Genomic DNA, 72089 nt, shown 5'->3' with positions numbered 1-72089 from the left:
GCTTTCGACATATGTACAAAAATTTTTAAAAGGAATTTAAGGCCCAACATTTGGAATTGCTTGTGTGGGGTGCAGCCAAGTGTTTCACGAAGACTGGATTTGAGAAGGCTATGGAGAAATTGGGAATTGAATGTAGTCAAGCTAAAGATTGGTTTTTGAAGGAGAATGTTGAGACCTAGGCAAGGTCACACTTTAGTCATGTTACAAAGTGTGAACATATCTCGAACAATTTCTCTGAGTCATTTAATTCATGGATACTAGAACTGAGGGATAAGGCAGTAGTGTCTTTTGTTGATAGTTACCACATTTTGTTGATGTCATTTCTGTATAAGAGGAGAGAGAAAGCCAAGGAATGGGATAGCAATGGCTTAGTACCTTGGGTGGTTAAGATAATTGCATAATTGATTGAATACATACAACATTATGATTTGGCTGAATCTACCAATGAATTATAATGTGTGAAAGATCTCTATGGAAATAGATGGACTGTGAACCTGGTAGATCATGAATGTAGTTGTATTAGGTGGCAACTCTTTGGAGTAGTTTGTGTGCATGCTGTAAAAGTGATATATCCTATGAGACTGGATTGGATAGAGTATTGCAGTTCCTATTATTGGGTTTCCACATACAAACAAGCATACATGGGTCACATCAAGCCAATGCCTGACCCCAAGGACTGGCCTAAACTAGTAAGTTTAATTTGTTATCGACTGACTATACATTTGTATAAATTTCTTATGTATATTTTTCTAATTGGGTTTTGTTATTCTGTAGGATCAAAACAAATATGTGTTTCCACCTCCATATATGAGGGGAATTGGCAGACCTAAAAAGAATAGAAAAAGAGATGAAGTCGAGGGTTTGAAACCGAACAAGAAGAAGAGAAAATGTGGTAAATGCAAAGTTGAGGGACACAATGCAAAAACTTCCGAAGGTCTAGCTGCAGAGAAAAATGGAAGGGCAAAAGGTAGAAACAAATAGTTTTGCTTAGTTAAGACCTAAAAAGGGTCTAAGTGTTTAACTAGTTGAAAATTGATACTTGTATATATATTACATGTAAGAAAAAGGACCACCAAGCAGCATCCTCACAAGCATCAACAACTCAGGTGGCAGCATCCTCACAAGCATCAGCAACTCAGGTGGTAACACCCTCACAAGCACCAACAACTCAGGTGGCAGCACTCTCACAAGCATCAGCAACACAAGTGGCAACACCCTCACAAGCACCAGCAACACAGGTGGCAACACCCTCAGAAGCAACTAAATTGTTGGCTTCAACATCAACTGGTAAAAAGGCCATGACTAGAGGCAAAGTTGATGCAACAACTGAAGCATTAGCTTCGGTTACTCAAAATAAGTTTGTAAAGGCCAAAGAACTCGATAAGACTTCCCGTAACCCAAAAAGGTTGGTTCTACTTTCAATGCCAGTTTCTTTTTTGTTTCATTTTAGAATTCTTTTTACCCTTCTTTTTATATCAACGAACAGGGGATATATTGCACAGCCTACAAAGCCAGCAACTGTAACTTTTGGGAAGCAAGCACCCAAATCAAAAATATTCAAGGTATTCTTGTATACATATTTTACATGGACCCTAGTTAAGCACACATATATAATGCACTTATATCAATTTCTTGTTTACAACACCCCCCCCCCCCCCAATCATCGACACACACTTCGTGATTTCTTAGAAAAACAAAAAATGGAAAATAACAAGACATCAAAAGGATTGATCGCAGCAGCAACTAACCTGACATTTAAGCCACCACCACTACCAAAAAGAAACATTCAAGCTATTGGAGGCTTTGGACAAAGTATGGAGACATTCAAGCCACCACCGCCACCTCTAGCTACTGCAGTACCACGACAAAAGTTCAAAGTTGTTAAGGACCTTGGAAAGTGATAATATGGTGTTCATCAGATGTGTTATTTTGGGTTAAGGGACCTTTGTTGTGTTATTTTGGGTTTCTGATGCAAGTTATTTTGGTTGTGCTATTTTGGGTTAAGGACCTTTGTTGTGTTATCATATGTGTTATTTTGGGTTAAGGACCTTTGTTGTGTTATTTTGAATGTTATTTGTGCAAGTTGCACTTTTATATGCATCAGTGCATATTTGTCTGCAAGCTTTCAGTGTATATATTGCTTTTAGTGCTTTAAGTGCACTTTTATATGTTTGGCTTTTCAGTTCATTTTTATGAGGGTACAAGACTAACTGCCCTGATCATTGTATATAGATTCTTAGTTGATGTACACACGGAAATTGTGAGTTTAGAATTCTGTCAGAGACTGCCATTCTATTTCGTCTGTACATACTAGTTAAAATTGTATATTCCTGAACGTACATACTAGTTGAAGAACCAATCAAAATTGTGAGTATTAGATTCTTAGTTGATGTACATACTAGATGCAATTAAGATTATGTCAGAGACTGTTGTTCTGTTTTGTGTGTTGCTTGGTGTGTGTATGTTCAGTTCAGTTCTTGGTCTTGCTTTGTGTGTGTAGTGAGTTCTTGTCATTCTCAGGAGACTCACATTGTGTAATGTGTCTCTGACTTTCGTGTGTGTAGTGAATAGGATAATGTGAAATACCAATTCTCATACAGACTCACAATTCTCAGGGGATATTACATACAGCAGGAAACATTACATTAGCACACTAGTGAAACATTACATTACATTAGCAACTTCAAAGCAGGAAACATTACATTACATTATATTAGCAATGTGTCTCTGACTCTAATAAGCAAATTGATAAACCACATATAGCAGGAAACATTACATTAAGAACACCGAAGCTAATTTCTGACAAAGAACCAATCAAAATCTTAAGGGTCCAAAATCTTAAATGAGCATCTTCCTTTATCACCAGATATTCTTCTCAAACTCATTTCTTCTATGATTTTGCTTTAAGAACAATCTTAGCATCAAAAGCTTGCGAAATATCATCTACAGTAAACTCAAAACTAAATTTAAAGTTAGAACTATCTTTCTCCTCTTCTTCAAATGACAACTTCTTTGCTTCAACTACTTTCCCAACTGCTGACAACTTCTTCTCTTTCAACCATTCAAAAGACAAACAATTTTCACATTTATAAAATTTCTTGTACTTGCTGTGAGGTTTAGTAGAAGTCAACATCAATCTCGGCGTACGACACCTATTACAAGGAGATTCTTCATATAGCAACTTCGTTGCTTCAACAACCTTCTCAACCCGACAAACTTTAAGTGCCACTTCCAACTATTGAAAAGACTCACAATTTTCACATTTCAAAAATTTCTCACCTTTGCTCTGTGTGTTTTAGTAGAAGTCAAAAGCAATCTCGGCGTACGACACCTACTGCAAGGGGATCTCTTCCATGGACAAGTATAGGACCAATGATAATTTTCACCACATATAAAGCACCCAATATCGGCTGCAACAGATTCACCTTCTTTAGCTTTTTCACTTGAATTGCCAGTATCACCATCTACAAATCGACGACTTGAATGACCAATAGATTCATCTATAAAAATGAATGCTTTCACATGTTTCACACTGAATGTACTTTCTACCATTGGAGTTTTGAAGTAAGTTGCACTTTGTATTGCATTTCTTGCAATTTACATGCATCCAAATGCATTGAACAATTTTGTGAGTATTGGAGCCACACAAGACACACCTGTTGGAACTTGAGCCATCACCACCTCCCATCTTTAAAATTTTCATTGACAAAAAACATTTTTGAAAATTTTAATTGGAGGAAGTCGAAGTTACATACTCAACAGCTAGGTCTGCTATTTGATAAAAGGGTTTTTACTCCAATGTCTCTAATTTTGAGTTGTGGTCTTGAGTTGTGGGATTTGAACAGTGTTTAATTTCGAGTTGTGGGCTTTGAACAGTGTCACACATCATAGTCCATGACAAATTTCATAATTTCCACATAAAAAGGGTATTTAGGACAATTCACAATCCTTGACTAGTCAATTGACGACCAGTGTTGGTTGACTCCTTCTGACCTGTCAAGTTGGGGGAAAAATCCTAATTTCAATTATAATGGGGGGTAATCCTAATTGAAACTAGTGGGTGGGGGGGGGGGATATGTCAATATAACCCTAAATATATTTCAATAACCCTAAATATATTTCAATTCATTTAGGTGTTTTAAGTAATTTTTTTTTCATGAATATAGACAGTTTTGAAGTCATTTGAGTGATGCATTTGGTGGAAATTGTTTGAGATAGTTTGAACATGGGTATGTTGAATTGTTTGAGATAGTTTGAAATTGATGTGAATGAAAGAGTTGTTGTGAACTGGAGGAACACTGAATGTTCTTCTGTGTTACCAAAGGAAGTGTTTGGAAGAAGAAGTCAACAGAAGAAGATAATGCAGTTTGAGAATTATGAATTTTTTCGACATTCAAATTCGACCACATTTTGTGCAAGGATTTAATGGGGGCTGATATGAGAAATGTTTGTACTGATCGAAGCTAGGATGTTTCCCATCAGTGTAGAAGTTCTTTGTTTTGGTTTCTTAGCTTTTTTTTTATTGGTTTTGAGGTTATGGGATTGGATTTACAGAAGTGAGCTATTTTTAGTACAAATATTTCTTCAATTTCTTAGTGGCCAAGCACCATGCATGTACAATTAGATGTAAACTGAGTACCGAAATCTTTCAACATTTCCTCTTGTCCTATTCAGAGAAAAGCCTAGTGATCAAGAACTTAGCCAAGATTGTTCAACATCTTAAAACCATCCTTGCCTACTGCTACTATTCAATAAGACAAGGGACAGTGAATCTTCAGATGAGATCGAGCTAGAAAAGTTGTACCACAATGTACGCACATGTAGTTATGCTTCCAAAAGAAATCAATAGAACGATCCAAAGTAATGCATGCTTCCTTGTAGACGACCCATGAGACAGAGATAGCCATGGTGTTGATATAACAATCTACAGAAATGAGCTAGATTATTTATTCAACGTGAAAAAAAATCAAGTGATAACAATTTTTGTTGTTGGGTTACTCTGACATTTTTGTGGGAAATGTGGAATACTTGTTGAATCTATAAAAGTTCTGTAACTGAGAAGTACAGTATTATTTCTATTTCTGGTGAAGCTTTCTTGAGAGTTAAGAGATCAAGTTATGAACTTGTTGCGAAAGGTCGAAGAAGAAGGTTAGCGAGAACTACATCAATAATATTTCTAAGAAAAAAAATAGTAAATAGTCCGCAAGTAGTGTGGATGATTTATTTTGTTGCTTAGACGCAGCTGAATATATGGTGGCTTGGGCGGATCTAGGATTGCTGATAATAGTAAAATGATAGTTTTACTAATGAATAATAAAGCGATGAAACTCTAAACGAAAGTAAAACTAATAACTGAACTTGTACTAGTGATTATCAAAGATTTCTACTCTCGATACTATTGAAGTAGAGTTGGAATAGAAGATTCGTTCCACTCCTAGTTCTTTAGCATTCAAGTTTCCTACGACTATCAATCCTACCAAAGTCAATGAGAGAATTACGAATTATACTACGAAATGCTACTGAATACTAAGGTTGAATCTAGAAAAAGAATTAGGGGGGAATTGAATCCACCTTGAATCCAACTTAAGAAACTAGCATAGATTGTTGTAATCCAATTCTTACGTTCTTACGGTAAGAATTGGTCATTCTAATCCCTAATTATACATGGCATCTCTACCAATTCATAACTAGTATGTGAAAACGTCCACCCATTCTCATAGTGAATCAACTACCTTCTAGAGTGGAATAGACTCTTACAATGATTCTAAGCTAACAAAATCAAGTTTTCATCAAGGCTTCATCAAACCCCTCTAATGGAGGTTTAACATTGATTCACCAAATTATCATTTCCAAATGAAATTGAATAAAACATAATATAAAAATTCTAACTTTATTAAATTTAACTAAACAATAGTTGAAATCTAAATTAACAACTAAGAAATCATTAAATAATAATAATCGAAATTAATCTAAACAATCATTAAATAACAAGATCGAATTTAACAAGAACTAACTATTTTATTTATCTAATGAATGATATTCAATGTTTCAAATAACTAATCTAAAACAAGAAATGAAACTAATTAATGGAATGAAAACTAATTAATTAAATCCAAAAGCTAGATCTAGAACTAAGCTTTTTAATAGCTACTCTAATGGCTACCTTCTAACCTAAACTAATTGATACTTAAGAGCTAAGTCTTGTGTGTGGAAATGAAGGAGACCAGATCCACATTTTCATGCATGGGCTGAGGATCCATGTTTTGGGCCGGAAAATCGAGCCCAAAGCCCAATTTCTTCAGTCCACATGCCCCTTTTCAGCTGGCTTTGACTTCAATAGGCTTTTTGTCTACTTCTGCTCCTCTGATTAGTTCAAGATTTAGACCATTGGAAAGCTCTTTCCGAGACAGACGTTTTGACATAAGGTACGCCCAATTCCGAGGTCTGAGTCCAAAGATACGACCTACGGAAGTTCTGCTGACTTTTGTGTGTTATTTCGGCCCGTCCTGGTCTTTAATCACAGAACTTCTTAGCAACCAACCCTTGCTCCTTTATATCGCCAAAGTGGCACATTTCTGCACATAATTGACTTAAATGCATGAAATACATAAAAGCACATAATTAGCATTAACTCTTATTTATTACTCGTATAATTGGTCTAAAAGTATTATTGTTAAGGGATTAAAACTACAATTTTGGGCTCTTATCAAACCACCCCCAAACAACTTTTTTCTTGTCTTCAAGCAAATATGAGAAATTAGCATAAGTGACCAAAAATGGAGTTCTAACTAATCTCGTTTCGCCGAGTGCGATTGCATTGACCATATGCAACAAGGCCTTAAACCACTAGGAATTCCCTAATGGACGAGTTATAGCCTCATGAGAGTTTTCCAGTGAAGGTACTCACAAACTTCATCTATACTACAACGACTCAAAAATAAAAAAATTGTTTCCTTATCTATGTCTAAATTATCTATACATCTCACTAGCAATGAATACAGAATAATCAAGTCGAAACCTAAGCTAATATATGCATAATAATCAATCATCTACGAATAAACATATATATAATGAGTAATACTATGAGATGAACTAGCAGGTCTGTTTGAAAAGCTCGAATAGCGTCCTTAAGTAGGTCCTCACATAAATGTCAAGACAAAAACCACTCTGATTTTTCCGCTCAAGTTTCGCTACTCCAGTGTGTAGTGGGCACACTTTACCTTACAATCTCAATAACACACAAGGAAGTCGGAGTCGATCAAGCACATCTGCCACTTACTATCACACTAACCTATTTCTAATTGAGCTAGAGGTCTTTATTAGGTGTTGCGGGGATTAGGAGATAGTTTAAGAAGGAAGGAAATGGATATTCAAGGAGGACAAGTCTGAGATAATAGAGTTTTCATATTATATAACTAGAGAAAACCTTATTATTTACTTTTGCTTCTATACTTTTTTTTTTCTTAGGCTTTTGACTCATTTATTCTATTTTTGGAGTTCTAACTCTTTATTTCCTTTTATTTTATTTTTATTTTTTTATTTTTTTTATTTGGATGGAAACTTACTTTTTTCTTCTGAAGCGATTAACGAATTATTGATTTCAAAGATTCTTCTCTTTTCTATTCTTCATCTCTACTCTCAGTCTTATTCAAAGAATTGGGTAGGTTGATTTTTTATTTTGTTTTGTTTTGTAACAGGGTAAAGGATTTGTGGGTTGTGAAAGGCTCAGAGGGGCGACTAGCGGAAAATAATTCATAGGGTTGAATTTCTGGCTATATCGATCCAAAGAGGGCCTAAATTTTCGCTTAGGATATGATATAGTAATTAAGCAAGTGGACGTGTGATTTCTCTATCCGAATTTTACTTCTCCCTTGTGTCATTTCTCAAATGTTCACTCATATAAGGCTTTAGGCTATATTGTCACAGGATTTATAGAATAAGTACTCTAGCCTAGATTTCAGAAACTTACTTCCAACAATCATAGATACTCATGTAACATATTTATAGATAGATGCAAGGATTATTACCTACATATTAGCCTAAGTTTCTAAAAACTATTATAATGCAAAAACTACGTGAGACTTCTAGATTATTGAGAGCATAGAGAAAGAAAACAATACTAATATTCCTAGGTGTATAGCATAATTTTTATTTATATTTTTTTTAAAATTTTTGAATTTTTTGACTAGAAAACAAGTGCATATTATACATATCTATATCTTAACAGATGCCTTAGTTACACATGTTTCTATGCCCTCCCCCCCAAACAAAAAGCATGATTTGTCCTCAAAGTATTTAAATAACTAGGGTAGAGAAATACCATTGAAACACGTGAAATTCTGAAGCATCTGCAAAATAAGGTTAAACATACTAATATAGAAAAGGAAAATTGACGCAACTCTATAAGAGTTCCACCCGTTATGGGGTTAATGAGAAATAGATTGCTTGGGACATAAGCAGACACTAACTGAAATAAAAACTAGCCTTAAGTCCCGTTTAAACATTTTCCTCCTCATCCTTAATGAAGAAATGAGGTTCCTTCGCATCCTGCCACACCATGGTAATTTGCTAGGCTTCACGCCACTTATTGTCTACTATAGCTAACCTGTCAAGCACCACTTGGTTGGATGGGGTGTAAGGCGCAACCTGATGAGGTTGTATTCTCCACCCTTGTCAAGTCATTGCACGGAAGGATCGAATAATACAATTGGTGGGTCTCACAATGTTAACCCCAACCCAATCCGTGAAATGGGCACAAAAAACAGGGAAGAAACATAGCATTATACGGCAAATTAAAATAGGCATAAGAAGGTACTCATGCCTCTTGCCATGGGCTCAGGCTAAACTAGACATTAAGGTCTGGGGAATATCATAGAATGTACGTCCCCCCAGCTAAAGCAAGGAAAATATCACAAGTTTCGTCATTCATAGAAGAATTCATAGAAGAATAACGTCATTCCCCTCTAGTGTTTAGCATAATCCAAAACATAACAGTGCCCACGTTCATAGACAGGCTACCAAAGGCAACGTTATAATCCCTTTGGTCCTATATCCTAAAGATTCCTGCCCCGTAATGCTCATGCAAATCATCATAGTTATACATGTACATATTATCTACCAAATAGGCCCATGAGTCTTGTATTTCGGCCGTCATAGCAAGTCCAAGCACAAAGGCTATCAAAAACCTGTAAATTTCCATTGGTTCATCCCCGATGGTGATGGAGAACACTTGTTCTCCATCTGGTCTATCAAAGAACTTACAATTTTCATAAAAATATGATGTAAGTGCGGGAGAATAAAATTCATCAGGACTTACCAATAGTGGCTCCCATCCTACTAGAATGATCACTTCGTGAAATCGCACACCATAGGTGTCACGTTGGAACAAATTTTCAAAAGACTGTTCCGGTATAATACGAGGGAATGTCATCCCCAATAAACTCGCTGGAATAGCTGCGAAGGATCCTGGAACAGCCCACAAAAAATTGGAATTTTTCTTGCCCACAGGGTTCTGGGCGCGGGGTGCGCTCCACCTATGCCTGGATAGCGCGGGGTGCGCCTTGGTGATTTTCGAGTTCCAGCACAAGAAGCCAGGTCGCTCAATTTGTACAGGATGGGCGCTGGTCACTTTTAGGATGAAAATTGGAATTCAGTTGTTGTGGGCAGGTCGCTCATTTCGAGGGCATGGTAGAGCAGGTCGCTCGATGAAATTCTTTCGAGAGAGTGTTTAGTAGCGCAGTCACACTCCATTGGGGGGCAGTAGCTCCGAAGTGGCCGATAGTGCTAAAATGGATAAGAAGATGGGAATCGTGGGAGTGAAAGGTGAGAGATGAAAGTGAGGGGTAGTGTAGGTTGTGAGTGTAGAATGAATGAAGTTTTTATAGGTTTTAAGTTGCTAAAACTAATCGGGAAGTTACCAAAAAGTTTTAAGGCAATTGCCGGAAACAAAAAATTTCCAAACCCGAAAATGGAAACAACCCATATTCTCTATTCCAAAACAAACCTAATATCTTTTAGGTTGAATTTAAGATAAAAACTGCCTACTTCATCGAGATTTCATCCTATCACAATATCTATTCATAGTGATGCCCATATCGGCAATATTCCGAACAATCATCGCAAAATTATATAATAAATTTGTGGATCATATAAAAATCATGCTAGACTAACTAATACCACCCCCCAAACAATTCAGGAAGGTGGGATTAACAATAAAACAATGCACAATTTGAAAAGAACCACATTATATTCAAATTCAAATTCAAATACAATTAACTACCGAATTTAAATTTAACTACTGAATTTAAACAACTTAATATCCGAACTAAGAAAAACAATAAAAACAACTAAATAACCTCGAAACCACATATTTTTAGAAAACCTAGCCACGTGATGAAGATGGACCCTGAGATGGAGATTGGGCTTGGGATGAAGAAAGGCCCGAGCCATTTGTCCTTTGACGACGATGCTCATGCCTCTCAGACTCATCTGAAACAGAAACCTCCAGGGGTGGCATGCGTTGTAGAATCTCTACTTTCGAGCGGTACGTGCTTCAATTTCTCCCTTTATCTCGTATAATGCTAACCCGGGCAGTTGTAGGATTTATCTCCATGTTATAATGGAGATCCGACTGGCTCTTGTCGAGCATTTCAAAATTCGTCTGAAAGGTATTTTGTTTCGTTCAAATTTTAATCTGCCTATCTCGTATATCTTCACAAATAGCATAAATGCAACGCACGCCAGTATGCAACACCGACATCGCTCAATCGACGATACACCTCTCCAAGGCATCTTCATCCAAACATGTCATGTCCTCCCTTTCCTTATCCGAATCAACCATCCTGTCCTCTGGCAATATCCAAGTCTTTTGGATACACTCCATATAAATAATTTCGTTTGAATGCAATTTCAATATAGTCCTCTCAGTTCTTGGTTCCCCCCCCCCCCCAAGACAACATTATCTTCGTAATTAAAGCAGGGAATGGTGCAATACTCTTCCCAACTCCTCTAATCATATTTATCAAGAACTCGAGGATACATAATTCATACCTTTTCTCTTGCAATATCCAGATAACGTGCAGACATGTCAAACCGATGTTACTCACTTTCTCTTTCCCAATGACGTTCCAATCCAATCCCGAGCTGACCCGGTTGGTTGGTTCGCAGAGATGATTTGTCGAGAAAGCACAATGAGAATTTGTATTGTATTGACCTTCCATAAGAGTGTCGTTCATCAATGTAGGAACTCCAGTATACTGGGATTCCTGCACGGTGGCGTCGAGGTGGCTTTCAGGCGTAATGCCTAGAATCTCAGCCAACTTCTCTCTCGATAATTCTCTTCTAACCCCAGCCATTTTTATGAAAACTTTCCAACCATCCAACTCTCTCTTCTTATAGAATTGTTCGAGCAAATCGGAGTGGTAGAAATTATTTGTCGAGTACCACAACCTATTCCAATTTCTCCTAATCATCTCGTCACGAAAAAATAGTGCGAAGTGGTCGGCCGTAAAAGCTTGTTCCGGCAGAATTTTTTGTCTTAGTGCCATTAAAAGTTTTGAACTGATTTGGGGGTTTATATGTGGTGTAGGAAACGATGTGAAACAACCCTACTTAATAATAAAAAAAACGATGGTGATAGGACAGTTGTATCGCGGCAGTTCAAATATTTTTCGGTTTTTCTGTAATTGCCGGTGTTGGAGATGGTGGTGGGAGTGTTTTGGTTAAGGTTTTGAATTTAGGCGTGGTTGTATTTAGGTTTCTCTTCTTTTTTTTTTTTTTTTTTTAATTTTAGGTTATGGTTTTGAATTTGGTAATGGTGGTTTTGGAAGAGGAACACGACTGTTGTGTTGAGGATGGCGACGCACGTGCGTTGCACGTGTGCGCAAGATTGGGCCCAAGCTTAATTTGATTTTTCGAATTTTTCGTTTTTTCGCGCAACTTCAAACTAAATTTGCCGCTTCGTTACCAGTCCGATTTTTGCGAATGAGCTATGGAAATGATCAAGAGAGAATTTCCAATCCAATGATCCATAAAACACTATTCCAACCGTGGATGACATATAAGAAGATGGAAAATGCCTCGAAGTGCGTGCGTGATGTAAGTTATGCGAACGAATGAACTCTAATTTTATAGATAAAGTCAACCCAAATCGAAATACAATTAAATGGCCTAAGCAACAGAAATGGAAAGTTGAACAATCCAGTACAGAAACGAACATCCCACCCCCAAACAATTTTTTTTGGCAACGATGTTTAGAAAATTTGTTTTGAAAGCGGTCTTTTAAAGTCAGATTCCCAAGACTTCCTAAATTACTATTTTTATGATTTTAACAATTTTTATTTTTTATGAATAAGGTTCAATATAAGAAAAACAATAAATTAATAAATGGATAATTCATACCATAGAAGAACATGACTCAAAATCCGAGAAAACATGCTAGAGTGGAAAACGTGAATTATGTTTAACGTGGACTTAGGATCCGATACTTACAACCACACACTCTATAAAGAGGGGCCCGATTACCTGAATGGTGCACTTACCAATATATGAAAATGAAAGGAAGTACACCAAACAACAAAATGAGCTGTTTATAGTCAGATACTCGAGACTTTAACAAATAAATAAATAAATAAATAAATAAATATATATATATATATATATATATATATATATATATATATATATATATATATATATATATATATATATATATATCCTTCGATTTTTCATATATCAACAATCTAAAGAGTTGGGGGTCTTTCCATAAATAAATAACATGGAATGCACCCCCAAACAGAATCAAGCACCAAGATTCTCTACAACGCAACTTATTGAAATGAAAATGAAGTCTGATGGATCTAGAATGTAACTGTGTATGCACCTTCTTTTTCGCCTTTGAACGAGAGGGTGTCCAAGTGAATGGTCGTGAGAAAATGGATGTTTGTAGAAGATATGGTGGATATGAATGAATTTTAGACGTAAGGAATGGAAGAAATGAGAATGTAGGTTTGGCACAAAATTCATTTATGGTGTAGGTGGGAACTGTCTCAATTATGAAAATGAAGGTGTCAAGTGCTTTTCCCTTGGGAATTATTTCTGTATTAAGAGGATTTAGAAAATTATGAAGTACAGAAGAAACAAAAGGGTCAAGCCGCAAACTCCAGGTTCCTTTGAAAGGGTGGAAGGTGGGGAATATTGGTGAGGGAAGATGAATGAGTGTCAGCTAAAGCTCTCAGGTCTAGATCATTAGAAACCTTGAGATATGTCAGACATTCCTCAATAGGTGGGTCAAAATAATCACTGGGATAGAGGGTGAAAAATTCATCTTCCATCATAACGTCACGGGATAAATGGATATTGGCAGGGTGGGACTCGTAAGGTGGCAGGGAAGAGTTGCAAAAGAGTTGAAGAAAATCTTCCTCAATTTCCTCTACGTCCAAGGAGTATTTGTCGAAGTTGGAACTTCCAAAGGAAAGGAATTTGTGCATCTGGTCATTCGGAAACGTGGTTTTGAAATAATCTTGAGCTAAGCTCTCAATCATGCTAACCTCTCCATCGATATTCGTATAAGACAACTGTTTGATCGTCTTAAAAACGTTAACCGCAATGGAAAGATGGCCAAAAGACAAGGACATCGAACCATTGCGGTAGTTTATAAGCACGTTGGTAGTTGCCAAGAAAGAGCGTCCTAAAATGATCGGAACAGAATCGTTAGCGACTTCTGTATCGAGGATAACAAATTCTGCAGGATAGTAGAAATTTTGAACCTTAACCAGCACGTTTTCCACAACACCCTTAGGATACTTGATAGACCTATCAGCTAGTTGCAACGTCATTGTTGTAGGTTGCATTTCCTGTAGACCTATTTGTTTATATAAATAATAAAGGAGCAAGTTAACACTCGCCCCAAGGTCTAATAAAGCAGTGGTCGTGTGAGTATCCCCTAAGGTTCATTGTACAGTAGGACGACCAGGGTCCTTGTATTTAACGATTCCATTGTGTTCCATTAAAGTTGGAAATTGTTCCGTTAAAAAGGCGTCTTTAGGAATTTTTGTCTTACGCCTAGTAGTGCATAACTCTTTAAGAAACTTAGCATGGTGAGGTAACTTTTTAATCGCTTCAAGAAAAGGTAAGTTTATCGTTAGATTTTTAAAAACTTCCTTAATCTCGTCAAAATTTATATCATTGTTTAACATAGCTAATTTATGAGGAAACGATGGTTTCTCTCTATATTTAGTGTATGGATCAACTGGATGTCTAACCTTTGCTTTCTGTTTCTTAGGTTGTGGTTTAACTGGTACCTCTACAGCGGTAGGATCATCAGTTTCTGTTTCGGTATCTAGTGTAGGGACTACTGGTAGGGTAACTATAGACATAGTTACTTTGTTATCCACCACTCTGCCTGAACGGAGAGTGGTGGTGGAATTTATCTCACCTACATTTGTATTTTCGTTACTAATATTACCGTTTACCTCAAAAGCTGTGTTTGGTGTTTTAGGATTAGGTATCGCTTGTCCTGGAAACACACCTTTGGGTTGCACTTTCTCTTGAGTTAACTGCTGTAAAGAAAGTTGGATGGCTTGTAAAATTTGTTGTTGAGATTGCATAAAGGTATCAAAACGATCCGGTTGTAGAGTAGTATTTGTTACTGGTTGTGTGACATGAAGTATATCACGTTGATTATTAATGGGTGGATTTTGGTAGTTATTATTTACCAGAACGATACATCTATTAGTATTATAATTATTATAATTATCCTGACCTTGTCATTGTCGTGGTTGAGCTTGGTTGTTATAATTATAATTACCTTGACCTTGTCCTTGCTTTGGTGGACCTTGGTTGTAATTGTTTGTTGGCCTAACATTTGGGTTAAACAACCTTGTGGAGGTTGTTGATTATTTCGCTAACTGAAGTTGGGGTTTTGTCGCCAAGCTGCGTTAGGTTCACTATTAATGGAACAAACGTTATCTTGTTATGATTGTTGTTGTTCATAGGCAAAAGGACAATAGGAGTCGGGATGCTCTGGACTCAAACAGAAATTACATGGATTGGAGTTGACATTCATGACGGGGATAGGCTCTTGTTGAACAGAAATAGCCTCTACCTTTTTAGTTAGAGATTCAATTCAATTTTAAGTTCTGGATCGGGTTTCATCTCAAACATACCGGCGGCCTTTACTGTTGTAGAAGAACTAGCATTGCGGGAGATATCGTCACTACCCCCCAGTTATTATTACGCTTAGTTTGATCTTCTAAAAATTTATAAGCCTCTGAGGCTCCCTTACTTAGGAAACTACCCCCATTTATTATGTCAAGCACCTCTTTGTGGTGGTGTAACAGTCCCTTGAAAAAGGCACGAACTAGCGTGTCTTTCACGAGGTTATGGTGTGGACACTCTATAAGTAGATCGGTGAAACGATTCCAAGTCTCTAAAAATGATTCATGAGGATTCTGTCGAAAGAAATGAATCTTGGAAAGCATTTCATCGGTCTTCAGTGGTGGGTAAAAATGTTCTATAAATAGTTGAACAAGTTTAGCCCACGAGTCTACAGAATTTGGCACTTGGGTAGTTAACCAAGACACCGCCTTATCGGCTAAAGTGAAGGGAAATACCCTCAGTTTAATTTGTTCAGCACCAACTGTAGGATTGTGGAATGTAGTAAGGACTTGGTCAATCCTACGCATGTGCTGATAAGGCTTTTCATGGTCTAACCCATGAAAAATGGGTAACAAATTAAATATATTTGGGGGGATTCGGAAATCCCCTATTGGGTCTGATAGAACGATGCAAGATTTAGGGCTATCGTTCAAGGCTTTGTAAAAGTCAAAGAGAGGAGACTCTCTTTCTTCAGCCATTACTTCAGGTGGTGTGTGTGGTATATTAGTTAGAAGTGTAGTGAGTGGTATACTAGAAAGGCGTGTTTGTTGACATTGCCGGTTGATTACGTTAGGTGTTTTTCTTCGGCCTGACCTTAATCTCATGCAAGGCTAAGCCAATCTTAATGAAACACAACAACACTCCAAACAATCCTGATATGCTAGTATGAACCTCGATCTAACAGGTGATGCGAGGTGTGGAAGAAAAGAGTACCTGAATGCCTCCTTGCTTCGCTTATAAATGGCGTCTTGTTTACGCGTGCTCAGTGTGTATAACAAGTTAAAACACTGAAAACTATGAAGAAATGGAAATTTGAAACAAACCTGTGGAAATCGAGCAGTTTCAGCAGAGGACGAGTGTAGCTTCGAATAGGCCTAAGTAGGGTGCGGTGGGCTTCGGGTTCGAATTTGGAGTTCGGGCACTTGGGGCACGAGTTGCGCTCCAATTTAGCCTTGGTGGGGCGCAGGTAGTGCTCCGGGAAAACCTCGAGGTCCAGGCGCTTCAGCGCGGGGGGCGCTCGTGTTTTGCCTTGGCAAGGCTCGGGTCGCACTAAGCCAAATAGTGGAGTTCCAGGCGCTTGGGCGCGGGGCGCGCTCCAATTATGCCTACCCAGGGTGCGGGTCGCGCTCCGTGTAATTTTTGGAGGAAAATTTTCAGTGCTGAAACGAACAACCACAGTGAGAATCAAACAAGGGTGGGTGGGTTTTGGGACTTTGGAAAATTAACAATTCTAAAGAAAACAATGCTAAAGGAAACTAAGACAGCAGCGGCACCATTTGATAATAGTAAAATGATTGTTTTACTAATGAATAAAGCGATGAAACTCTAAGCGAAAGTAAAACTAATAACTGAACTTATACTAGTGATTATCAAAGATTTCTACTCTCGATACTATTGAAGTAGAGTTGGAATAGAAGATTCGTTTCACTCCTAGTTCTTGAGCATTCAAGTTTCATACGACTATCAATCCTACCAAAGTCAATGAGAGAATTACGAATTATACTACGAAATGCTACGGAATACTAAGGTTGAATCTAGAATAAGAATTAGGGGGGAATTGAATCCACCACTACACCATAACAGCTATTTTGTAACAGAGCTAATTTTCAATAAGTAACGGAAATAACTGTTACTCTTTAAGTAACAGATATATCCGTTACTTCTAAGTGCAAGTGTTACTTAAAGTCTTGAATTAATTTTTAATAATATTTTAACGGTTATATTTTGATATCCTAACACTTATTTCCGTGAGAAAAGAATAAAAATAGCCAACAAAATTAGGGAAATTAAAAAATGAAAAAGAAAAATCAATTTGGTCACGCGCGTATCCTTCTGACCTTCCCCATTTTTTTTTTGGCTAACGCTTAAACACTTAACAAAACTCTAATTTCGGCTCTCCAGGAAACAAAAAACCCCCTCTAAAGAACCCTACCTTCTGAAAACATCTTCTTCTTTTGGGTTTTCCCTTTGCCTCGCAGAATCTCAAACTCTCATTTTCTCTCTCCTCTGTCTTTCTGACAACAAGTCCTCCGTTTTTTCCCACCTCATTTTTTTTTCCCCAACGAGAATTTCATTTCATTTACTTTCTATCTCTCTCTCGATCTGTTGAATGGAAGAAGAGAGAGAGTTGTATTTAAAGTGTTATTATTATTATTGAGTAGTAAACTAGAGTAGTAAAAAAAAATAATGCTACACTTAAGCAACCCAACACCATTACTCAAATAGGTGTTGGACGACAAATAGCTATCTATCTATTTTAAGATCCGAGTGTTTTCTTTTGTCTATTTATTATTTGCATGTTTGTTTGAGTCTGACCCGAGCCTGTTTAGGCTCGGGATTTTTTTTTTTTTTTGGTTTTTTAAAGTATGGCGGAAGAGAACGAGGCATCATCTAGAAACTATTATTTGCAGAAATTCAGACTTTACGAAACTCGATCGGTAATTAATTTTCTTGATCCAAGATTTAATTATTATACTTTATTTTTATGTCTGTTCACATGATTACTGTTTTATGATTTATGAAAAAGTTGACTTGAATTATGATGTGTTTTTAGCTGTCAATTTAATACTGGCGCAGTTCATATTATCATTTTGGAACAGAAATTTTATATGGTAGGAAGAGATAAGAGTAGGACGTTATGGAGAGTGTTAAAGATTGATAGACTAGATCCTATCAAGCTAAACATTTGTGAGGATTCTACTACTTACTCGGAAGGTGAATGTTATGATCTCTTGAAGCGGATACATGAAGGGAACATGTCTACCGGGGGACTTAAATTTGTTACTACATGCTACGGAATTGTTGGTATGTCAAATCACATTTATGTTTGAGAACACTATCGACGTCCTATTTTACATACTCATGTTGTTTTTGTTATCTTCTTTTTAGGGTTCATCAAATTTTTGGGTCCTTATTATATGCTGGTCATCACAAAAAGAAGACAAATCGGTGCAATTTCTGGCCACACAGTATATTCTGTCACCAAGAGCGAGATGATTCCGCTTCCAAACTCTATTGTTCGGTCCAATATGGCTAATTCTAAATATGAGAACAGGTATTTTGTTCATTCTTGATGTAAATGTACAATGTCATGGTACTTATAAAGAGAACTCTAGATGTCATTCTTCATAATTCTTCGTTCTTCTATGTAACTAGACAAATGATTGGTATAGTGTCAATATTTTCCTTTACTTTTTGGTTTGACTTTGGTGCAAGAAATACTTGGACGTATTATTACTAGTACGTTCAATAGTTATATCATATGTTGCTGCAGTTTCACATGCAAACTCTTAGATATGCCCTTTTAACGGCCAATCAGTAAGAAATTGATACCGCAGTATAGTTCTTATAATCATCTTTATGAAAATTACATTAAAAAAGTTAGGTATTGACCACATCCGCATTAGTTATCGATATCGTACATCCGTCAAGGCAATGATCATGATGTCCTTATAACATGTTTGAACAGCAAAAGTATCACCAAGGTTTGTGGGCTACACTATTTTCTTTTTTCTTGTTGTTTTTTATTTTGTTAGCCATTTGCTTCATATTTTATATTATCTAATTTTGATCTTGGTGGGCATGTTTTCATGTAATTTGTGTTTTTTTTTTGTTTTCTCTTATTGATGGCATAGATACAAGAAGCTCCTATGTACAGTGGATCTTACAAAGGACTTCTTTTTTAGCTACTCATACCATGCTATGTGTAGTCTTCAAAACAATTTGTTTGATGGCGAGACAGGGCAGGTCCTTTATGATACAATGTTCGTCTTGAATGAGTTCTTGACACGAGGTATCCACAATTACCTCAAGAACACTCTATGGACTGTTGTGTTGGTATATGGTTTTTTCAAACAGGTAAACACTTTTAGAGAATGATAGAAGCTGCTTTAGTGAATAAACTAATATAATGAAATCATTGAGTAACGCCATGATCAAAATGGTGTTCTTATGCCAACATCAAGTGAAATGACCCTCTTCAAAATGTTTACTAACCTGAATGGCAAGACATTGTTTGTTGTGTCAAATCTGTTCTCCTGGTAGATAAAAAATTCCTCTTGTTGCATTGTGCTTATTTGGAGGAGCCTTGAATCGAGGAGTCATTGGACACACAATTTTATGGCATCTTTCTTTTCTTCTTGTAGAAAGGATTTTGTAACTGATAGGTCTTAACATTTTTTTGATTCCAGGCCAAACTTTCAATATCTGGGAAGGACTTCAGATTGACACTAATTGTTAGGCACTCACGTCACTATGCTGGAACCAGGTTGGAAATTATTTTGTTGTGAAGGATATAATGGTATATGTAACTAATCCTATCAATTATCCTTTGTGTACTATTGAATACGTTCAAATTCCATATTTGTGATCTTTAAATCACTTCAATTGTGTGGTGGTCTTAATAGCCAAAAATATATACTTTTTCCTGATAATACATCCTTAGATCTATGTGTCTGGTTGGGTTGAATCCTATGTTAACACATCTCATGCTGCTGGTGAACCTACTGTCTTAAGTGTTTTGTCACACACGTGAGGAAGGGGGAAAAATACCTGCCATTTAAAAGTACTCGTGGTTTCCTTAACTTCTTGTATTGACATATATACTGAAAATTTGTATTTTCTCCCATTGTATTGTCTTCTCTGGTACTTGAGGCGAGGTGTAAATGAGAAAGGTTGAGTAGCTAATGATGTTGAGCGGAACAGATTGTGTTTGAAGATGTTCTGAAGGAAGTCCAACACAAGTAAGTTCATGAGTGCGAGCGGGGATCCATTCCCTCTTTTTTGGTCCACAGGAAACTTCGGGCTTGAATATAAAGCATGATATAATGTGTAAGTCTTGTGCTTATTAATTTTATTACACAGAGGGACAACTCTTTTCATCTTTATGCTAACAAAAAAACTTGCTAATTGCGGCAAGGAGTATATACTTGGTGGATTATTCATATAGCAGATTAATTAAGCCCAAGGGTGCGCTAGTAATTTACAGATCGAACCCAAGGAATTGAACGATATATATATATATATATATTGAGTTAAAATAACCATGCCACTTTCCAGGCCAGCACCAAGCCATACCAGGTCACTACAAGCCACTCGCCAGGCCGCATCCAAGTCACTCATATGCCATTTGCTAGGGACAACACTAGGCCACGCGTAATTTATTGTTTATTTTTCTCGCGTAATTATATTTTTGCTAGTTCAAATAAAAATAAGTTAATATTCTTTTATTGGTATTGAGAGTATTATGTCAAGACCATGTACATATGCATAGGTGAGAGAATATTTGATTGGCTTCACTCGAACTCCTTACTGGATAATAACTGAATTTCGGATAATTGTGGACATGTAAGATGCCTTACTATTTTAGAAGTACTTTGACTCCGTCTTTTTTAATATGAAGGATTGGAAATTATGTCTTCCCTAAATTGTTTACAAAACTTTGGTTTATTCATGGTTCTGATTGATGGTTGAGTAACTTAGTCCATGATTGTGTACATGCACTCTTGTTGGAAGTTATAATTTGATAGAGATATTTTGGAAGTTCTCTACTTAATATCTTATTATTTGCGGGATTAATTACGGAATGATTGCTTAAGGGTAGGCAAGTGGCTATTTTGATCTAACTTTTTACTGGCTATAAAACAAATGACAAGCCTGGGTTTCTTTTAAGTTTTTTAAATATGCGGTTGGTAATTAATTTTATTAGATAAATTTCATTTTACTAAAGACATGCTAGGTTCTTGGGTTCGTTAGAAATTCTTGTTATTCATTGTCTTTTTGCTTCGATGTCAAGGACAAAAAACTTTTGGTAAGGGTCTTAAATATAGTTGCATTGCTTATTGAAAGGTTGTTGCTTTGCTGCAAAATTTTTTGAATTCTTTCTCAAATGCTTTTTGAGGCCAAAAACTATCTTTTATGCAGGTTGTTTTATTGCAATTGTGGAGCTCCTCATTTTCAACATGAAGATAATACAGAAGAATGTTGAAAGGCTAGACTATGCAACTTGACTTTTCTTGTTATGTTTGTAAATATATGTCTATTTGTATATAGTTGAAATGAATCACAGAAGGAAGTAGGAAAACTTATTGAGACTTGGTTTTTGATTCTATGTAAATTGTGATTTGGATTGGAGGCTTTGTTTCTATCTAAATTTAGATTTGGATTGGTGGATTTGTTTATATAAAGTTTAATTGGTTGGTTTTTCTTCTTGTTTAATTGTTGGCTTGAGATGTTGTGGAGTGTGAATGTGTGATGTCTATGTGATCCCACTACTAAAAAAATCACTTATAATGACAGCTAAAAGCTGTCATAAAATAGGTTTAATGACGTTTTTTTATTAAAAAAACAACCGTCATTATAGAGCCCGTCATAAAAGTTTACAAAAACCGTCATTAGTTTGATGACGGTTCTCGAGAACTGACATAAGAACTCCTACTTACATGACATAAATTAAGTTCCAAATGTCATAACTTGGTCTGTTTCAATGACAACTTTTACTCAACCGTCATAATTTTACTAGGAAAAGCGTCAAGAAGTAAATTGGATTATGATAGTTTTAAGGAAAGCGTCAAGAACTAAACACTAAAAAATGTCAAGAACTAACATGCATAACGACAGTTCTTTGAAAACCGTCATAATCTTGCCTCCTTTTTTCTTTTTTCTTTTCCTGCACCCGTAGTGCATATATCTTGCAAATGTTTTTGCACCACAAATTTTCCTACAAATCTGGAGATACCCAGTAAACCCATGCATACACCCTAACAAATCAAACTCCATTACAAAAACTAGAATCATATATATTTTTATTACCACCATAAATTACTCCAACAATTTGTTCATATTACATGATATATTCACAAAGAAAATAATAAATAACTCGAACAAAGTCGCATAATCCTAATAATTCAATTTACATAACTCATCCAACAAAATACAAAACAACTGATGATACTGATCCACCTCAAACAAACTTAAGCGAGATACCAAGCTGGTGTTTCCTTATAACTCTTTCCTTTCTCGAACGCCACTGATTTATAATTAACCTAAAAAACAATGTGAAGAAGAATTATTATACTAAAAATGTAATTATATGTTAGCTTGTTTAATAAGTATACTAAAAATGTAATTATATAAGAATCCAAAAACAATGCTAGCTAAAACAACAGTCGTGTTTCTTTCCAAGTAATAATGCTTAGTTTTGGTTCTTGAATTGTGCTACTGAAGATTGAATTCAAGATTTGTTTAAGATGGGGGTTGCCAACAATACTTTTTGACAAAACAACTAAGAACTTGACAAACATCCTTATGCACTTAGCGCTTAGTGATGAGAAATTACAGGTAGAATGGACATGAACACAACAGATTCACCTTCTTTTTGATATATACCTAAGCTAGTTGCACCTAATAGGAATGCATTAAAACAAGACATCAAACGATCTTTATCTGAAATTGTAAGGCTATGCTAAAAGCTTGGACACCTTACTAACTTGGAACCTAATGAAGCTTATGTCGACAACCAAAATGCACTACTACCCATTACCCGTATGTAAATTGAAATTAGCATGCATACCACTTAGAAAGCTTAACCTACACATAACCAAGTATGTTTTACTTGATCATTACCCTCCCAAAAGATCACATGGATTCAACATGCATACCATGAGTCTGCCATATTGGTAAAAAAAGAAATTGGACCAAAAGTTTCTCTTACCAAGGCTTAGAAGATAATCTAAAATCACCTCAAAATTATCGCAAAATTCTTTTAACTTAACATCACCTCATCCTTACCACTATGATTTCCCACAACGTATTAGAAAAGGAAGAACAACTACCACCTAAACACCATAGTGTTAATGAGTCAGCCATGGTCCAAGTACTAGGATTCATAAACACTTCTCATAACGGAAAGATCGAAAGGGAAGTACAAGGTGATTAAACTTCTACCAAGCATGAGTGTCAATATCAATAACATATGAAAGCAAAAAACATTCACGCTACCATATTTTAAAATTATCATTGAGCTATAATTAACATAAGACAATGCCAAAAAGAAAAATAGATAAGAGAGCGAGAATCAATTACGCTCACCTAACAAATTGATCGGTGTGCTATGGTCCTGACTATTCATCTATCCCAGATATATCTTTTCACTCTACAAACTGGAGATCGCGCGATATTATCACATTCTTACGCCACCAAATAGCAAAGGATGTGCTCTAAGTAACAAGTGAACTCAATGCCCACAAACCTGCAAGAATTCCAAAGACCATCTAAGTTGCAGTTTATATTATTAACATTTGCGTACATATAAAACTGAAAACAATGCAAAGAGAGAGAACCATAACATACCAATGCATATATGGACCCCATAAACATCTTTTTTCTCAACATCACCTCGTCCCCTGCTATAGTTTCAAATGGTTTAGTAAAAAAGTTCAAAGAACTCAGCTTGGTTGTATAGAAAAGCAAGGAACCCACTTGTCAATTGTATGAATTTTTTTTAAAAAAAAAAAAAAATTAGTTTATTTGTCAGAGATATTCACCTTTTTTAAAAGAAAAAATGATTCCTAACTTTGGTGTCCTCGCAAGCTCAGAGTAGGTAAAAGCTTAAGAAGAGAAGTTCGAAATAATTTTCATCAGGCCAAAAAAAGAAAAGTAACAACTTGTGAACCTACCTCCTTTAACTATTGAATGTCGGCTATCTTGTGAAAGGTACGGTACTGAGTGTACCAATAGAACAAAGGAGTAATGGATTAAAATATATAGAATAACTAATGGATCCACCTAGAGTAACCCTTGCATTTTTAAGATGAGTGTATGACTGTATGAAATGAAGACACTAAGGACAAGGCCTACTAAGCTCCAAGTCATACAATGCTAGCAAATTCCAATTGCAGCTAATGCCCACTAACTGTTAATCATGACAATAATAATACAACACTCACCATATCAACAGAATACATGCATTGATGCATACAATCTACAGTTTTTACTATAGGTAGTTGAACAGCTAATATCTATGCACATAACCAATACCAAGTTAAAACTTTATTGAGCAACATACCTAACAAACAGTTAAACATTAGCATCTAGTACAGCGTACCATTTAAACCTATGATTCAACTAACAGTTAAACATTAGCATCTAGTACATCGTACCATTTAAACCTATGATTCAATTGGTGCTAACTAGTCCTGTAGGACAAGGTTAATCATTTCCATACAATGTCACCGCCATCAAATTCTAACACATGATCTATTAGCTTGCTCCATCAACATTGTGCAAAGCTTCATGTTCTGAGATATATATAAATATATCCGAACAAGATGACACTGAGGTGAACAAGGACTTTTCAAATTGACCCGGATAGAAGAAATAAGTGTCTTAACAACCATTGAAATGATTTTCCTTAAATTTAAAAAGATTACCAATACAAACAACATTGAAACGATGAAAAATCGTAAAGAGCCTCAATTTATCAAGAAAGGACACAAGGAAAAGGAGAAAAGAAAGTTTATATGTCCTCTGTTCTCTGCACTAGTCAAACTTTTCTTCTCTAGTTTGTTGAGGATTGAAATCCGCGAAGAAGATGAGTACTAGACCATAGAAGCATAAATAAGAAGAATCTACGCATTACTAAATTTGATTTTCTTGATTTCCCAAGCAACAAATTAATCGCTTCAAATGAACCATTTTTCTACAATCAAACAAAAATTACTAAGTTCCCAATTAAAAAATATCAAAAAACGAAATTCAACAAGCATCTAGAAAAGATTGCAAAAGAACCTAAAAACAAATTGAATCAGAGAATTGATAAAAGAGGCACCTTTTACTCAATAGTCAATACCAATAGTAGGATATTGGTTGGTTGGAGATAATCAATACAAAAAATGTGGCACAGTCGATAATATCTTCTTCACCAATTAGATTTCAAGAGGGAAGATTTAAGGATATCTAATGAAAGAGGAGATAAAGGCATTTGAGGACGAATCTGAAAATTGGGGTTTTGAAGAAGTGATAGCATAGTTTATTTAGTCGAGCAACTAGAGAAACTAGATTTTCGAGAATATATATCCTGACGATTTTAGAAGCACTAGCTGGGGTTTCGAGAAAAGAAGAGATGAAACTGGAGGGCTTATCAGGAAGGAGGTTCGGAAGAGGTTAAAGGGAGAGTTTGGGTGTTTCAAATTTCAACATTTCTTTTGTTTCCTTGAAATTTATTCGGTCATTTTTCCAGAGACCATGAAAAACGATTTGCTCTTTCTGACGGCTTCAGTTTAGCGTTAGCCTAGTGCGAGTTTTGATATTTTGATTACTCTTGAGTCTTGACGTTTCACTTGAGTTGAGTTACTCTTCTCATGTTTTTTTTAGTTAAGTTCTCAATGGTGGGACGCCGTTTTATTAAATTGCTAAATTGATTGTTTTAGGAAACCGTCATAAATTTATCATAATTTCTTGATGCTTGTGCTATACACGACATAATGTTGTCAAAACCGTCATAAAATCATCAAAATTTCTTGACGCTTGTGTCATACAAGTCATAATATTGCAACAACCGTCATAAAAATATTACTGAGACACCCATCTTGACGGTTTTCAACAAACCCGTCAAGATAGATAAAAAACATACGTCATAATATGTCCTTTTTTTAGTAGTGTGAGATGTAATAGTGAGTTATGGTAGAGGTATGTGCAGGGTGGAATTTTTTTGATTTGCCCCGGAATTTAATTTTTTTTATTATTCTGGACTAAATTTTAGTAACGGATATATCCGTTACATTAAAATCGACTAATTGTATGTCACACATCCATTACTAACGGTTATTTCCGTGACAAACCAAATATTTAAAACGTTAGTGGCTGAAACGTGCCAAACTTTAGTAACACTTGTATCTGTTACAAATGACCAATTTTAAAGGATAATCAACAGTTTACTATCCGTTACAAATATTTATAGTAACGGATATAACTGTTACTATAATTAATTTAAGTAACGGATATATCCGTTAGTAATTTTTGCCTAAGTGACAGTAACGCCCCAGAGCTAACGGATATAACCGTTAGTAAAAATATAAGTAACGGATATAATTGTTGGTAAACACCTTTTCTGGTGTAGTGCACCTTGAATCCAACTTAAGAAACTAGCATAGATTGTTGTAATCCAATTCTTACATTCTTATGGTAAGAATTGGTCGTTCTAATCCCTAATTATACATGACATCTCTACCAATTCATAACTAGCATGTGAGGACGTCCACCCATTCTCATGGCGAATCAACGACCTTCTAGAGTGGAATAAACTCTTACAACGATTCTAAGCTAACAAAACCAAGTTTTCATCAAGGCTTCATCAAACCCCTCTAATAGAGGTTTAGCCTCGATTCATCAAACTATCATTTCCAAATGAAATTGAATAAGACATAATATAAAAATTCTAACTTTATTAAATTTAACTAAACAATAATTGAAATCTAAATTAACAACTAGGAAATTATTAAATAACAATAATCGAAATTAATCTAAACAATCATTAAATAACAAGATCGAATTTAACAAGAACTAACTATTTTATTTATCTAATGAATGATATTCAATGATTCAAATAACTAATCTAAAACAAGGAATGAAACTAATTAATGGAATGGAAACTAATTAATTAAATCCAAAAACTAGATATAGAACTAAGCTTTTTAATGGCTATTCTAATGGCTACCTTCTAACCTAAACTAATTGATACTTAAGAGCTAAGTCTTGTGTGTGGAAATGGAGGAGACCAGATCCACATTTTCGTGCATGGGCTGAGGGTCCATGTTGTCCACTTCTGCTTCTCTTATTGGGTCAAGATTTGGACCATTGGAAAGCTCTTTCCGAGCCGGTTGTTTTGACATAAGGTACGCCCAATTCTGAGGCCTGAGTCCAAAAATACGATCTTCGAAAGTTCTATTGACTTTTGTGTGTTGTTTCTGCCCATCTTGGCTTTTAATCACAGAACTTATTAGCAACCAACCCTTGCTCTTTTATATCGCCAAAGTGACATATTTATGCACATAATTGACTTCAATGCCTGAAATGCATAAAAGAACGTAATTAGCATTAACTTTTATTTATTACTCGCATAATTGGTCTAAAAATATTATTGTTAAAGGGTTAAAACTACAGTTTTGAGCTCTTATCAATTGCCACTCAAAGGGGGTTGTTACAACTAACATACACCACAAATATCCAGGATTGCCACTCAAGAGGGCTTCTACAACTAACATACATTACAAATATGTTTTTGGGGGAATTATGTATACTATTATAACTAGTATTTTTTTTTCGACATAAAACTTGGGTGTGTTGCAGCACACCCCCGCCCCCTAGATCCGCCCTGAATGGTGGGGTCGGGAGTTGGGGAGTCGCAGCAAAAAGTTGGGAGAAAATACTATTGGAGGAGAGAGTGTGTGATAAGTAAAATTGGAGAGAGAGGGTGTGGGGTTAGTTGGAGAACAAATCAAAGAAAGAGAGAAGAGAGAGCGTGAGGGAAAATATGAGTAAGAGTGGAGAGAGAGTTTGTGGGGTCGGTACAAAATAATAAAGTGGAGAGAGGGGAGAGAGATAATTAAGAAAAGAGAAGTCACGTGAATTTGTTTAGGTCCGGATTGTTTTGGGTAGGAGAAGTTCTGACTTGACTAGAGCATTTTTGCTACTATAATTATTCTTGCTTTAGCTAAGTATATAAGTTCAATTATATCAACCCTAGATTCAAGGTATCACCTCTTTCTCTATAAAGGCAGAGCCAGCTCTGGGGTCAGGCCAACTAGGTAGCCGCCTAGGGCCCCCAGTTGTTTGGTCAAAATTTGGGCCCCCATCTAACCTAATACCCACTAGACTACAAATAGATTTAGTCCAGTCCAGTCCAATAATTGCAACAGACCACTTAAACATTGGGCCTAACAACCATTTGTGTAAAAGATCGTATAGAAAAAAAAATATAGCCCCCATTAAAAAAACTCACCTAGGGCCCATCAAAGTTGAAAACCGGCCCTGTATAAAGGCAACCACTCTTTATAAATGGTCGTGATTTCGTGAAAGCTATAGAGAATATTCAAATTGAAACTCAAATTCAAATTCGCATCCCAATTCTCCTATGTTGGAGTTCTAAATTGAGATTAGGAAGTTTACTACTAGAGTTCTAAATTGAATCTAGCAAGTTTATTAATTAGAAACTATGTTGGTTTTGGTAATTAGAGTATGCTTAGTAATAGAAGTGTGTGTGAATTGAATTAGTAAGGTGTGAAGGCTATATATGAGGTATATGACTTAGGAAAAAAATAAGAAAGGAAAAGTTGGGTTCTAAGAGTTGATCAGTACATATGGAGGTTGATAAAAAAAGTTAGTTTGAGTTCATTGCTAATTAAATAAAGGATATGTGTGTTTCATATGTGTTTTCATTAAGTTGATTGTCTATTCACATCTTCTTACACTTTGTTTGACCTGTTTTGGTTTCGGTAAATATGTTGATTTGTATAGTTGGGATGTAAGTAAAACTAGATCTTATATCCCACGAACAAATTCAATATATTTAATAGTTTTATACAACCATATATGGCTAAGAGTAAACATATTTGCATTGTTATACCATTACCTAACCATGGACCGCTTAACTTATGCAAGTAGTGTGTAACCAAGTGGTCCCAGACTCTCAGGTTTGAGTTTGCTTGGGATGTGATGCGGACCATATATAGGTCTATGGGAGTTTGTGGAGCCCCCGGCGTCTAAACTATCATGGGTCCCTAGTCTTCGGACCCGAGGTTCCCATCCGACCAAGTTTTGCGAGTTGAGAAAAATAGTGTTGCTACAAAAACGAAAAAAACGATAAGAAAATGTAAAATTGAGCCATTGAACATATGATAAAAAGAAATTAATCATCTACAATCTACACAATACTAAATTGTTACAAAGGTTAGACAAGAAAAGTGAGATGTTTCATCTTAGGATATTTTTTGTAAGCTGACATGGAAAAAACGGAAGGAAGATATAAGAAAAGGTTAAGAGTGGTTACTGATTAGGATAGTGCAAGAGATGTTTTTCGTGGGAAAGGAGGAAAGTATGAATTGAAGTAGATGAGCTCATGAGCCGATAAGATATGTGCGTGGTTTTGTGTCTTCAAGTCCCTGTCCAAGCCCGAATCTCTCGTGAAGGCCCCTTCACAGGTTTAAACTGCAGTACTCCTTAAAATGTCTTCTCTGTTGGCCAGGGCCTTAAAGCCAACTAACATTAAAGGGCGATCAAACAAATGCATGTAATTGTCTAACTAAAAAGCAGGATGGAAAGGAAATGATAGATTTGTATGATGGGTGCTCTCATAAAAAAGAAAAGAAAACTTTGTATGATGGGTGTTTGTGAGATGTACAAAATCTATTTGTTGATTCGGGGATCATATTGTCATTAGTTATTTCAAGAATTGATGATCAAAATAGAAATATAATGACTCCCAACTCGTTTTTTCCGACATGTATAATGCATATCGTAGCTTTTAAAATTCTATGTACAACGAAGAAATGAAAAGATGCGTAAAATACTACTACTTACGTGAAGTTACAGTTTTAGCCCTTTGATGGACACCTACCTCCGGGGCTTACCCGAGAATTTAGCAAAAGTTAAACCGGATAGTTTTCAATTTGTGAGAGCATCTTTAATGGTGAGACTTGAAAAACACTAAATATTTTGAGCAAATAAACACCAAACATCTTCACCCCAGACATCAAAGATTCGATATCAAATCCCGCTGCTTGGATACACCGTGCGAAAAAGCCCACGCGGCTTTCAAAACACTGTGCCATATAAAACCAAAGTACAAGCCCAAACCCATGCGGTGTTCGATAAACCGCGCGGTGTTTGATACATCGCGTGCTATCACCTTATAAGCTACCAAAACCGCGCGGTTTTCCTCATTTCTCACATTCTTCTCTAAAATTAAACTCCTCTCCTTAGCAAAAATATATATATATACTACCAAAACTCTTGAAATTTTTCTATGGATCCTAATGATTTTGAACCTTTTAACGGTGATGATAAATATTGGCATTACACAAATGATATTGGCAATGACATACAAAAAGATGATGTAGAGGAAGAAGAAAACAATGAAGGAGAAGAAAACGAGAAAGCAGAGCCGACTGATTTACATCCATATGTCGTTGACTACCAAATGCACGACTTCGATTGGCAATTTCATACGAATGAAATGGTGGATATGCAAGTAGTGTTTTCTACACATGATCCAAAACACGTGTCGAGTGTAGTGACTAATTCTCAGGTAAATAATTAGTTTGGATTAAATATTTTGAATATTACGTATTAATTTAAATATTTAGGTTTAAATTAATAGTTTATCGTATATGCATTATTTTTTTTTATAACACCAGAAAGTAGTAGACTACTTGGTTAGATCAGCTTTACATGGTGTAAGAGAGCGGTGGAACCTTCTTAAGAACTTGGATGAGTTTGTAAATATTAGAGATAATATTTTGTAGACACCTTTGGGTCCCTTGGTAGATATAGATTATGAAAGGGTTGATTGAGCAGTAGTGATTGCTTTAGTAGAAAAATGATGGAATACAACTCATATATATTTCGTTTTCCTTGTGCGGAGTTGAGGTTTACACCACTAGACTTTACCATGATTTCTGGGTTGAGTATTGGTATATGCCAACCGATGCCTTTTAGTACAAACTACGAGAACATTCCGCAGATGATGAAATGCTTTCCTCTTTTGCCTCTGGATGCGTATGATTCTTCTGGGAATAAGCTTTCTCACATTAAGACTGCATACATGGATCCTCTCTTGGATGCTCATACACGAGCAGATTTAGCTTTAACCATTCTACCCGGTAGTGAGAGTGCTGATATATATGTCAAGGCTCTTTTTTTATGTTTTTCATTGGTCATGTTCTGTTTCCAAATGATCATTCTACTGTACAACTTGAGTATTATGATTATGTGTCTGATTTGCATCGTATGAGAGATTATGACCTTTGTAGTTTAGTATATGCGATATTGATAGCTGCATTAAACAAATCTTCACAGACATTTAAAAGTAAAAATCCCAAGATTGTAGGATTCACAGGACTTTTGGAGGTTTGGTTTTACAAGTACTTCTGTTGTCTTTGTCCTAACATAGACATGATTGTTGACACTCGCCCTAGATTTGCAAGTTGATCAGGGCCTCACTTGACTCGTAACAGAGGAAAGATTAAAAGTAATGTGTGTATGGCTCGTGGTCAGATTGATATTAATCGTTGTCATCTATTGAGTGAAGACCTTAGCGATCGTCTACTGCCTTTAGCGATCCAGCTGTGCGGCATGCTTGTATTTTGTCACATCACAGAGTTGTTTTTGCCGCACGTGACTGTAAAATTTGCTACTGTGGCGAGAGATGTTGGAGACAGTTGACTGGACATTTTGGAGTTCTATGTTCTCCCCTACTAGATGTTAGTGATGCTGAGTCGTGGAGTTCAGCAAAAGTTCATGAAGTACATGCTAGTGGTGGTCCTTGGCCAGATGCGTTCAGTTTGTTGTTGAGCAAACCGCTGATCAGTATTTTAGATGGTGGCAGCGTGTTTCTATGAGTCCATTGTTGCCCCCTATTGGTCAGGGTAACAACTTTGAGTTTGTGGGCCTACATGGGATGAGACGTGAGCTACCTATTCCTCACCTGCCACAGCCTGTTTACAACCCACAACCTCTTAATACATATCATCTAGCTCCTGTGTCTACCAATGATCCGATGATGTATGCCGTGTATGGACCTAATGGGGAGCCTACTTACATTCCCATTTTGGAGGTGCCAGATACTCGTGTATATGAGTTCGAGCAACAAATTGATCAATTCACCCTGGTGAGTTTAGTTGTTTTATTTATCGTAGTGGTTTTATTTATCTGCTCTATTAATAAAATATATACTCACATTGTATATTTTTGGATTTTTAGGATGTATTGCGGCAAAAATACGAGTACAATCTTCGTATGCTTGATGGGATGAGGACTGGCATATATCACTACAGCCAAGAGAGAGAGGACACATATTCTCAAACATATCAGCAATCTCAACGTGCATATGAGGAGACTCAGCAGATGTACACTCGACAACATCAGGCATATGAGAAACTTCAGGTTGAAGTAGTTAACCTTCGTGCAAACAAATAAGATCTTACTACTTAGGTTGATATCTTAGAGAGGTAGGTTCAGAGCCTCCAAGTGGGCAGAGGAGAGTCATCGACTGGTAAGAGGCGTAAGAAGAGAGCTCAGAGATGATGTTGGTTTGTAATGCATAAGAATATGTAACATGAGATGTATGTTAGTTTTGTAACTTTTGAGAATATGTAGCATGAGAAATGTTTGTTTCAGGTTATGACAGGATTTGTGTATATGAGAATGTCAAAAATATAGAGGAGACTCTGCCAAATTTTTTTTAAGAATGTGGTGTGAACATTTTACACTCATTTGTTACATTCCACTCATTTTTTACACTCGCATTCACTTATCACTTATCACTTATCACTTATCACAGAGGAGACTCACATTCACTTATCACTTGTTACTTTTTTACACTCATTTGTATCCACAACTCCAACCAACCATATTCAGTTACACTCATTTATATCCACAACTCCGACCAACCACATTAACTTATACTCATTTATATCCATAACTCCAACCAACCACATTCACTTACAACCACATTTTAATTTCATTTATATCCACAACTTCAACCAACCACATTCACTCCACCATTCTATATATCTCAGTGAACACTCTCTTTTACATACGCACATTCTCTTCTACAATCTCTTCTAAAACCATGGAGAACATGTACGAATACTCTTCTAAGTTTTCATCTTCTTCATCTTTTTCTTCTTCTGATTCATCGAGCTCTTCAGATGATAACACTGCAATTAGGCATTATTCAAAACTGGTGGCTACTGCTCTACCTTTGGTCCAACATCGCATTGGGTCAGCAAGAAGCAGAGTCTTCTTATAAACCACATGGTAGTTCGAAGAAAGGAAAAAAAATACAAGCATCATATCTTCAGTATGAGGCAACATTGGCGTGTTTAAATGCTGACTACTTTTGCGCAAATCCTATATTCCCCGACCATGACTTTCGAAGTTGATTTCGCATGGGTCAGTCATTGTTCCTTCGTATCTTTTATAATCTTCAACATAATGTACCATATTTTCAACAAAAAATTGATGTTGTGGGTAAGTTTGGTATTCACCCAAAAATCAAAGTAATTGTTGGTTTACGAATGTTTGCTTATGGTTCTCCAGCTGATCTAACAGATGACATGTTATATATTGCTGAGTCAACTGTTCATAAAAGCATGCGGCATTTCTGTGATGGAATTATTAGAATTTTTGGGGATCAATACTTGTGCAAACCAAATGCTGGAGATATTCAGCACTTGCTTGAAGAGTCAGAGGAACGTGGATGACTTGGAATACTAGGAAGCATTGATTGCATACACTGGCGTTGGAAGAATTGAAGATGGCAAGGGTCTCATACTGGCTATGTGCATAAACCAACAGTGATTCTGGAGGCGGTAGCTTCTCATGACACATGGATTTGGCATGCTTTTTTTAGAATGGTAGGTTCTCACAATGATATGATATGAATGTGTTTGACTGGTCACCAATATTTGATGATATAGTCAATGATGAAGCTACATGTTCCTTGTAACTACACTGTAAATGGCCACCATTATGATATGGGATATTACTTGGCTGACAGTATTTATCCCCATTATGCCACCTTAATTCAGACAATTTCTAAGCTAACTGTTGGACAAGACAAATATTTTGCAAAAAAGCAAGAAGCTGTTAGAAAAGACATTGAGCGGACATTTGGTATATTGCAGTCGCATTGGGCTATTTTAGCAAATTCGTGTAGGTTATGGTATTTGGAGACCATGGTTATGGTGATGAGGGCTTGCATTATTTTACATAATATGATTGTGGAAGAACATCGTGATGTCGATATACCGCAGTATCTTCCTGATTATGAACATCCAAGTAGAGAAGGGGCAATTGAATATGAACGCCACTTTGTTTTGTCTCGTTGGACAACTAGCGTTAATCGAGTTCGTTCATTAGTTGTTCATGATAGGTTGAAGAATGACTTGGTCCAGCATTTGTGGAGTAGGCGTGGTCGACGTTGATTCTGCTTCATTTAGACTTTGTTTTATTTATCATTTTCTATGTGTTTGTGTATTATGTATTTGTGTTATCCATGTTTTATATTTATTTATCTTGTGTGCCTTTTTAAATTCCCATGTTGTATCCCGTTATTATTATTATCAATAAAGACTGATGTTTGTGTATCAATTTTATATTAAGGTACATACAAAAATAATTAATTAACTAACTTAAATTAAAGGAAAACTTCAATTAAAGTACATTCTAAATAAAATCAAAATACAAACTCAAATTAAAGTACGTGCTAAATTGAAATACATAAATAGAAAGTTAATCATTTAGAACTCATCATCATCACCAAAATATCCCCTTACTCTACTTACACTGCTAGCACAAATGCCATGAATTCGATTATTCATTTTTTGTATAATTTCCGCATTTTTGAGTTGTAGGAATTCACGCTCATCTTCGGGTAATCCATCTAATTTCATTCCTAGTATTTTACTATCATTTTCATCCTCTCGAACTCGAAGTGCATCTTTCTTCAATTGAAGTTTATCTCTTTGGATTTTGAGCTTCTCGCATTCGAGCTCATGTTTCTTCTGTTGTCTTTGAGTTTCCAATTTATTGGCTTCTTTTGGGGTTTTAGAAAGATCCACAAGAAAAACATCAAGTTTCTTAGCGGATTGCTCTACTATAGAATCACCTTCTTCTTTCACTTTTTGCTTTCTTCTCTTTTCTTCTTTCTTTCCAATTGGCATATCCACAAACCCATCAACATGATGTGGATCATAATCCAATGATTGATTGTCGCACTTGATATTGGAGTTGATGAACCTTTTTCCCCATTGTTTGATTTCAACTTTTTCTTAGGTCGTATTTCATTTCCCAATTGTAGTCTCCTCTATTTGGGTGAGTCTTTCATTATATTATAACATTGCATCCACTTCCAAACCACATTTTGTATCACATAGGCTTTTATTGCTTCCTCAACCTACTAATTAACAAAAAACTAAATTAGAATTGAAAAATATAATTGTGAATAAAAAAAACAAATATAAAGTAAATGATACTTACAATGTCAGTTTCACTATAGCCACTTAGAGGAGATGCTTGAATCTTAGTTAAAATAGCGTGAAACTTATTGATATTGGATTGAATGGTAAACCATCGGTGTTTCATGCCCATGAAGTTGCGTTCGGTCATTGTTCCGAGATTTGTGTGAAATGAATTTAGAATCCTACTCCAAAATTCGTTTGACTTTTGTTAATTTCCTACTATACCATCTTGACCAACTTGTAGCCAACTATTGGTGAGAACAACATCTTCTTCAAGTATCCACGAATCCCCTCTAAACTTGGATCTTTGATCATTAGCCATTGTGGATTTGTGGTTTAGTTGAGAGTTTGTGAGAGTAGAGAGTTTGGAGTGCATGAAGTTATAGTGCAAGAATAAGAAATATAGCTGTTTTTAGACTATTTTTTCAATCAAAGCACGCTGTTTTCAATAGACTGCGTGCTTTTATTAAAACCACGTGGGCCTAAACATAAAGTCCACGCTGCTTTCAGAAAACCGCACCGTAGAAGCCCATAATTTAGTAAAAGCCCACGTGGTGTTGGGTAAACCGCGCGCAACGTACATTTGATGCAACACCAAAGCAAACACCAAATTGAAGCCGATTTGGTGTTTGGTTTGGTGTTTTTTTTAATTGGTCTTACCACTGAAGATGGTTTTTCCCAAATTTTTAAGAATTTAGTGTTTGGTATTCATTTGGTCTCACCATTAAAAATGCTCTGAGATACTTGAGCACCAATTAGAGCATCTCCCATGTTTGTTTGGGGGGGGGGAGCCGATTTGGTGTTTGGTTTGGTATTTTTTTTAATTGGTCTTACCACTGAAGATGGTTTTTACCAAATTTTTAAGAATTTAGTGTTTGGTATTCATTTGGTCTCACCATTAAAAATGCTCTGAGATACTTGAGCACCAATTAGAGCATCTCCCATGTTTGTTTGGGGGGGGGGTGTTAAAGTTGAGAAATTTACACTCCATTGATCCATTCTAAGAAAACCTCTTCTAATGGGAGGTGAAAACCGTAACTAATAAGCTAGGGAAAAGGGGAATCCCCATATGTGATACAAACTGCTAATAAAATACACGGGCATTGGATGAACTAACGTGTGGGCCGCTTACTATAGACTAAACTCTCTTCTTTTTCCCCTTTTCTTTTTTCTTGACACCAAATAATTTGTTTGGTTCGGTTCCCTCATCAATTAAATGTTCCTTAACATTGGTTGGGTTAATTTGATTTCTTGATCTTTTAATTGAAGTATATATTTAAAAAAGCTAATTAAAAGAGGAAGAAAATTTACAGAGAAAGCCCTATTAAAGCTAATAATGCATTTTGCTTTTGGATCATTGATTATCGTATTGAAATTTTGGTTGGTTTCAACGCTGAATGTTATCCTAAAACTTGCATCTTGAACCCTAACTCTCAGCAAGGGACGAAACAATTTCACTATTGGTTTTGACGATCAAATTTTATCGTGATTTAGGAATCACGAATCTTGAACCAACTTTAAGTGCTCGTCCTCCCTCTTCCTCAGTTCTCAGCAACATATATAGCATGCGAGCAACTCTGACCGCATCAAATGCTGATTCTACTGCTGTTGGAATGAAACGCAACCTCGGAAGCTACGACTATTCAACAAACCTCTCTTGCATTCAATGAGGTTGATCAAGGGGCAAGCTAATTAGCTAAACAACCGAAAATGTTGACTTTGCTTGGGTTTAGCTTTCCGTTCTCAGTAAATTAGTCGTAGCTTCAATTTTGAATGAGATAATAAGTGACGTACTAGCTGGTAGATATCTCACACGTTCATTCCAAATAACTCCCTATATCAAATTACAAATTCTTAAAATTTCTCCATTGGAGAAGCCTTAGCGTGTAAATCAGCATACCATATACTAAAGTTAATTGGGAGGTGTAAAATCCTAATGGTGCTTGTGTCGAGTCTATGTGGAGGTGTAAGACTATACCCCTTATTGGAGATGCCCTTAGGGGTGCTGATCAGCTCCCAAATGTGCATTTTATTACCCGTATTTTGCCGCATTATAGTCTCTCTTACGCTTAACGAAACGACAACTCATAACTTTTACTGGCTTTTTCAGGTTAAGGAGTATTTCATACCACTTATCATAAAAGTTGGGTCTTAGCACCAAAAAGAGCCTTAATCACGCTTATTATGAAGACCAGTAGCTACTGTGGAAAAGTGCTGAAAAAGTCAAAATTAATGGGTCAAAGTCAGCAGTCAAAGGACTCAAATCAGAAGACCAAATATGGAAGCCCTTATTTCAAATTATGAAGACTTATCCCTCATCCTATCTTGATAAAAAAAGGCACCCATAAAGCAAAAGTGAAAAGGGTGAGGTGTCTTGTTTAGAATGGATGAGGGCAAATATATAAATGGCAAAAGTAGAGGTATATAAACAAGCAAAGGAGAGAGAACTCATCCATTGTCTTAAGATCCAAACCATTTGGTTTGTTTATTTTCTTGTCTTGTTTTTAATTTCTTGTTATTTAATTTTCTTTATTTCAATCAATTTGTTATTTCATTTCCTTTATTTCAATCAACTTGTTATTGTTCTTTGTTTCAATCTTCATCTTGTTTGCTTGTTTCATTTCAATGTTTTAATTAATCTTCATTTCAATATTTTAATCAATCTTTATTTCATGTTTTCAAGTCATTTTAATCTACAATCAAAGCTTTCAAGTTCATTAGCTTAGAACCATTCTAAGATTCAAGAGTCTACCTTTCTTCTTCTATCTCTCTCATTCAAACTCTAAATAATTTAGGATAAACCTCAACTTCTAAACTCTTTTGAAGTATACTTCCACCAATACTAAAGCTTCAAATGGCACCGCTGTCATGGATTAAAGGAGTGAGAGTGATTGGTTGAGAATCTAAGAAGGGAGCATCATTCTCACCTCTCCATTTCTATTTTCTATTTTCTATTTTTTGTCATTTTATTTTTATTGTTTCTCTGTACTAAGATACTTTTGCAAATCAGGTTGCGGGACAACACAGGTGGAGAGGAGCTAATCTAAGAGGTGAAAGACGGCCGCCGTCCACCGACGCGCCGGCCGATGATGACGCCGCGGCAAAGACCGAACGCGACCGCTGGTTCACCTCCACAGAAGTGCGTGAGATTTTTTCGAGGTCCAGTTCATTTGTGACACATAGTTGTACTCTGAGCCCGGGTTTTGTAATAGAGTAGGAGAAAATAGTGGAACTTGTTTGTAATAGTTAGTAAAAAAAAAAAAAAAACTTGGGTTTTGATTGATTTCTTATGATGAACAAGAGTTAAACTTGGTTTAACTTTAATACTTACCAAAGGATTTGAGTTTTAATTGCCTTGGGAAGTTCAACTGTGTGAGGCAAGTTGTGGATCATAGCTCACACACTATGGATCAACTTGGTAATCAACACTCTAAGTCCATTTGACTCTAGTTAATCTAGGTGACTAATCTAAAACTAGTTAATTAGATTAGTGTAATCTTAGTTTAGTTTTAAGTTTGAGCCCTTGAAATCAAAATTATATAAATTGTCAAAAACCCGACTTGTGGGCTTTTTAAGTGGGCTTTTATTGTAACTTAAAACAGGATAAAGCTCGAAAAGTTGGGCCTGATTCTCAGATCAAGCATCAACCAATGTCGTCTTCTTCTCAAGTAGCGTGTAAGCACAGATTGAGAGGTAAATTATAAACCTCCTCGAAGCCCAAGTAAGAGGATACTTGTGTGTTCAAGCATGCTTACGTGATCGTTTAAAATTTTACTTTCTGCACTGCAATTTATATTCATGCATAAGGCTGAAGTGCTGAACCTGAGCCATAACAACCATTCGGAAGTCATTGCCCAATGTAGGTAAATAGGACGTTGCTTGATTCTTGAAAGCTCTAGACCAAAAAAATTAATTAAAATCAATTAACTAGAGCCCAAGTAGGCACGCTCCTCCAGAAAAAGACAAAAAATTAGCTATGAGGATTTAGAGTAATCAGTTACCAGATTCCGGTGGACCAACTACCTTCCTCACTCCCCTCCTCCAGATTCATCGTGCGTGAGATTTTTGGTAGCACACCACTTGGTGAAGTGACTGCCTACTCTTCTGAGATGTGTAGTAGAGCCATCCTAGTCTCGCGCCCAATTGTTCCTTTGAACAGGGCATAGTAAATTATAGACCAAAGCAAAGTTTTCAAAAATCCAAAAAAACAAAATAAATTTCTATTGTTTGTGCATCATCATTGATTGAGTGTTCATGTCTTATCAATATGCATCACAACCATCATGGAATTACAATGCAAACCCAGAACCTTGTTCTTTTTGCGGTAGTCCCTATCACTGGTTATCCCATTGTCCATTATATACCGAATTTGAGTCTACTATGGGAAATCCTTATGATTATGAACCTCAATTTTCAAACTTCCCTAGTAACCCATACACTCAAGAGTTTTCTAGTCATGCCGACAATTCATGGAGTTCCATCACAAATAGTCAACCACCATTCATCTATCCATATGATCAGTCAGAGTACGGTTTCACCCAAAACTCATTACCATTCACATCACCATCCATATCAAATTCATATTCCACACCACCATCCATCACAGACCAACTCTACCAGGAAATGCCCAAGCAAACAATATTAACTTACCAAATAGCAACTACCTTATGTTTTCTCCAAATTGATTCAAAAGATTCCACACCTGAGACTAATATTCTTCCCATCAGTCCAGAACCCATCCAACAAGAGAAACAAGGTGTTACTAAAACAAAGCCAATTGCTAAAGCCCAGCCTAAAACTTCTGACCAATTAAAATCCCATCACCATCCACCTGACTATCATGTGAATTCCATATCTTAACGATGACTATCTGCCTAAAGTCACAGTTTCCCTCACATGCCTTAACACATCATCACCCATAAATGAGAAAACTCTGTCAGAAGAAACTTAAGAGCATGTATTAGACTCAACACATTTAGAAAATGGCATTGAGAAAATTTATGAAGATCTAGGTGATAAACCGTAAAAACTCTACTAGATTTTTCTAACTTTATTCTTACAGTATCAATTATTTATTTCCTACTCTCACGTTTATATTCATGCAATATATAGAGTACGAAAATATTCCGCTCCTAAACTACCAACACATAAATAGAATCCAATTAATCAAACACAAAGAAACAATAATGAAAGCAATATTTATATATGTGAATTTATACTATGAAACTAATTATATGAATTTAACTTATAATAGTTTAACTAAGCAATTGAATATGACTTGAATAAAATATGGAGAAGAATAGAGAAGGAATTAGGGGGATTTGATTCCACTTTGATTGATTCCTAATATGCTAGTGTAGATTATTGCAATCCTAACCAATAACGATTAAGTATTTGATCCCTAATCATTCATGACAATCTTTACCTAATAATAATTAACATGTGAGGAAGTTCAACCTATTCTCATGGCGAATCAACTAACCTACTAGAGTGAAACTCTTAAAAAGCAATAATTCTAACTAACATATCAAGTATTCATCAAAGCTTCATCAAACCCCTCTAATGGAGGTTTAGCTAAGAATCATGAGGCTATCAAATATAATAATATATAGAAGAAGACATCATGAATAACTACTTTATTAAAGATACTTGAATTGAATAAACTAAAGCTTTTATTAAAAGGTTCTAATGGAGGCTACAAATTAAACTAATTAACTAAACCTAACTTAAACTAAAAAGGGAGAGAGAGAGAACCCTAATTTACAACTAAACTAAACAGGGGAGTAGCCAAATTTTGTTTAGCTTTAAACCACTTTATATAGGAGAAAGTTAGGTTTACAATTTCGTGTATGGGCATTAGAGTTATGTTTTGGGCTATGAAATCAAGCCCAAAACCTAATTACTTAAGTATAAAAAGGGTTTATCTGTTGGAAATTATTGAAATATATTTTTCTTCCACTTCTGCTCCTCTGATTGGGTCAAGGCCTAGACTATTAGAAATCCCTTTCCGAGTCTGTCGTTTAGACATATAATAGGCCCAATTCCGAGGTCTAAGTCCAAAGATACGGCTTGCGGAAGTTTTGTTGACTTTTCTGCTCTATTTTTACCCGTGTTGACTTTGACTTTTCAACTTTGACTGGGCTTTAAAAAGTCTTTTTCTCCTTAGCAACCAACCTTTGCTCCTTTCTCTTGCAAAAGTGACATATTTCTTCACATATTTGACTCCAAGACCTGAAATACACAAAAGCACGTAAACAATACTAACTCTTATTTATTATATACATAATTGGTCTAAATGTAATATTATTAAGGGGTTAAAACTACATTTTTGGGCTCTAATCAAACCACCGCCAAACAGCATTTTGCTTGTCCTCAAGTAAATATAAGAAATTAAAATAAGTGACCAAAAATGGAGTTCTAACTAATCTCATTTTGCTGAGTGCGATTGCATTGACCATATACAATAAGGCCTTAAATCACTAGGAATTCCCTAGTGGACAAGTTATAGCCTCATGAGAGTTTTCCAGAGAAGGTACTCACAAACTTCATCTATACTACAACGATTAAGAAATAAAATTAATGTTTCCTACTTTATTCTCAGATATCTATACATCTCACTAGCAATGAATACAGAATAATCAAGTCGAAATCTAAGCTAATACATCCAAAATAATTAATCATCTATGGATAAACATATATATAATGAACTATGCTATGAAATACAATAACAGATTTGTTTCTAAAACTTTGGAATAGTGTCCTGCGTCCTTAAGTAGGTCCTCACATATATGCCAAGACAAAAACACTCTGATATTTCCACTCAAGTTTCGCTAGTGTGTAGTGGGCACACTTTAACTTACAATCTCAAAGACACACAAGGAAGCCGAAGTCGATCAAGCATATCTGCCACTTACTATCACACTAACCTATTCCTAATTGAGCTAGAAGTCTTTATTAGGTGTTACGAGGATTAGGTGATGGTTTAAGAATGAAGGAAATAGATATTCAAAACGGACAAGTCTGAGATGATAAAATCTTCATATTATGTAACTAGAGAAAACCTTGTTCTTTACTTTGCTTTTACACTTTGTTTCCATCATTAGCCATTTTTTTCTTTTTCTTTTGGCTTTTGACTCATTTGATTCTATTTTTGGAGTTCTAACTTTTTATTTTATTTATTTTTTCTTTGGATGGAAATTTTCTTTTCTTATTTGAAACAACTAACAAATTCTTGGTTTCACAGGTCTTTCTCTTTTCTATTCTTCATTTCATCTCTATTCTCAGACTCATTCAAAAATGGATAGGCTGATTTTTATTTTTATTTTGTTTTTATAAAAGGGTAAAGGATTTGTGGTTTATGAAAAGGCTAAAGAAAGGCTCAGAAGGGCGACTAGCGGAAAATAATTTCATAAGGTTTCAATTTCTAGCTATATCAATCTAAAAAGGGTCTAAATTCTCGTTTAGGATATGATATAGTGATCAAGCAAGTGGACGTGTGATTTCTCTATTTGGAATTTACTTCTCCCTTGTGTCATTTATCAAATATTTCACTCATATAAGGCTTTAGGCTATATTCTCACAGGATTTGTAGAATAAGTACTCTAGCATAGATTTCATAAACTTACTGCCAAACAATTATAGATACTCATGTAATATATTTATAGAAAGATGTAATAATTATTACCTACATATTAACCTAAATTTTTAAAAACTATTCTAATATAAGAGCTAACGTTAAATATCTAGACTATTATCATCATAGAGAAAAAAACAATACCAATATTCCTAAGTGTATAGCATAAACATTTTATTTATATTTATATATATATTTTTTTAATTTTTTACTATAAAACAAGTGCATATTATACATGTATTATCCTAATAGGTGCCTTAATTTACACATGTTTCTATGCCACCCCCAAACAAGAACATGCTTTGTCCTCAAAGTATTAAAATAAGAAGGGTAGGAAATACTATGGAAACACGTGAAAATTTCAGAGCACCTGCAAAACAAATTTATAACATACTAATATAGGTAAAGAAAAACATACGCAACTCTATATGAGTTCCACCCGTTATGGGGATAACAAGAATTAAATTGCTTGGGACATAAACAAACACTAACAAAAAGTAAAACTTACCTCTTATCCAGCATAATACACTACTAAACTCCTGGAAGTTAGTGCGGAAGAACACAAAAAAACAGAATTGGAGTTGCGCTGAGGTGAAGACACGGGCCCGCTTATGATAGCATATAGAAAGGCGCAAGCGTGCTCTGGCGTGGCAAGAATTCTAGTGTTTTGGGGGCGTGCGCGCTCTGAGTATAGGCAAAATAGGCGTGCGCGCTCTGAGTATAGGCAAAATAGGGGGCGTGCGTGCTCCGTGTAATAGAATTGCTATGAAGTGAAAGTGCAAGTAAAAGTGAAAGGGTTGGTGTAAAGTTGAGAGATCAAGAATGGAAAGACCAAACACCCCACCCCCAAACAAATTTTTGAAAACATAGTTAGAAAATTTATTTAAACACGTGGATCTTTTAAAGTTAGATTCTCCTAGACTTAATGTGGGGTCATTTTAAGTTAGATTCCCCTAGACTTAATGTGGGGTCGTTTTAAGTCAGATTCCCCTAGACTGTGCACACCCCCAAACAAGCAAGAAACTGGGGTGGCACAAAATAGATGATGCGTGGTCAACTATAAACTAATAGTCGAAAGAGTTCGGGGTTTAGCCATAAAAACATGATACTAAATGGACCCCCAAACAAAATAAAGTTATATAATTTGAAGCAATCATGTAAAAGAATAAAAGGAAACTTATGTAACCCATCAAAGAACATATGCAAACTATCATGTTGTAGCTGTTTTAAAGAGTTAGAATGGCCCAAAAGATGAATTAGCGATATTTTAGGTGAGAAAGGAATGAAGTATGGATCCTGATGTCTTTTATGAGGCTCAAATTAGGAAAAATAAGACAAACTAGGTTTCTTACTGATATTACACTTTTACTACGTTTAAAGATTTGACTCTCTAATTTGATGCGAAAGTGAACTCAAAGTTCCTTACTCACAATCTTCGTTTCGTAAAGTTGGAATAAGGATTCGAACCAGCCTAAAGTCTAGGACAACTACAAATTGGTTGTTACTCTTAGGGAACTAGTGAGTAAGTTTACTACTACTGCTAGGTTTCTTTCCTATACAAACATTAAAGAAAAAACATTAAGATTTGAAATCATGCAATTAATACAAAATTCAATTTACTAAAGAAAAGGTGGAGAGCTAATCCTCCTCATGTGAAAATAACATTTAGTTGTTGATTTGAACAGGTTCATTTGATTCTTCCTAGACTCATAGACAAGCCCTAATGGAAGAAAACTTGATCCCTAACATGTATGACTCATTAAAGAGTTCATACATGCTAGCAAGTGGAACCAAGCAATGACTTATCTCTGAGCCCATTACTTTGATTCCTAACTAGACACTACACCAACTATCATTTTGGGATAGCATGTAGGTCTAGTTGTTCTTCCTAACAACCTACCAAGCCAACCACAAATATTCTCCCTCATATGAGATGGATTAACTCCCCAAAAGAGAAGTTAGCTCATGATCCTTGGGATTATGAATTACAAGCTAGAAGAACAAAAGAGAGAGAAAGAAGAAGAAGAAAAACTAACTAAACTCACTTGCTTTTTATTTATTTCCTAGAAGAAAACCAAAGTTTCCTCTATTAAAACTATTACAAGCTTTCTTACCAAACAAAAAACTAAATAATATGAATGACTAAGGAACTAAAATAATACAAGGTAAGGAAAATAAGTCAAGGGAGTAAATGGAGTGTCCCCCTTGTTTTGTTTTCTTCTTCATTTGAGAGACATCTCATTTCCTCCCATGTGAAACATCAAACCACATTTACTCTATTTTTATCCACCACATTAAAACAAAGTGACACCTTGCCTTTTTTTTCACTATTAACACCTAATCTAATTAATTACATGCAAGGTGTCAACTTTGCTCCAATAATTTGTCATTTTTGTCTTGACATGCTCCATGATTGATGACTCATCTAATCTTGTGGGCCCGTATAGTGGGTCCTATGTGCAGTCCAGTGGCAATCTGGTATTTGGGCAATTTTACAACTTCCCGCCTATGCGTAGAGTTCATCGCCCTGATTGTCTGAGCAGCTCACTTGTCGCATTTGGAGTCCTGGTTCAAGAGGTAGGAGCTTCGGAAGTTTGATGCTTCTGTGCGGATTTGGAAGATTTTATATATATGTCGTTCCTCGTGCTTTATCGCAGGTTTAAACCATATTTCCATGTTTACTGCGAATACCTGCAAAAGTATGAAAACATATTTATTTCATGATTATTAAACACATAGTTAACCAAATTTATATGTCTCAACGGGGTTTCATAATACACTTTTGGGTGCTTATCACACTACCCCCAAAAAGCACGTTGTTTGTCCTCAAGCAAAGAAGAGACATTAAAACAGATAAGTGGCCAAAAATGTGTAGTCCTAACTAATTCTCGTTTCGCAGAGTGCGGTTGCATTGACCATATGCAACAAGGCCTTAAACCACTAGGAATTCCCTAGTGGACGAGTTATAGCCTCGTGAGAGTTTTCCAGAGAAGATACTCACAAACTTCATTTATACTACAACGACTCAGTGACAGAAACTCGTTTCCTAAATTAATCTCAGATATCCATACATCTCCTTAGCAGGGAACGAGGATTGATTTCTTTGAAACTCAAGTTAATATGTATTCAATAATTAAAACATCTACATATAATCATGCATGCAGTGAACTTTTCATTGAAATGTACTAGCAGGGTTGTTTCTGAATCCTTTGGAGAGTGTACCTAAATGGGTTCTCACAGGTATGTGTCAAAACACAATTTCACTCAAAAATTTTTCCACTCAGGTTTTGTTAACTCCAGTGTGCAGTGGGCACACGTTTCCCTCACATCTCAATGGCGTCAGGAGGAGCCGATGTCGATCAATCACGTCTACTACTTATTATCACACCACCCTACTCCTAATTGAGCTAGAGGTCTTTATTAGGTATTATTGTTGCTTTAGGTGATAGTGTACAAGAAAATGGAAATGGATAATTAAAATTTACGAGTATGAGAGAATAGGGTCTTCATATATTTACACTAGAGAAATCTTTATTTTCTTTCCTTCTTCTAACTGAGTTTTTCCAGCCTTGTTCTTAAGACTCTAATGATTTTTTTTTTTTTTTTTAACTGGGTTAAAAACATGATTCTATTTTTCTTTCCTGAAGCAAGTAACTGACTTTTATTTGGGACAAGTCTTTCTCTTTATTCTTTCCACATTTCATCATATTTCTCATACTCATCACTTAGGTAGGTTCTTTTATTTGGTTTAATAGATGGGTAAGGATTTTTTATTTTTTATTTTTTATTTTTTGATGAAAGTGAAAGGTTTGATGAAAGGTTCAGTGGAGTGACTAGCGGTAAAATTTGTAACAGGTAAGAATTTTTAGCTATGTCGATCCAAAGATGGCCTAAATTCTCGCCAAGGTTCGGGTGGTGATCAAGTAAGTAGATGCGTGATTTTCTCTAATCGGGAAAACTACTCCTCTGTGTCATCACACACAAATCACTCATGTCAAGGTTTTTGGTTAGATTCTCACAGGATTTATAGTTTAAGTAACTAACCGTTAGTTCGTAAACTTACTTGCTATGTACAATCAATGATACTCGATTACATGAATGTTCATGAAAAGATGTATAAACTATTGCATACATATTATCTTAAGTTTCTTAAAAACAAATCCTAATTAGGATACTAATGTGAGATTTCTAGACAATTTTCATCATTGAAAAGGAAACAAGACTTTGTCACTAAGTACAATTATTAACATGAAATAAAAAAATATACAGGTTACAATTTGCCTAATATTTGCTACTGGGGTTAAAACACCCCCAATTGAATGATGCTTAGTCCTCGTGAGTATCAATAATTAAAGAGAGAAAGTACCGAGAACCGCGGAGCAAAATTAGGGCTAGATTGAAAACAGAAAGGTTGGAGAACATAATATATTATTCAGAAAAGAACAAGAAAATGTTCAATAGCACACTAAACATAGCACACCTAAATAAAAACAATAGCATACCTAAACATGAAAAACAATAGCACGCCAAACATAAGGTTTAGCTAGATATATGTACAATGGCAAACTCAAGTTTACCATCCAAGTGGGATGTGAAGTTAATGCACCTTTTGAAGGAAATACATTTCCTTAGCATCGCGCCAAAAGATAACAGTCGCCAAATTTCTGCCCATTCTTCGTTTCCAGCTTTCCTCAAATGTGTCTTCATAGTTTCATCCTTCAGGTAACAACGAACATGCCTCAGGTACCGAGTGGGACGCTTCCATTGCCTAAACCTCAATGAACAAATGATTCTGTTTGCTGGGCACATAGAATCTACCTTGACCCAGTCATGAAAAGTAGCTGCAAACTATGGGAGATGTGTCTTCATGATTCGACAAGCGGTGACCGGTAAGAGTATATACTGATCCTGAAAAGTGCGAGCTCATTTTAGGTTGGAGATAACACAACCTATGATGTTAAATAATGTATGACCTTGAGCTAGGGCGCCAAATACAACGACCTCATCATTGGAGAAAAATGCCAATCTCCCATAATGTTCAGGAGTACAAATAACATCGCAGTCCCCATGTTCATGGGCATGCTTGCTAAGGGAATGGTGACGTCATGCCATGCCACATGGCCATTTCCTTCTCGTTTAATCTCAAGACCATCACCGTAAGTTTCACGAAACGCTTGCAACTGAAAGGCACGGTAAAAATTATGATAGATGTAATGCCATAATGCAATAGGATCGTGATATGGAAGATCCAAAGTTAGTGCAAGTTGTTGTTCAGAAAAGATATGAGGTGTGTCACCAACTTGGATTGTGAACCCGTCTAAATAGAAACCATGCGCATGGTTGAATGCTGGTGTGTCTTCCATATTAGCATAAAAGTATGCAGCCAAACTCGGAGAATAAGTTTGGTCATGTTGAAGAATTAGGGAAGACCATCCGATGTTTGTAATGTAGTCACGGAAGAGATCGCCATAGGTATTAGAATCCATCATAGACTGAAAGGATTGCTCAGGAATGAGTTTGGGAGGTACCATGTTTGATGAAGATGCAATTGATGAAGACGCCATAGTGGATGAAGTAAAGAAATAGGTAACGACAAAGGCAAACTGGATGGATAAGAGAATAGACCCTCCTGTAAGCACATGTTAAATTATATTAGTCACAACGCAAATGATGACAATCCTATTAAGCATTTCATACAAAAGAAGACACAAAAGTAAGACAAAATTCATAATACTGATTTAAAAAATGTAATAACATATATGAGTATTTATTTATGGACTTAGTAATAGTAGAAAATTATGGATTGTTATGTTGATCTTGGAGACGATATATCGCACCGCAATTTGTTTAGGTCTTCCATTTGTTGGCCGAGTTGCATCTAAATGTCCCCTTGGGCAGAGAGACAATTTGATTTTCCATTAGGAGAGCGTGATTTTGCAAGGATCGAGAATGATTTTCCAAGATCTCCTCCCCGTTCAACATCATGCATTGCTTGACGATCTTGGAAATCTCAAGAGTTGTGATGATGATATTTCGACGAGCGTGTAGTTCCCTCAAACCATGATGAAGAAGTTTAATGCCTTCCATGGGATTAATAATGTTCAAAGATGGCATTTTCATCAAATAAATGGTCAATTTGAGCTTGGGTCGGATTCGTTCCTCTATCGAGTATCGAGTCCAAAACCAACGGAGTAATCTGTTTTGGAGTACTTTTATTTGTGCTCTTTGAAGGGTGTCTCTCGTGAAATTCTTGGATAAGCCCAATGCATCATAATCTAGCGTTACTAAAGTGGGTAGGGTGTCGACCTTCTTGTTTTTCTTGGTGATTACGTTCGGAGGTGTTGGATTAGACAAAAGTTATCTCCTCGAGTTTGCAAAATCCAAAGTAGGTGAAGTCGGAGGCTTTGTGACTTCGATTGGTGTGATGTACCTACCACATTGGTCCTTAACTAGTGGAGCACAACACGTTGATTCTGTTTCAAAGAGCGTTGAAGAACAATGTGATGTGTATTTCCGACTTCGTCATGAGATACGGTAGCTCGTAGTAAAGTTTTGGCGGAATCAAATGATGATTCTTGAAAAAGGGACCCCTAGGTATTCACTGGGATTTGAAGTATGTCGGAGATCATTTCCTTAGTCAATTCCGAACATTGTCCATAGGCATTGAAGTAGAATTTTCCATTTTTAGATCCGCTAAATTGGTAGAACATCAAAACCAATTCTCAGGAATAACCAATTTCTTTGAATGATATAGAAGAGGCGCCCATCCGCGACGTATGATTTCGGTGTCAAAATAAGGAGAAAACCGCCATCTTCGAAAAGTTTTCAGTAGTCTTTTCTCTGCCGTTATTTTTCTTGGTTGATCCATTGGTAGTATATATCGAGGGAAGGATAGGGAAAATTGTTTGAATAAGAATGGTGAAAAAGAAGAGATTTATAGCCAATCTATGAGGCCGCACTCAACTGAGTCCAAGTGTAGTTAATGACCCATGTGATTATGAGAAGCATCATAGGGGATCCACAGTAAGTCTTTGTCATGTCAGATATCCAAATACAATTAATGAGATGGTTTAATGTTAGAAAATACGGAGGAAAGTTTCACAGAGTAGTTAGACTTACACATAATTTCAGAAATGATGATCATAACTCAGTAATAGAATATGGATAGAATAATCGAGCTGCATGTGTGACAAGTGTTATGCGTACCTTGTAGTGTGCGCGATTTTCTCTGAACACCATGTGTATCCATTAATTATTTTGGTGAGTTTTGGATGGCCTTTCTTTGTTATGATTTGTTTATTTATTTACTTATTATTATTTTATTATTATTTTTATTTTTTATTTTTTATTTTTTTATTATATTTTTTAGAAAGGAAAAGACAACTAATATACACAAATATTTAATACGGAATTTCTCCATTTAATACGTAACCCGTACAAATGTGTGAGAATTATTTAACACACCATACTAATATACAAAATGAAAATCAGAAAAAGAGACGGTTACATAGATCTAGATGTTCTGGATCATGTTATGCATGAGTGACAAGAGAATAATGATAAACATTGTTATCACGAATACTGTGATAGCCCATTCGCGTTGCTCCTTTTCCCATCGCTCTATTTGATTCATTATGTTCAAAAAACTGAGAATTTGTGAAAAAGAATTTGTGAAGAGGGAGAGAAGGGAATGAGTGAAAGTGGAAAATGAGAGTTGTATTTATAATTTGATTTCTGACCGTTGGAATTAGTTTGTTTGGTTCTGACCGTTGGGCTTTGAGAGTAGGCCCAATGCATCAAGGGACAACTAATATAGTAGGAATCCATTATTTTGGGTTAGGTCCAATATTTTTGCCCAAGCCCAAATGATATCCAGAAATTCCCCTTATGTCCCGAATTGTTCCGAAATTTCAAACTTGGAATTTCAATTCGTTTTAACTCCAAATTGAACCAATGAGATATCAAAACAATCGGCATTAAAAATTCCATCCACTGGAATATGACATAATCACATTCAAACTCATTTTTTTTATTTTTTTTATTTTTTATTTATTTATTTACACTTTTATATACAAATGTACAAGACAAAAGGAACGTGTCAACAACACCGGAAATCCAAATAAAACAACACATCACAACAGCTTAACTTAGGCAACTTTCATGTCGGCTTTGGAGCGAACCCAATCCTGCCAGATTGTGGCTTAACCTTTATGTTATAGGGGCCTAGGGTTCAGGACGGTACCATCCCTGACCAATGTGCAATGGTCTAGTCACTAGGTGAAAATAAGACTTTTTTGACTGGCAGAACCCGTCAAAAAACACTATTTTTGATTGACATTGCGGTCGTAAAAGGCTGGCCAAAAAAAATTTGTCGTTTTTTTTTTCTTGACGGTTAGTTACCGTCAATAATTTTAAATTTATTTGACGGGTGGTGAACGTCATTAATAAATAGAATTGTTGACGGACTAAAACCGTCAAACTTTGCTATTTCACTAGTCAAATTTGTCCTATTTTAATGGAATTTGGGATGCAAATTTGAAAATTATTGATGGTCTGCTACGTCAATTTTTTGTATATATAAATTTTCTTGACGGTCTATATCCGTCATTTTTCTGAGCATTAATATTTTTTTTAAAAGAAATTCTTATAATCTAAATTTCATATCCATTTTTCCTGCAAAAATTGAACTATCCAACTCAAATCAACATTCTACCAAAATACAATAGATTCTTTCATCAAAACACCAAAATATTATAGCAAAGTACATTACATGAATTTTAGTATACTCTATATACAACCATACATCTTCATGTGTATGCAAAACCAACTAGGTTGCACAAAAAAGGGGAAACTACTAAAAAGCACAAAACAAAGTTCACCAACTCACATCAAATTGGCTCCACAAAAGGCATAGGCCATGTGATTGTATCTCCAATTGAAATGTCGGCAAATGTTCCTTCCCCAACATATAACTCAGTTGTGTAATCAAAGATATCGTCAATTGTTATGTTATACGAGTCGGCAGACATGCTTCCAAGTGCAACGGTTCTTTTCCTGAAGTTCTTTAGAAGGCATCGTGTGGATGGTGGAACATGTGACACTTCATCAAGAACACGTGATTGTCTTCTAACCTACAATGAACTCTTATGAGATATGCTTTATCCAAAAAAAAAAATGTGAATTTAAAGGCAAACTGCAGAACAAATCCAAGAAGAGTCAGTAGACACCCATCCAATCTTATATGCAAAATAACACGGTGGAGTATCAAGAACTGCATGAAAGCAACTAGTAACCAGAAATTAAAATAACAGGACACTTAACTATATATGCCTTTTATTGTCAGCAGTTCACATTATCAGATAACAGTACACCACAAGTCACTGCAGACTTTCATTTTGAATTTAATAAAGCAATGAAAACATATACCTAGCATGGATGCTTAAAACACAAACAATTAGTGAAAAATAAAGATATTATGTGAACAACCAGGAGCTTCCTTCCTCGTCTTCAATTGTATAGTCACCCCTCATTATAGAAAGTAATTGATATGAGCAGAAATGAGAATACTCCGTGCATATACAATACACCACAGTCCACAGCAGCATCTCACATAACCCACCGCCAGGAACACAAAAAACCTCATATGTTACTTTAAAAAAAGGAACGCTCCACTAACCAACCATAAAGCATATTTATAAGGTACTAGTAGAAAATGCTAGGCTGAAAGGTAGCAAAACTTTAGATTTATTAGAAGAATATAAGTTAATATAAACACATAATATCTTAGTCTTAGCAGCTAAGTAATGTCTCAGGAACAGCAGACTGCTAGTCCTGCTTGGGCATATCCCCTAACCAGTTATATCATATCCAGGCCAACATTGACGTGAAATTGTAAACCAAGGAATGTAAACAAAGAGATGGCACTTTCACCCTACTAGCACTCTCACCACTATACATCACGGGTAATGATTAATTCTTTTTGCTTGATTAAGGAAAATAAACAAAGCTAAACATTCGCCAAGAATAACAATAAAGTAAGAAAAAGGTTAAGTCTATAAAGTTTCTCTAAGGCGCTACAACAAACTAGCCAATATGCATTAAGTAACCATTTAGAAACATAGAGAAAAACAGACTTAATGAGTTATATATAATGTGGAGATCTTGTTCTTTTGTTATACTGACCCAGGCATATAAAACTATCTTTGGGAAGCCTGCCACCTAATGCAAATGATCAGAATCTTGGTCCAGATGTACATGATTTGTCCCCTAATGCGAATATGCAGGACAGTGTGCTAAATCGGGAAGGTATGCCTCCCGATGCTGCACATTTCAACCATTCAGACATGGGAAACAATGTGCCAAATGCTGGAGATTTTAACAACATGAATACGGGAGGTATGCCACATAGAGAAGCTGGGCCAAATGCTGGATATGCCAACGGTTTTCCTGCTGCAGGATACAAGGATGCTTCTAAGTCCTAACAGAGCAACAGTGGAGGTCCTGCTTACACTGCAGAAAACCTCAATGGCTCGGGGATATCCATGACACTCAGCAGAAAGAAATCAAACAAGAAGCAGCGCCTTCGAATGTGGACGATTCAGATCAGTTTGTGGACTACAAAGACAGGAAGGATGCTTTGGGTTCTACCGTCTCTATACAAGTGGAGTCAGGGATTGAAGCTGCAGCTCCTGGTCTATGCATGTCTTTGTCTACGGACAATGGAAATAATACACATTTCACTAGGGACATTGACACATGCATGGATGTAACGTCTGACGTACTACATTTGGACTGACAAACCTAGTACTCCCTCATACAGATACTTCATCTTTTAAGTCAACGTCAGAGTGTAATCTTAAACTTTATTTAAAAAAAAAAAAAAAAAACATAACTGAAAAAAGAATTTCTCCAGTGTATTGGGCTGCTGTGTTCTGTCGTTCTATTGAAACCTAACAGTTACACAGGTAAAGACGCAGGTGCTGGATACACACAAAGGGTTAGCCTAGGTGCACAAGTGGAGGAGCAGTGTCTATGCAAATATATATAGAATAACGCAACATCGATTATTTAACTAAGAAAGGCTCGCATAAGAGAAATGCAACAAGAACAGCAAAGGCTTACAAATGTCAAGGTTGAGTGAGCAAATAATGTCCTGGCAATCAATATTGTTCAATACCATAGTTTTGGATCCTTAAATCCTAGTCCATATTACTTCGAGCTTATATCTTCTTCGCTTAAAGGCCTCAACTCTGTGCAGACCCTCTAACTATCGTCATTTGCAGTCTAATCTACAAGTTCATACCATCTCTATCTGTTTTTTTTTCTATTGGCAGACGATCTCAATTTGCTACACATAATTTATAACCTATCTGAGCAACTCCTATCCTTCCTAATCCTAGGGTACTGCTGATCAATTTTAAGATCAGCGTCATAGCTACTCCAAACATATGATATACCTTTCTTGGTTTTCCAACACTCTACTCATAAATCTTAGCTTGCCTAACTGTTGTCTAGCATATGTTCCCTTTTATTTTTATTTCGGGTATACAATATGCAATGATCACGGAACACTCCTAACGATTATAATGATATTTGGGGACTAGGTCTATGCAAACATCAATGCAAAGCAGCAAGCAGTACCCGATAGAACTACTTCCTATCTAAGATAATAATGTGGCCTACCTGATAGAACTTAGTCGGACCTTCATTGATTTTCAAAAAATGAGTATATTACTACTGAATCCACTACCATGAGAATCTAAAGAAGATCTCTCTAAGTGCTATTTCAGCAGGACTTGTCCTCTCTCCAGTCTGAGTTGGACAGGACTCTTTACTTGCTAAGTTGAGGTAGCCACTTTTGGCATCACTAAACTCTTTCTAGGAGTGATGTTTTTGAAGTATCAAAGACAAAAGACTAGGTACATACGCGAAATGTTGGGAGATTTTTCAGAACTATTCAAGAAAAAGTTATGACTGCCATGACTGACAGATATTTCCTACGAAACTTATTATAACTTAAAAAGAAAAAAAAAATAGAGAAGTTAATATTTCCAGAGGTGGGGTTGCACTTCTTGAAGCTGATAAGGAATGTTGAGAATAATAGTTTTTAGGCTTAGGATGAGATAACTAACAGTATCAGGAACAACACTAGCTTCTCTCATTTTATAAAGAAGCTGTGTCGCTTCACGAAAAAGCTTAGCTTTATCAAACACATTAATCATAGAAGGCTGCCCAAGGAGACGACACAGAACAGACACACATGGAAGAATACTAATAAGAGCAACAAAGGGACAAAGACAAGTCTCCAACTAGGTCTGAGAGGGCAATTCACGGTGATATTTACTGCTTTTATACTAACAACGCTAGGTTTTCAAAAACTAGCAGTAGCAGTTCCAACTATGTGGAATCAGGTGTACGCACTACTACCTACATTTCCAAAGGTATTGCACTCAATACCTTACATGATAAACGGGTCGCAGAAGAATGGAGGATAGATGTCAGGCTTGGGAAAGCACCTAGTTGCAGGCCAGAGATATAAACATTGATAAGTTTGGATTCAAGATAGACCATTGATAAGTTTGTTCCAAAGAATCGGATCACAGCCATATCACTAATGATTTATGACTAATACCTCCACACAAAACAACTAGTACTAACTAAATTTGGCGCAGATATAATAGACTGAACAAGTTAAAGGAACTTGAAGGATGTCAAAACATGACTGAGCATAACTAATTCAGCAAGAACTACCACATAGCACAATGTATTATTCATGTGTGCACCCAACAAATAGTTTATTTCCATTTTCTAAACAATAAAACCTAGTCGATAGTCCAAACTCCAAACATATAATAGTATATTATTCTTCAATACGAGACATAATATAAACAATAGAAGAAATAAATAGTAATGTTGAGATCAGCTTTGCTGACTCTATACTAAAATCGTGTAGGCTATATAACATGATATATATTACTACATATATAAAGAAATGTTGCACTAAGTCATCTTTCATTACCTGTGGAAAAGTATTTTCGAACTCTGGTGCATAACCCTCTAACTTTTCAGCAAGAATTTTACGTGCCCTCGTCTCTTCATCAAGACGTTGCATCACTAGTTTGACATTTTCATCTGTACTTTCACGTTTTCTCTTTTCTTCTTCAACAATTTTGATGTAAGGAGCGGAGGCATGTACAACAGTCTTTGTAACACCAGTTCCTAGTCCTCGAACGCGACCCTTGCCATCACGACCAATGACCTAACCATAAGACAAAATGATTACATTCAACAAAGGATGACATTTAACACATACATCCACTGAAAAGTTTCAGAGTATACTAAATAGATGCCGGCCTGCTCTAACATGACCATTATCTAAATATATATACCTTTGCCACAGGATCATTATCCAAATCTTTCTCTCCCAAGTAGGGGTCAAGGCTCACAAGCCGCTTGATTTCATCCTAGAAACAAAATTTATAGTCATATACACAAATTTTTCCACCATGAAATTAAGAGCTAAAGTTAAAGAACAATAAAAGAATAAGAATTCCAATTACCAGACTTGGTCTCAATTCAAGAAAAGGACATGATCCGTCCTTACTTGTATGTGTGGCCACAAACACATGCGTTCTTGTGACCGTACCATCTGGGCTTTCCTTAATCTAAAAAGAAAACAAACTCTTAAGCATATAACAATATTCTGGTAAATCCAGAAGTTGTTAGTAACAATAGAAAATACCAGTTCCTCTTCGATTCTAGCACATCCAAGTCTACCAGATGTGTGTGGCAACTTCATGTGCTCCCTAGATAATTTGCCCTTTTCTTGCTTAATTTTCTGTTCATCAGTTGAGCAAATTTCTATAAAGCTTTCGCAATCTTCTTTTTTTGTACACTTTGGTATGTTTTCCATACGCTCAGAATTGGTTGAATATCGATCATAAACCTTGCGAAGTCTGTGTTTCCAATTTTTCCAAGATATGTTGGCTTTTAGCAAAACACCAACTTGGCGAGTAGGTGAAAGATCATAAACATCCTTCAACATAAAACAAGAAAAGATAAAAATAGCTTAAAACTTGTTAACAAAAGAGAGGACTAAACTCTTGAAATTAGGCAAAAACAGATAGAAACACTTAGAATTTTCAGGTGGTATTACAAATTGCTAAGACTAAATGCTAAAACCAACACTTCGAATTTTCAACACTGAATTGACACTTAGAATTACAAGAGGCAGTGGGTAAGGTGGATACATTCTATGGGAATATGGCTTCAAGCACTTTATAGTCTTCCAAGCATTTTCAAGTGTCTTTGCTTCACGGCGGGAATATGGCTCTTAACATGCTTAGGAGACCTGAGTCGTCCCAAGAAGGTGAAGGGACCCTAGACAAGTTCAGTACTCGCTCTGTCAGGGAAATGAAGTTCAAAAACAGAGGACAAAAATTTATTACTCTCCCTCAGATGGAAACAGGGGAGAATATAGCAAGCAGTAGCTGCTCATTCATTGAATGGAGATACAATTAAAGTGGCTAATGTAAGAAGACAAGGTTAGAAGAAACAGTGCAATCTTAACTTTTTCCGCTCTTTATCAACTCATTTCGTTCTATATATAATGGGGTACTTGCTTTCTAAGTGAAGAAACAAATCATTTGTGCTGGCCAAATAGCTTTTTTCTTCTTTGTCCGAAAAATTAGATATTCTTTAAAGTTCGACTTAGAACTCAAAAAAATACTTGCCAACAATCTGATTGCACTTCACAAAATGAAAGATTGTAGTTTGGTTTTCAAACTTCTCTTCATTTTTCATTCTCAGAGTCTGGCGACAAATACCTTAGCTCAAACCAAAACTTGCTCGAGGAAGTGGGACAGAATCGCTTCTTTCAAAGCTTCAAAGCCAAAATCCTAAAAGACACAATAGGTGTACTCTCATCATGGGTTGGCAATGATTGTTGTGCAGGAGATTGGGAGGGCATTCAAGTGTAATCCCAAGACGGGGAGAATAACGCTATTAGAGTTACAAGTACCCTCAGACAGAGTAGTGCCCTTTACATGAAGGGCACATTGTCAACTTTATCGGGTGAACTTGGGCCTCGGAGGCATTAGTCACAAGTGGAATGAAACAAATTGGAGGAAGCATTCCTGAAACTTTGTCAAAGCTAGTCCACCTCACTCAACTTGTCCTTTGAGGACAACATTCTTGAAGGATCCATACCTTCAAGTCTAGGTCAGTTGGCTTCACTTAAGACCCTCTCATTAGGTGGCAACCATTTGAAAGGATATATTCCTTCAAGTTTAGGGAACTTGACATTTATTGATCTCTCAAATAACCAATTTTCAGGACAAATACCGAGTTCACTATGAAGCCATAACCAACTAACCAAAAAGTTAAGAAAATTTGACTAATGAGACGTTGTGTGTTTCGCAATTATAAACCACCAAAAATTTCAGTGCTTCAGCGTATGTTGATACACAATTATTTGATAACCCATATCACAGAACACTCTAACTAGACTCCGATCCTTGAGCGGTTTTTATTTTCTTCACTCTAAGTGTAGTCTAGCTTGCCTAGTATTTGCTCGAATCCTAGTATCCATCAAATAGTGTTCATGGGTAAGGCTATATATGAAATAACCTTCATTCAGAATGATGATGCTAAGGAGGGAGTACACAAGCAGAAGGAAATAAAGGTCAGTAAGTGGGAAAATAGAGAAACGGGGGTTCAAAATCTAAACACTAATGGGACGTTACAAGGATCAGTGGGGGAATGGGCTGCAAAGCACTACGTAATGACACAGGTGAGGTTATAGCAGCCAACAATGGCTTGTCAGTTGAACTGCGAGCAGTGGCACATGGTATGGGCATGGCATTGAGACATGGCAGCAAGGAAATTATAGTATAAACTGATTCCTTGGCCGTAGATGCATTCAACACAGAAGAATGTGTTTAGAAATGTACTTAGAGGGGGAAAAATAAAAATAAAATAAGAGTATAATGTACTTACTGTTACTATCTTAAAAACGTGTTTCTTGATATCCTTTGGCACAGTAGGCCAGTCAGCGTAAGTAGGTGCACAATACATTCTAGCCATTTTGCTTATAAAGGTGACAAATTGAGTAGAACCAGGACCAATAGGTAGCCCATTATAATTGAACCGAACTTGCTTCTTTGGACCTAAAGATTTCAATATCTTAGATTACACAACAAAGCAAAAGCAATAACAACTAAACATTTATGAAAATAAATCAATATCATAGTCACCTGTATGTTGTTCCTCGCTTTCATGTTGTTCCTCCGATTTTTCTTCGAGTCACTAGGTTCAAAGTCAAGTTGATAGTCACTAGGTTGATCGATCCGGGTTTGCGACATAACCGATTCAAATCTAAATAATGAGTTCACCAAATTCTAGACATAATGTAAGTAATGAATTCACCAAACGCAAACTGATTTCAAACAAGAACATCATACCATTCAAGATTAGATATATTCAAAAAGCACGACTTACACAAAATAGAAATAAAATGCAATATGTAAGTGTCACACCAAATCAGCAGACACAAAATAATTAAAAAAAATGCAATATCCAAAACATCCAATATCCAAACGCCAAAAAAAAGAGTTACAATTGTGTGCACTAATCTGATTTCACTTTACTATCCACTAAACTTCAACACCATCAATATCACCCATTAAAGCAGATGCTAAACCATCTGAGTTTGCCATTGCTTCAAAGACTAAGGGGTCTTCATAAACATGCACATCATGGTTCAATCTCTTAGGAGCATGCAAGACGACATGCCAATTATCTCTACTAAGATCCTTGCAATAGAAAACTTGAGCGGCTTCAGAAGCAAGAATGAATGGTTCATCATCCTCATTCGTATTTCTTTGGCACCTTCTCAAATTAACATATACCAGATTTGTATCTGGATCAACAACGCATCCATTTCTTTTATCTTCAATACGCACCCAATCACAAAAGAACACTACTTGTTTAAACTTATGGTAATCTAGCTCAAGTATCTGCCTAATGATTCCATAATAAGTGGCTTCATCTTCCACTAAATTTTTGTCTTTGGCACTTGCTCTGAAATTAGTAAAAGCCTTCATTGAGACACCACTATTTTGGGTTGTTGAGTTCGCTTCTGAATCATATGTACAAAAAACATATCCATTTACTGCGTAGGAATTATATGACTTTGCAATAAAGGATGGCCCATCAACAAGCATCTTGAATTTAGACTCTTTTCTTTCTCAAGTTGTTTCCTTAGCCAAGGAATATACTCCATCTCCTTTTCTGATGATGCAATGACCCTACGACTTTTACCCCTAGATTTGAAGCTTTGGAGGTATGTCTCGTACTTCCTGTAATTGTAAACAATGTACATTTATTATTAAAAATGTAGAGAGACATAATAAATGAAATTGAACGCAGGCGGTATCTAATTTTACCTTTCCCACTCAACATTTTTACTTGACTTTCTCAAAACCCATTTGCGTGCTTGCTGGTATTGCAAACTCGGAAGCAAGTAGTCCTTCCCCTTTTTATCAATAGGGTAGCCACACTCAGTTTTATCATCCAAGGCAGCCTTTTCTTCTTGCTTATGTATTTCTCTTTTGCTTGACGGGATATATTCCATGCAGTATTTCATTGCTTCATCCATAAGGTATTGTTCAGCAATACACCATTCTGGAAATTTTGGGTTCCCTACGTACGATTTGTATGTTTTCATCATCCTGTGGTGTGTAATTAATCAATGTAAATATACATAAAAAACTAATGAATAACATAATTAGTTTAAGAAGTAACACTGACCTCTCAAATGGATACATCCAACGATATCTAACTGGTCCGCAAATTTGAGCCTCTTCCGCCAAATACAAAACAAGGTGTGTCATGGACACAAAAAAAGATGGCGGAAAATACTTTTCAAACACACATAGTGACTCCATAACACGCTGTCCCATTTTTTCAAGTTCAGCACGACAAATAACCTTCGAACACAAGACATTAAAGAACAAAGAAAATTGTCGAATAGCTGCACGTAACGGCTTATGTTTCTTGAACGCATGCATCAACAACACCGGGCAATAGGTGTGTAACAGGATGTGATAATCATGTGACTTTAGACTCTTCAATTGAAAATCATCCAAGTTCACATTATGTTTCCAATTTGCTCTATATCCGATTGGAACCTTCAATTGGTGCAAAGTTCTACAAATCAAGGATCTCTCGAGCGGGAAAGACAATAAGGAGCCTTAGCATACGATAACCTCCCATTAATTTTCACAAAGCCACAACTTCTTTTTTGATCTTCATAGCCTTTAGATCTTTACGTGCTTTGCCATACCATCCTTCGATTTACTAGTGTTCATGATTAAAGAGAAAAGATTATCTCAGAACATTTTTTTTCAACGCATCACGCCTACATTATGTGGAATAGGAAGATGTTGTAGTAAATGTGAGAAGAGTATTAGTATATGCAAAATATAATTGCAATACTAGTAACTAGTAGCAGGACATGCTTGAGATAAAAGACTGGTCAACTAGTCTTGCTGCAACCATTTATTTTAATATCAAAAGGGCATAATACAGAAACAAGGGTGAGGCCTAAAGACAGAGACTTGGCATTGCTACCCTAAAGACCTACAAGTCTGATCAACTGCCAATGGGTGAGGCCAACAATAAGGAAATGGATATGGAGGTACTACCAGAAAATCCAAAGGGAAGGTGATATTATCTTTTTTTAGTGGCAGCAAGAAGTCTAAGGATGGTACCAGCAACAAGAAAAAGCCTAAAAACAGGAAGAAGTTCAAGGATATGGTGGCAACAAGAAGAAGTTCATGGATGTGGTCAACAATAAATTACAGTGCTATTACATAGAACATTGAAAAGAAAAGGTAATAAATACCTCCCAGTAATCCAGTTTAAAGAAGACGGAATCCTTCAACCAACCAGTCAACTTAACCTCGTTTGAACCCCTCTTCCTCTTTTTACCATTCACCTTACTGTATACATAAGGAATTTTGCTCATTTTCTGCTTCACTACTGAACCAACCAAACGGCGAGGATGCTCTCCATGTTCTTCCTTCCTATTAAATTGGGATTTTTCGTGGTTCGAAGGATGGTTTTTGTTTTTTAGAAATTTCCTACACCCCATGTAAGAAAATTTCTTCCCATTTGTTAACCATTTCGACTCTATCCCTTCACTACAAACTGGGCAAGCGTACCTTCCTGCTGTTCTACGTCCTGAAACATGACCATATGCTGGAAGATCGTGAATATTCCACAATAAAATTGCTCTCATGTTGAAAGTCTTCTTACTGCAAGAATCATAAGTTTCAGCCCCCTTGGACCACAAGTTTCTGAGTTCTTCAATAAGCGGCTGCAAATAAACATCAATTTCATCTCCTGGATTACTTGGAATCAATAGTGTTAACATTACAAACTCTTTGCGCATGCACAAGGATGGAGGAAGATTGTACGGGACGATCATTACAGGCCAACAACTATGAATGCTATTGTTGTTACCAAATGGATTAAATCCATCTGTTGCAAGTCCTAATTGAACATTACGTGGCTCCGCAGCGAAATCGCTCCACCGATAATTAACAAACTTCCAACAATTAGAATCTACTGGGTGCCGCATATGCCTTTGGTTTGGAACTGATTTTGCATGCCATGTCATATTCTTAGCAAGCCATGGCACACTATACATCTTCTGCAACCTTTCTGTTAAAGGAAAATATCTTAGCTTCTTCATTGGCAAAGGTTTAGCCCTTGGCTTGGATTCATCAGCTGGCTTCCATCTGCTCGCACCACATGTGGGACAACTAACTCTATTTTCATTTTCCTTCCCCCAGTATAAAATACAATCATTTAGACATGCATGGATAACCTCACACTTCATACGCAATGCCTTTATCATACTTTTTAGCACTATCCGCTTTTAATGTACCAATGTACTCTTATCCGGCAGAATCCTTTTTAAGAATCCCAGTAACTGTGTGAAACTATTATTGGACCACCGATGTCTAGACTTCATCCCCAATAGCTCAATTGTCGTTGACAACTTTGAATGTTCACCTTCACATGAAGGATACAAGGGTTGTAATGCATCTTCCATCAATTTCTTGTACCGAACATCCTCATGTATATTGATTTGAATATCATCTAGCGAAATATCACCATCAGGAGCATCATCTTCATCTTGATTCTCATCCACCTCATCCAAACATGCATCCAAGTCATTAGGTTGACTATGCCCAAATGTATCGTTCACCATCTCCACCATTCTTGGAAGCATCTCTTCATTACCGACACAAGTTGAGGTACTAGCAACAGTAGCATTGACATTTTTTCTGGAAGAACGCTCTCCATGTTGAACCCATGATGTGTAAGAGCTTGTTATACCCTTACTTAATCAAATGGTAAAAAAATATCTTCACCTGATCTCTTCTCTTGGTTACCCGCAGTCAATACAAGGACAAGTAGTACCAATCAATTTTTTTCCCCAAACTATTTTGGGTAAATTTAATGAATGAACGAAAGCACCTTCAATGTATTCCAGAGATAACGTCGGTGCCTTCATCCATGCCTTGCTTGGCACTTTCGTAGACATCTTTTACAACAAAAAACAATCAATATAAATACCAATTGCATATCAAATAAAGTGTCATACTAACTAACTAATACAACTTGCAGCACACACGCACAAACGAGTAATATTACATCACCAAGAACATACTAATTAAATTAAACTTGTGGTAGTGAAAGCCATATAATCAAAATTTTCATGAGTCGATATGCAACTAAGTTTTTTTACTATGTTTATGCCCCCCCAAACATAGTTTATAAAAAAAAATTGTTAGAATTGATAGACAACACCCTCAACACGACAAACCAACATCTTCACCAAGAAGTGCATCCAATTAAAGGATGAAAACTTCCATTACTCAGTAAAACGAATGGTGAAAACTCAATTTTAACAACAATAATTTACTCAATTTTTTTGATAAAGCAATAAAAAGTCACAACATTATACAATATTAATTCGCAGTAACAATTGCATATCAATAACAACGATAATGATATGTGTTTCATTTCTTAAAACAAATAAGTCTTTTTAAACAAAGAAAAAAAAACACAAACCTTAAGGAGATGCAAACTAACTAAAATTCGATCAAAACTAGCTGTAGTAGTGTATATGCAAAACGACCAATTTAAAAAGTTAGAGTTTTGACGCAACCCATTACAAGAATGGGAAAAAAAAAACAAGGGTTATGATACCTAGATAACTAGATAACTAGAGTAGTAGAATGTATCTTCTCCATCAATCTCTCCCTTATTGAATTAACAAGCCACAATGATGTTTGGTATTCCTCCTTATAATTCGTCCACCAATAGCAATGGCACTAGTAAGTTTCTTGTATATCCATTATGTTTCTTTCTTAGCTTGTGTTACTTTGTTTCTTGATATTGTGCATGCACGTATTAGGTTCAACTTTATAATGCCTAGTTTTATTTCTTCCTGTGTATTTTTGCATACGTTATTTTGACAGCAGTGTTGGCGCAATCATCGCCAACTACCGGTGACATTGTTTTTCAATATCCCATCACCGCAATTAACCAATTAAGTTAATGTCATTCCAGCCAACACCTATATATTAATTTATTTATTTTTTCCCCTCTATTCAGACTGAGAATATATATTTACTTGTAGCACATAACTTTATTTAAACATGTTGGTCGTGCATGGTGTCACATAATAAGTTCATCAATTCATACTGTACTTAGATTGTTATTTCACAATTATATCATTGTTGTTACAGTACATGGAAAAATATATGGTTTTCTATTCTTTGAATCCAAAAATAAAACTTTACTGTGTCACACCTAACAGTTCAGAATATAAATTTCATATTATAGTTATATATTTTACCATTGTTAGATGTAAATTAGAAGAATCCTGTGAGTTTTAGAGAATGGCCGGATTATGACTTTCAAACGGTAGAACACAAACTTGAAAACAGACTTCATGAGAAAGATGCATCATCCCAATATACTAATTAAAGAAAAAATAACATCTTTTCTAAATAAAATAAACAAACCGGTGAAATTGAAGCTTGCTGAATTTGTTAGCTTTGGCGGAAGTTGTTTGAAGTTATCCGGGAGGCTTGCAAATTGAGTCGTGAAGTAGCTGCCACTTGTGAGGTATGGAAGGAGATTGTATATGACGGTGAGTTTTTGGTTGAGTTTTAACCAAATAGAAACCGAAAGAGAGAAAATTGGAAAGGAGCGAAAATTTTGGGGGGAAGGTATTCGCGCTTCGACTGGGATTTCGGTGAAAATTTTCTTTACGGGCGTGGATCATCAATTTTTTGTTTGACGGTTATGGACCGTCAATTTAATCAAAAACCCGTCAAATATATTCTTGACTATTAGTACCCGTCAATTCCTATCCGGACAAGGAGTAAAAAAAATCATGTTTTCACCTAGTGAGTAATAATATTACCCTTAGTACATATGGTATAGCCTCAAACCGCCCCTTGATACAGTCACATAGAAAACTGATCGGGGTTAGCCTGGTGGAATCCATTACCTGCACAAACTAGGAAATGTCCGATGTTGCATATCACGACTTTCTTTGGGCACCATGCTTGGTGCTAAGGGAAAAACGAGTATATACATATTGAGTCTTTTAACGTCAGATCCTCAAGACGAATGTGAGTCTTTTAACGTCAGATCCTCAAGACGAATGTGAGTCTTTTAACGTCAGATCCTCAAGACGCGAAATCCCAACCTGTGGGAACAACGGGGACGACGACGAAGTTTATCCCTTTGAGCTGGTGTCGGACAATAATATACCTTATACCGGCTCATCTCGGATAGAAGATCAAGACACGGACGAAAGGAGTTTTGCGGGTTCATACACCACCCCATCCTTTTAAGCCCGCCGCTTTTCGAGCAAAAAGTACTACGACCATTACCTATTCGAGATGGGTGAGATTTGGACCAAATGATGAGTTGGAGTTCAGCGAGGAAGAGAATAGAAAAGGGAGGAGAAAGAAGGAGTTGAAATTTTGGTACCCATTGTTTTCAGAGGCACGCGTTTGCTTTCGATTATCGAAGACATTTATACTCAGTTCTGAAGTAGAGTTTTTGTGGACTATGGTTCCGGCGCTTCCAACCACACACTCTAGGGATTTAAAGAAAAGAAAATAGAAGAGGGTCCGGCTACCCAAATGGCGTACTTTCTCTATTTAAACACATGGAAAGAAGTACACCATCGAATCTATTAGTCTATGTAGACTGGGTCATTGAGAAGAGTCTCTTCGACATCTGGAGAGCACAACTCATGATAATGTTTAAGGCGTTGGCCATTTACTTGAAATTCGCTATCATCATTTACGTTTTTCAAAGAAATAGCCCCATAAGGGGTGACAGCAGAGACTGTGAAAGGACCAGACCATCGAGTCTTTAATTTTCCTGGAAAAATGTGTAATTTTGATTTGTACATAAAAACTTTTTGACCCACTTTGAATTCTTTTCTCAATATGTGCTTATCATGCACTCTTTTCATGTTGGCTTTATAGGATTTCGAGAGATCATAGGCATCACTCCGAATTTCCTCAAGCTCAATTAACTACAATTTTTCTTCTTCGCCGCGTTTATTATTATATAATTGAGGCTTTTGATGGCCCATAGAGAGCACGGTGCTCAAGTTCAACCGCAGATGACAAGGTTTTCCAAAACGAGGCGATAAGGAGACATCCCTATAGGTGTCTTAAAAGCTGTTCTGTATGCCCACAAGGCATCAGATAATCGTAGAGACCAGTCTTTTCTAGATGGATTGACAACTTTTTCCAAAATAGATTTGATCTCTCTATTAGAGACTTCTACTTGACCACTGGTTTGAGGATGATACGGAGTTGCCACTTTGTGCGTGACTCCATATTTCTTTACTAATGATTCAAAAATTTTATTGCAGAAATGTTTTCCCCCATCACTAATTATAGCTTTTGGAACACCAAATCGAGAGAAAATATTTTCTTTTTACTTAACAAAACGACCGCTTTATGATCGTTAAGAACGACATGTCAATGCCTCAATCCATTTTGACACGTAGTCAACTGCTACTAGTATGTATAGGAAGCCATGTGAATTTGGAAATGGACCCATGAAGTCGATGCCCCATACATCAAAGATTTCCACAATTAAAATGGGATTTAAGGGCATCATATTGCGTTGAGTAATGCGTCCTAGCTGCTGGCAGCGATTGCATGCTTTGCAATGTTCATGTGCATCTTTAAATAGTGTTGGCCAATAGAATCCACATTGTAGGACCTTGGCCGCAGTTTTCTTACCACTAAAATGACCACCACAAGATTGTTCATGACAGAAGGATAACACATCATTGTGTTCCCAATCGGGGATGCAACGACGGATTAGTTGGTCGGAACAATACTTGAAGAGGTAGGGATCATCCCAGAAATAAAATTTCACAGTGGATAAGAACTTTTTCCGGTCATTACGAGACCAAGATGAAGGGACTTCTTCGGTAACTAAGTAATTTACTATGTCAGCGTACCAAGGAGACGAAAAAATAGAGTACAAGTGTTCATCTGGAAAAGAATCACAGATAGGTTCTGTATCAGTATCAACATCACTGACAAGTCGTGATAAATGGCCCGCAACCACATTTTAGCAACCTTTTTTATCTCTAGTTTCTAGAGTAAACTCTTGCAAAAGGAGAATCCATCGGATCAACCTTTGTTTTGCATCTTTTTTTGCTAATAGATAACGGCGTGCGCGATGGTCGGTGTAGACAATAGTTGGAGAACCCACTAGGTAAGGACGAAACTTATCCAAAGCATATACAACGGTGAGAAACTTTTTCTCAGTGGTGGTATAGTTACGTTGAGCTTCATTAAGAGTTTTACTCGCAAAGTAAATGACAACTGGCTTATCTTCTCAGCGTTGCCTTAGTACAGCTCCAATAGCATAGTCGCTCGCGTCACACATTAATTCAAAAGGTTTAGACCAATCAGGTGGTTGAATTATGGGAGCGGTAGTTAATGCGTTTTTTAAAATTTCAAAGGCTTGTTTGCAATTGAAACTGAAATAAAAAACAGCATCTTTAAGCAGGAGATTAGTTAAAGGTCGAGCAACCTTTGAGAAATCTTGAATAAATCTCCTATAGAAACTTGCGTGTCCTAAAAATGCGCGAATGTCTCGAACTGATTTTGGTATAGGAAGTGAAGCAATTTTTTCTATCTTAGCTTTGTCGACTTCGATTCCGTCCTTTGAAATGATATGTCCTAAAACTATTCCTTTTGTCACCATGAAATGACATTTTTCTCAATTAAGAACAAGGTTTTTCTCTTCACAACGTGTAAAGACTTTTTCAAGATTTGATAGACAACTATCGAAAGAATCTCCATATATGGAGAAGTCGTCCATGAACACTTCCATAAAACGTTCAACCATATCACTGAAAATGTGAAGCATGCAGCATTGGAAAGTATCAGGTGCATTACAAAGGCCGAAAGGCATTCGTTTATATGCAAATGTACCAAATGGACAGGTAAACGTGGTCTTGTCTTGATCAGCAGGGTCTATGACTATCTGAAAATAACCTGAATAACCATCAAGAAAACAGTAGTATGCATGACCAGCTAAACGTTCGAGCATCTGATCAATGAATGGGAGTGGAAAGTGATCCTTACGAGTGACGGCATTAAGTTTGCGATAATCAATGCATATTCGCCATTTTACTGGGATACGAGCGGAAATACATTCATCTTTATCATTTCTCACAACTGTAATGCCAGATTTCTTGGGAACAACATGTATTGGACTTACCCAAACACTATCAGAGATAGGGTAAATAATACCTGCATCAAGTAATTTTAAAACTTCCTCTCGTACCACATCTTTCATGGTAGGGTTTAGTCGACGCTGCGGTTCACGCGATGTCTTAGCATTTTCTTCAAGGTGTATGCGATGGGTGCACACAGTAGGTGCAATGCCTTTAATGTCATCAAGGGACCATCCAATAGCAGAACGATGTTGTTGAATGACATTAATTAAACGAGCTTCCTAATCGTCAGTTAATTGTGAAGAAATGATAACTGGGTGACGACCATTTGGATCAAGCTGTACGTATTTTAATTCCGAAGGAAGAGGTTTTAAATCAGGGGTAGGCGGAGTGGGGATTAAAGATTCTTGAGGAAAGTCATCATCCATGCAGTAAACAGATTGATGTTCATCCAAGTTACTGAACATTACAGTCGTAGGGTCAAATAATGGTATTGACTCTATTAACTCATTTACTTCTTGTGTATAATCATCGTCCTCAAACTCGGATTCGCTAAATGAAAGAAATTGGTACACTTTATCTTCTGGAAACGAGTTTGTTAAATACTCTTGCGGAATGCTGTCAACCCTATTCACCTCACCATCAATGTCAGGCTCTGAAATTTGTTTCATCAATTTGAACACATTTACCTCTATCGATAGATTTCTGAAGGACATGGTCATTGAACCATCCCTACAGTTAATAAGAGCATTAGCAGTTGCTAGGAACGAACGTCCTAAGATGATAGGAATGGAATCACATGCAACTTCTGATCCAAAATAACAAAGTCTACGAGGATAGAAGAAGTCTTGGACTTTTACGAGGGACGTTTTCCACAATTCCTTTTGAATACTTTATGGAACGATCGCCTAACCTGTAGAGTCATGGTGGTAGGTTTGAGCTCATGAAGACCTAGTTGTTTAAATAAGTAATATGGAAGTAAGTTCACACTAGCTCCTAGGTCTAGTAAGCTAAAGAGTCGTGATATTTGTCACCTAAGGTGCATGGAACCGTGGTCTACCAAGGTCTTGTTGTATTTGACTATACCATTGTGTTACGTGATGGATGGAAACGTTGCGGTGAGGAACGCTTGTTGAGGAACATTAGTTATCCTTTTGTGGTGCACATATCTTTCAGAAATTTTGCATGTTTTGGTAATAGTTTTAAGGCATCGAGAAAAGGCAAGTTGATCGTCAAATTTTAAAAGTCTCTCGAATTTCAGCAAAATTCTCATCAGGTTTATTCTTTGCCAAGCGTGCAGGAAACGGTGCCTTAGGACGGAATTTGGAAAAGGGGTCTTCTTGCTTATTTCCTAAATTCTGAGATGTTGACTTTGTTTGATCTGGTGAATCGTACGTAGGTTCATTATTAGAAATAGGTTCATTGGAACCTTCGGATTCCTTTGGTTGATCATCTGGCATACGTATTTGATTGTCTACCGTTTTTCCAGATCGTAGAGTAGTGATTGCATGCACCTCACCTTGATTGGAGGTGCTTGTACCAGGTGCATTAGTAAGTTCAAAGGCTGTGTTTGCTGGTTTAGGGTTTGGAACTGCTTGTCCAGGAAACACGCCTTTCTGACTCTTTTCTTGCGCCAATTGTTGAAGTGATTGTTGGATAGACGTTAAAATTTGAGACTGTTGGTTCATGTAGGCTAAGAAAGTCTCGTTTGACCTATCCGAAACGGGTTGCGAAGGTTGTGCAACAGGTAGTAGTTCACGATTATTGCTGAGAAGTTGTTGATTATAGTTGGGATCTGGATTAGCTGGAACAAGGTTGCGATTGGTTTGATAGTTAGCATTGGAATTATTTTGAAATTGACCTTGTTGGTATTGTTGATTATTTCCTTGGCGGTATGGAATAAAATTGTTGGTAGGTCGAACAGGTGGAATAGCGAAACCTGGAGGAGCCCCCATTTGTTGGTTATTTTGGCGCCAAGCGAAATTCGGATGTTGTCTTCACGGTGCATTGGGAATGTTGAATGCACATGCCTCCTCCGATTGTTGAGTAGGGGAAACATATAACAAGGGACAATATGCATCAAGATGGTCAGGACTAAAACAAAGGACACATGGGGCGGTGTCAACGTTCATGACTGGTTTTGGTAGTTGATCGTTTACTTGAACTGCAAGGGCATCTACTTTTTTAGTTATGGATTCTATCAAATTTTTTATTTCGGGATCGGGTTTTACCTCAAAAATAGATGTGGCCTTTGTAATATTATCCTTTGATGACCTAGACGACTCAGTGTTACCCCAGTGTGTACCTTTTTTCGCTTGTTTTTCAAGAAAAGTATAAGCTTCAGTAGCTCCTTTGTCCATGAAGCAACCGACGTTCATTATATCAAGAGTTTCTTTTTGATGATCAGAAAGACCATTAAAGAATGAACGAACAAGGACAGCTTTGTCCAGTTGGTGATGAGGACATTCTAACAGAAGATCAGTAAAACGACTCCATGCTTCTGTAAATTAAGGATTCATGAGGATTTTGACGAAAGAATTGAATTTTCTGAAGCATTTCAGTTGTTTTTTTCTGAGTGTAAAACTGAAGCATGAAAGCTTGAACTAGTTTATTCCATGTGTCTATAGACTGTGGCTGTTGTCCTGCTAGCCAAATTGACGCTTTTTCCGCTAAAGTGAATGGAAACAAATGAAGCAAAAGAGTTGTTCCTTAGAGCATTTTGGATGGTGAAATGTTGTTGCCACTTGTTGAAGCCTATAAAGATGATTATAAGGTTTTTCGTGCTCCAAACCATGATATATAGGTAACAAACTGAAAACGTTTGGTGGGATACGAAAATCACCGACAATATCCTCAAGTTTGATCACGGGGAAGAAGGTCTTTCCTGAATGCAAGATATAGAAGTCCGAGAGGGGCTTCTCTGGCTGGTGGAGGATCGTCACCATAATGATGAAGTTGATGGCTAACGAAGGATCGTGATGAAGGTAATTAGCAAAAGAAGAACAATTTTTAGGTGAGAACTTACGCAATT

General features: G+C 36.4%; 3 protein-coding genes and 1 long non-coding RNA gene across 7 annotated transcripts; 2 read left to right on the top strand and 2 right to left on the bottom strand.

The window, feature by feature from the left end:
• The first annotated feature begins 17250 nt into the window (after window positions 1-17250).
• Window positions 17251-19947, top strand: LOC147489532 (phosphoinositide phosphatase SAC2-like). Of its 4 annotated transcripts, none has more exons than XM_086572341.1 (5): window positions 17251-17813; window positions 17976-18180; window positions 18265-18430; window positions 19011-19168; window positions 19566-19947. In XM_086572341.1, exons 1-5 carry the CDS (start codon window positions 17742-17744, stop codon window positions 19613-19615), a joined length of 651 nt encoding a protein of 216 aa, XP_086428467.1. In that variant the 5' UTR covers window positions 17251-17741; the 3' UTR covers window positions 19616-19947. The 4 variants fall into 4 exon arrangements, with proteins under 4 accessions (XP_086428467.1, XP_086428466.1, XP_086428465.1 ...); XM_086572340.1 differs by having other exon boundaries at window positions 17930-18180; window positions 19011-19233; XM_086572339.1 differs by having other exon boundaries at window positions 17953-18180; window positions 19011-19233; window positions 19566-19946.
• A 3520-nt stretch (window positions 19948-23467) lies between these two features.
• On the bottom strand, window positions 23468-25691 carry LOC147489531 (uncharacterized). The gene is made up of 3 exons (XR_015202382.1): window positions 25202-25691; window positions 25013-25072; window positions 23468-23623 (listed from the first exon to the last, which is right to left on the bottom strand). It is a non-coding gene; the product is annotated as an uncharacterized LOC147489531 (long non-coding RNA).
• Window positions 25692-34076: 8385 nt separating this feature from the next.
• On the top strand, window positions 34077-34577 carry LOC147489530 (uncharacterized). Its single transcript, XM_086574671.1, has one exon. The coding sequence runs from the start codon at window positions 34077-34079 to the stop codon at window positions 34575-34577; it is 501 nt and encodes a 166-aa protein (XP_086430797.1).
• Window positions 34578-51927: 17350 nt separating this feature from the next.
• LOC147489529 (uncharacterized) lies at window positions 51928-59357 on the bottom strand. Its single transcript, XM_086572058.1, has 6 exons — window positions 59242-59357; window positions 56987-57280; window positions 56805-56909; window positions 56634-56708; window positions 56264-56503; window positions 51928-52376 (listed from the first exon to the last, which is right to left on the bottom strand). The coding sequence occupies exons 1-6, from the start codon at window positions 59326-59328 to the stop codon at window positions 52134-52136; spliced, it is 1044 nt and encodes a 347-aa protein (XP_086428184.1). The 5' UTR covers window positions 59329-59357; the 3' UTR covers window positions 51928-52133.
• Window positions 59358-72089: the final 12732 nt, after the last annotated feature.

Source organism: Coptis chinensis, chromosome 7, assembly GCF_015680905.1.
Source record: "Coptis chinensis isolate HL-2020 chromosome 7, ASM1568090v1, whole genome shotgun sequence".
NCBI lineage: Eukaryota > Viridiplantae > Streptophyta > Magnoliopsida > Ranunculales > Ranunculaceae > Coptis > Coptis chinensis.
Note: the sequence above shows the minus strand (reverse complement) of the source record. Positions and strands in the feature narration are given on the sequence as shown.

Excerpts from the sequence above, each read along its gene's own strand:
- LOC147489529 (XM_086572058.1), bottom strand. The coding sequence starts at position 59,328 with ATGGCTAGAATGTATTGTGCACCTACTTACGCTGACTGGCCTACTGTG. Across the intron at positions 56,910-56,986 it reads CTAGAATCGAAGAGGAACTG|ATTAAGGAAAGCCCAGATGG; the intron begins GTATTTTCTATT and ends TTTTCTTTTTAG. Across the intron at positions 56,709-56,804 it reads TTGAATTGAGACCAAGTCTG|GATGAAATCAAGCGGCTTGT; the intron begins GTAATTGGAATT and ends TTTTGTTTCTAG.
- LOC147489530 (XM_086574671.1), top strand. The coding sequence starts at position 34,077 with ATGAAGCTACATGTTCCTTGTAACTACACTGTAAATGGCCACCATTAT.
- LOC147489532 (XM_086572338.1), top strand. The coding sequence starts at position 17,742 with ATGGCGGAAGAGAACGAGGCATCATCTAGAAACTATTATTTGCAGAAA. Across the intron at positions 18,181-18,264 it reads TACATGCTACGGAATTGTTG|GGTTCATCAAATTTTTGGGT; the intron begins GTATGTCAAATC and ends TCTTCTTTTTAG. Across the intron at positions 18,431-19,010 it reads AATTCTAAATATGAGAACAG|ATACAAGAAGCTCCTATGTA; the intron begins GTATTTTGTTCA and ends TTGATGGCATAG.